General features: G+C 40.6%; 1 protein-coding gene and 1 pseudogene across 1 annotated transcript; both read left to right on the top strand.

Annotated features, from left to right (window-relative positions):
- The first annotated feature begins 21,279 nt into the window (after positions 1–21,279).
- LOC120226605 lies at positions 21,280–22,234 on the top strand (annotated as a pseudogene).
- A 17,725-nt stretch (positions 22,235–39,959) lies between these two features.
- Positions 39,960–40,913, top strand: LOC120226603 (olfactory receptor 5V1-like). Its single transcript, XM_039224774.1, has one exon. It carries the CDS (start codon positions 39,960–39,962, stop codon positions 40,911–40,913), a length of 954 nt encoding a protein of 317 aa, XP_039080705.1.
- Positions 40,914–72,089: the final 31,176 nt, after the last annotated feature.

The following is a 72,089-nucleotide window of genomic DNA, read 5'->3' on the forward strand; positions in this document are numbered from 1 at the left end:
TTCCTCTGGGGAAGGGTCTCACTGCCCTTTTACTGTTTGCACATCTGTGCCAAGAAAGTGGTCACATGACTGCACAGTGGTTCAGAGTTTATGGCAAAACAGAGGGAAAGCCGGCATGCCAGTTTGATGCCCGCAGGTGGCATGCCTGGTCCTGTGCCTGGGAACAGTGATCCCATTGGTGTCACCCATTCTTCCAGCGACCCAGGGGATTTTCAGAGCACACTGTCACTCTATGGCCCCCACCCTACTTCTCCACATGAGCACCTTGAAGCCAGGTATATCCCCCACTTCAGGGGACTTCTGAACGTTTGGATTTTCCCTCGCTGCTTACAACACTTTGCGGTAGCCTCCCTGAGCAGGCTCCCTCCCAGCCAGCATAGCCACAGTTATATCTCCCGCAAGTCAACTCTCTGTACCTCTGACCTTCCAGAAGGTGGTCACTTTTATTTTTGTAGGCTTGCAGTTTTTGTTCTCCTAAACCTTTCTTTGATTTATTCGGTGTTCAGAGTGATTCGATAACTGTCTAGCTGTGTTCCAGGGATATGACAACCTCAGGGTCCCCCTACTCCTCTTCCATCTTACCTCCTCCTATACTCATCAAGGATACTTTATCAGACATACTTCACACTTTTTTTATCAAAGATATTGAATATTGATAATTGGCACTTTTCTTTTGATGTCTTTATCTGATTTTGGTATCAGGGGATGCTGGCTTCCTAAAAAAGTCTGTGTTCCTTCCTCTCCAAGTTTTTTGGAAGGGTTTGAGAAGGATTGGCATTCATTCTTCACAAAATGGTAGTGTGTACCATGAAACGACCTTGTCCTGCGCTTTTCTGTGTAGGGAAGAATTTTTGATTATTTATTCAATTTTCTTACTCATTGATGTGTTTAGATTTTCCATTTCTTCATGATTCAGTCTTGATAGATTACATGTTGCTAGGAATTTATCCATTTCTTCTATGTTGTCCAAGCTGTTGGCCAATAATTGTTCATAGCAGTTACTCATCCACTGTATTTCTGTTGTATCAGTTGTAATGTCTCATCTTACATTTCTGATTCTATTTATTTGAGTAATCAGTCTTTTGAGTTAATCTAGCTAAAGATTTGTCAATTTTGTTTTCAAAACAACCAGCTCATAGTTTAATTGGTCTTATCTGCCTTTTAAAAAATATATATGTCAAATTAGTTTCCATTCAACACCCAGTGATCATCCCAACAACTATCCTTCTCAATGCATATCACCCACTTTCCCCTCTCATGCACCCACCATCAACACTCAGTTTGTTCTTGGTATTCAAGACTTTCTCATGGTTTGCCTCCCTCCTACTCCCCAACTATTTTCTCCCCTTCTCCTACTCCATGGTCCTCTGTTAAGTTTCTCCTGATCCACTTATGCATGAAAAGATATGGTATCTGTCTTTCTCTGCCTGACTTATTTCGCTCAGCATAACTCCCTCAAGTTGTATCCACGTTGCAACACATGTCCAGATTTCATTTTTTCTTATTGCCATGTAGTATTCCATCATATAGATAAACCACATCTTCTGGATCCATTCATCCATTGATGGACACTTAGGTTCTTTCCATGATTTGGCTGTTGTTGAAAGTGCTGCTATGAACATTGGGGTCCATGTGCCCCTATGCATCAGCACTCATGTATCCGTTGGGACAATTCCTAGCAGTGCTATTGCTGGGTCATAGGGGACATCTATTGTTAATATTTGGAGGAACCTCCACACTGTTTTCCAGAGGGGCTGCACCAGTTGACATTCCCACCAACAGTGTAGGAGGGTGCCCATTTCTTCACATCCTCGTCAGCATCTAGAGTCTCCTGATTTGTTCATTTTCGCCACTCTGACCAGTGTGAGGTGGTATCTCAGTGTGGTTTTGATTTGTATTTCCCTGATGATGAGAGACGCTAAGCATCGTTTCATGTGTCTGTTGGCCATCTGGATGTCCTCTTTGGAGAAGTGTCTGTTCATATCTTCTGTCCACTTCTTCACTGGATTGTTTGTTTTTCAGGTGTGGAGTTTGATGAGTTCCTTATAGCTTTTGGATACTAGCCCTTTATCTGATATGTCATTTGCAACTATCTTTTCCCCTTCCGTGAGTTGCATATTAGTTTTATGGATTGTTTTCTTTGCCGTGCAGAAGCTTTTAATCTTAATGAAGTCCCAATAGTTCATTTTTGCTCTTGATTCCCTTGTCTTTGGGGATGTGTCAAGTAAGAAATTGCTGCGGTGGAGGTCAAAGAGGTTGTGTCCTGCTTTCTCCTCCAGGCTTTTGATGGTTTCCTATCTCACATTCAGGTCTTTCATCCATTTTGAGTTTATTTTTATGTATGGTGTGAGAAAGTGATCTAGTTTCATTCTTCTGCATGTTGCTATGCAATTCTCCCAGCACCATCTGTTAAAGAGGCTGTCTTTTTTCCATTGGATACTCTTGCCTGCTTTGTCAAAGATTAGTTGGCTGTACACTTTTGGGTCCAATTCTGGATTCTCTATTCTATTCCATTAGTCTATGTGTCTGTTTTTGTGCCAACACCATACTGTCTTGATGACTACAGCTTTGTAGTAGAGGCTAAAGTCTGGGATGGTCATGCTTCCCGTTTTGGTTTTCTTCTTCAATATTCCTTTGGCTATCCGGGGTCTTTTGTGGTTCCATACAAATATTAGGATAGTTTGTTCTAGTTTTGAGAAGAATGCTGGTGCAATTTTTATAGGGATTGCACTGAATGTGTAGATTGCTTTGGGTAGTAATGACGTTTTTAACAATATTTATTCTTAAGATCAATAGCATGGAGTGTTTTTCCTTTCTTTGTTTCCTCTTCAATTTCCTTGTAAGTTTTCTATAGTTTTGTCATACAGATCTCTCATATCTTTGGTTAGGTTTATTTCTAGGTATTTTATGTTTTTTTGTGCAATTGTGAATGTGATCAGTTTTTTGATTTCTCTTTCTGTTGCTTCATTATTGGTGTATACAAATGCAACTGATTTCTGTACATTGATTTTGTACCTTGCAAGTTTGCTGGATCCATGGATCAGTTCTAGAAGGTTTCTGGTGGAGTCTGTTGGGTTTTCCATGTAGAGTATTATGTCATCTGTGAAACATGAAAGTGTGTCTTGTTCTTTGCCAATTCTGATGCCTTTTATTTCCTTTTGTTGTCTGATGGCTGATGCCAGGACTTCCAGCACCGTGTGAAACAACAGTGGTGAGAGCGGACATCCCTGTCGTGTTTCTGATCTCAGGGGGAAAGAGATCTCTCAGTTTTTCCCCATCTAGGATGATGTTAGCTGAGGACTTTTCATAAATGGTTTTTATGATGTTTAAATGAGTTCCTTCTGTCTTGACTTTCTCGAGGGTCTTTATTAAGAAGGGATGCTGTATTTTGTCAAATGCTTTTTCTGCATCTATCGACAGGATCATATGGTTTTTATCTTTTCTTTTGTTAATGTGATGTATCACATTGATTGATTTGCGAATATTGAACCAGCCCTGTAACCCAGGAATGAATCCCACTTGATCTTGGTGGATAATTCTTTTTATGTGCTGTTGGATTCGATTTGCAAGAATCTTGTTGAGGATTTTTGCATCAGTATTCATCAAGGATATTGGCCTGTAGTTCTCTTTTTTTGCAGGATCTCTGTCTAGCTTGGGAATCAAAGTGATGCTGGCTTCATAAAATGAGTCCAGAAGTTTTCCTTCGATTTCTATGTTTTGGAATACCTTGAGAAGAATGGGTATTAATTCTGTTTTAAATGTCTGGTAGAATTCCCCAGGGAAGCCATCTGGTCCAGGGCTCTTATTTGTTGGGTGATTTTTGATAACTGATTCGATTTCCTCAGTCGTTATGGGTCTGTCAGATTTTCTGTCTCTTCCAGTGTGAATTTTGGTAGTGAGTGTGTGTTTAGAAATTTGTCCATTTCTTCTAAGTTGTCTAGTTTGTTGGCATTTAGCTTTTCATAGTATTCCCTGATAATTGCTTGTATTTCTGAGGGGTTGGTTGAAATGAGTCCTTTTTTCATTCATATTTTGTCTATTTGAGTGCTCTCTCTTTTCTTTTGAGAAGCATGGCTAGAGGTTTGTCAATTTTGTTTATTTTTTCAAAAAACCAACTCTTGGTTTCATTGACCTGTTCAACTGTTTCTTTGGTTTCTATATTGTTTATTTCTGTCCTGATTTGTATTATTTCTCTTCTCTTTCTGGGTTTGTGGTGCTCCTGATGCTCTCCCTCAGTTCCTTTGGGTGCGCTGTTAGATTTTGCACTTGCGCTTTTTCTAATTTCTTGGACTAGGCCTAGTGTGCAATGTACTTTCCTCTTAGGACTGCCTTTGCCACATCCCATAGAGTTTGGATTGTTGTATTTTCATTTTCATTTGTTTCCATATATTTTTTAATGTCTTCTCTAATTGCCTGATTGACCCATTCGTTCTTTAGTAGGGTGTTCTTTAACCTCCATGTTTTGGTAGGTTTTCCAGACTTCTTCCTGTGGTTAATTTCAGGTTTCATAGTATTATGATCTGAAAGTCTGCATGGTATCATCTCAGTTCTTTTATGTTTATTGAGGGCTGCTTTATGTCCCAGTATGTGATCTATCTTGGAGAATGTGTCATGTGCACTTGAGAAGAAAGTGAATCCCATGGCCTCAGGATGTAGAGTTCTAAATATATCTGTCAAATCCATCTGTTCAATGTGTCATTCAATTCTATTGTGTCTTTCTTGATTTTCTGTCTAGTTGATCTATCCATTGATGTAAGTGGAGATTAAAGTTCCCTGCTATTAGCATGTTCTTATCAATAATAGTGTTTCTATTTGTAATTAATTGTTTCATGTATTTAGGTGCTCTCATATTTGGTGCGTGGACATTTATAATTGTTAGCTCTTCCTGATGGATAGATCCTGTAATTATTATATAATGCCCTTCTTCATCCCTTGTTACTGTCTTTACTTAAAAGTCCAGTTTGTCTGATATAAGTATATCTACTCCAGCTTTCTTTTGACTTCCCGTAGCATGATAGATATTTCTCCATACCCTTACTTTCAATCTGAAGGTGTCCTCCAGTCTAAAATGAGTTTCTTGTAGACAGCAAATAGATGGATTTTGTTTTTTTATCCATTCTGCGACCCTATGTCTTTTGATTGGAGCATTTAGTCCCTTTACATTCAGTGTTATTATTGAAAAATATGGGGTTAGAGTCATTGTGTCCTTTGTGGGATTTGTGCTGTGGTGGTGTCTCTGGTATCTTGCATTCCTTGCCACCTTTCCCTCAGAGAGTCCCCTTCAGGATTTCTTGTAGGGCTGGTTTAGTGGTGGCCTATTCTTTCAATTTTTGTTTATTTGCAACGACTTTTATCTTTCCTTCTATTCTGAATGACAGCCTTTCTGGATAGAGGATTCTTGGCTGCATATTTTTCTGTTCATCACATTGAAGATCTCCTGCCATTCCTTTCTGGCCTGCCAAGTTTCAGTAGATAGTTCTCTCACCACTCTGATAGGTTTCCCTTTGTATGCTAGGGCCCTTTTCTCCCTAGCTGCTTTCAGAATTCTCCTTGTCCTTATATGTTGACAGTTTCAATATGATAGTCATGCAGAAGATCGATTCAAGTGACGTCTGAGGGGGGTTCTCTGTGCCTCTTGGATTTCAACGTCTGTTTCCTTCCTAGATTGGGCAAGTTCTCTGCTATAATTTGTTCCAGGACTCCTTCAGGCCTTTCCCTTTCTTTTCCTCTTCTGGAATTCCTATGATACGGATATTATTCCATTTGATTTATCACTGAGCTCTCGAACTCTCCTTATGTGTTCCTGGATCATTTTATCTCTCTTTTTCTCAGCTTCTTCTTTTTCTATAATTGTGTCTTCTAAATCACTTATTCTCCTTTCTGCCTCTTAAATCCGTGCATTTGATGTCTCTATTTAATTTTGCATTTCATTCATAGCATTTTTAAATTCATCACAACTATTTTTGAGCTCCATAGAGTTTGTAGGAATAGTTTCTCTGATGTCTTCTATGCCCTTTTCAAGCCTAGGGATTAATTTATGACTATTGTTCTAAATTGTTGTTCAGTTCTTTTGCTTATATCTGTTTTGAGCAGTTTTTTAGCTGTCATTTCTTCCGGAAAGTCTTTGGAGGAGAGCTCTTCCGTTTCATCATTTTGGTTAGCTTTCTGTCTCTTGTTAGTCTTAAAATCTTGTTATGCACTCTGCACCTGTGAGTGCTGCTGTACCAAAGAAGGCTCCTTGACTGTCCAGGGCCTGTCCATTCAGAAAATGTTCTTTGAATGGTATCTCTTGTTGAGAACTTGGTTATTTTATTTTCTTAGTTGTAGTGGTATTTGGAACTCTCCAGCATGTGTACTTTGGCTTGTTTCTTGAGGTAGCCCTGGGAAAGAAAACAGAGAGAAAAACACACAAGGACCAATGGCACACAAATGTACAGACAATTCCAACAAACAGGTAAATCGAAAGGGAAAATGAAAAAAAAAGAAAAGTGGACGGAGGGAAGGTGAATAATAAGAAATAAAAATACATAAAAAAGAAAAAAGAAGAAAAGGAAAAAGAAGAAACTCAATAGACAAAGGACTGTCTAAAGCATATAACCAGATTTCCCAGCTACAAATAAATAGCCGGGTGTATGCAGTGCTGGTGAAGAGCATAGAGAAAGAGAGAAATGACAAGGTGGGAATGAAGCAAAATTGTAAGTGAAATGAGCAGGCAGAAGGAATAAGAGGCTTTTTTTAAGGAGAGAAAGAGTTGCATATGTTTGTAGAGGAGATGAAAGAAATCACGATGATGCTACTCAGAGAAACTATATAGTCTGATTACTCTAGAAAGAGGTGACTAGGTAGTGGTGGAGGTGTAAAATTTACATCTAGAGAATGATTAAATGTGACTATTTAAACAAGCCAGTGACCACAATTAATCATGGCAGTGCATCCATGTTGGTCTTGCCAAGGCTCCGGTAAAAAAAAAAAAAAAAGAGGGCAGCTCTCTAGCAGGGATGGGGGTGGTTTGTCCAGTGAGTGGTGGGGGACACCTGGCTTGGCGGTTGTGGGGAGAAGAGTGGCAGGTGCCCCAGTCCCTGCTTGAACCAAGTGTTGCTCTTTTGGGTGTGTAATCTCCCTGTGCTGGGGGTGTAGCCAAGGTGGGCCGTGCTGTATATCCCATACCAGTCCTCATTTCCAGATCTCAGTCCGCACGCCCCATTGAAATTGCCCGAAATATAAACTTGCGGGCAAACCCCTGAAAGCAGTTTCAAGCCTCTCGCCTTCCCCCTGGGGATCGAGCCAAGCCAGAAGCACAAGAGCACAGCTTCAGGCACCACTGCGTCCCCGCCAGGTCGGGCTGGCAAGTGAGGAGCAGTTTCCTCGAGGTCGCCTGGAACGAGTGCGTCCGCCTCGGGTCAGCTGCACAGCCGGAAACCGGATCCCTCTGTGTCCTGAGTGGAGGTTTTTCTCTTCTCCAGCGACAGGCTCAGTGTCTTGAGCAGTTTAGGCCACTCTTTCTTTTTTCCCCTAGACTCACTGCGGCTCCCCGCAGAGCGGGATCCCCCGCCCCCCATGTCTCTGGTCCGGCCGGATTTTATCTTCCCCAATTCGCACTCACGCTATAAGGTTTTCTCAGCGGGCTCTGTCTCCTTTTCCTCCCAAACTCCTGGAATGTAAGGGTTCCTATGGCTTCGGTCTCCTCCGTGTGGGATATGGGGGCGAGTGCAATGTATGGAGCTCCCTACTTCTCTGACATCTTGCCTCCTTTCCAAAAAAATGTCTTTCATAGTTCCTCCATATATGTTATTTCTCTTGCTCTTCATTTCTTCCTGGAAGTTTAAATTTCCACCAGGACACATGCCCATTAACTTGAAGTACATTCTTCATTGATTTATCACAGTTCTCTCAGTGATGGGTTCTTTTAATGTTCTTTTAGGTGAAACTGTTTTAATTCACCTGCACTTTTAAAGAATATTTTTACCAGATGTAGAATTCTGAGTTGACAATTTTTTTCTGCTAACATTTTAAAATTGTGTTCCACTGTCTTCTAGTCTCCAAGGTTTACAATGCTGGGGCAGCAGTTACTTGAATCATTCTTACTCTGTATGCATTTTGTCATTAAAGAAATTCAATGTACTGGCTTCATAAGGACACCAAAAAACCCCCACCCAAATCCATAAATTGATACTTATGGAAATAGAAATATGGAGATAATAAGTCTTTGGAGAGAAAAATCCCAAGACATTAATTCCCAGGATGTTACTGGAGGGTTTTTCCAGGATTTAGTCTATTTGTTCTCTGGTTAGAATGAGAGATGAAATTTGCCGAGATCCATCTTTTAGATATAAGCTTTTTGTAATAAAAGTGGATGAAAGCAGTCTTGAATAGCCAGAACTATCTCTGATAATTTTACTCAGGGAGACATCTGATCTCTGATTTCTGGATATCTTTTCTGAGCAGATACTATGTCATTGTAAGGTATGTGCAGAGAGAAGTACAGGGCAAGCTGTCTGAGAGAAAGATTTTCTGATGTTAGTTCAAGGTCCCTGGAAGGTGTGAGTGGGGATAACTGGGAACTTCTTTGAATCTAGGCTGTGAAAGTCACAGTGGAACACCAGGTGGCTCCTTGCACAAGTCATCAGCAGTGAAGCTTCAAACTCCCTTGTCAATTTGTGTGTGTATTTTTTGCTTTTTTCTTGTTATAGTGTTTTTCAGAGTAGATTGTCTGTGTGATCAAGTATTGGTGTATGTTTTGATAGAATGTCTTAGTATATGTTTTACAAAGAGAGAGAAAAGATAAGGAGAAGAAGGAAGTGAAGGAGAAAGAAAAGAATTAGCTGAGTAGTGTCTTAATATATGTGGCAGGTTCCAGTTCTATCATTAGTCAGCAGGTTACATTGCACATCATGTCAGATAGTTACATAATTTTGCAATGGTATTATTTTTAGTGGAAAAGGGATGGTGTGACCATTCAGGAAAAAAGAAAATAATTTTTAGAACTGTAGTATAATCATGTGTTTTTACATGGGTACATCTTAAATCCCTGATGTATATACTGGTTACAATGTCCTTCAATTACTTCCCTCTTCTCCCAATAATTCCAGTTAGAATATTTCTCCTATTATCCACATTCCTCAAATACAGCTCCTGGACTTTTGTGTCTTTTCACCAATCATATAATTATTTATTTTTAAAAACTCTTTACTGATACTAATTAATCACTAACAATCACTACTGTCTTTGAAGTCAGTTTATGGTGAAGATGATTTGCTAAAAAACAACTGGCCCTACGTAGTGAAAAACCATTTACTTGATCACAAATATCCATTCCTCACTTTCTGTGTTGCTGGGGGCTCTGATAAAGTGGACTCATTTGTGACATAGCATCACATTCAGGGGAATACTGCAGATAGGTTGTAGATTACTAGGATTAGTAAAGCACAGATCTGACCTCTTTGGGATAGTTTTCATAGTTGACAAACACTGAACTGGTAATAATAATCCAGTAGTTAGTTCAATCAATATGGAGACAGCACCAAAAAAAAAAAAAAAAAAAAAAAAGATTCCAAACAGTTTTAGATACAGTAGTGAATAAGTGGACAATAGTGTTTGTTTCTGGTGCTTACATTTAAGTTGAAGATGAAAGATGGTATTTATGATAAATTCCAATGCACCAGGTTGGGACAAGTGCCATTGGTGACACCATAGCAAGAAAGAGAGACATAGTACTCTTTTCTCATTTTTGGTAAACTAACACAGGGAATGAGAATAACCACATTGATGGAGTGCCTACAGGGCCAACATCTATGCGATGCGGGGATTAGTCATGCAGATTTCATGGTGTAAGATTGCCCAGAGGGGAGACAGCTGTGCCTAGACACTGAGCTTAGGGTGATTGGTGTGGTCCAGGAACAGCAGTGAGTTGGGGCAACTGAGCACTCAAGAGTGTGTGGACGTGGACTCAGGTTACTGTACTGACTGAATTTTTACTGAGTAAGATGGGGATCACTAGAAGGTGAAGCACATTAGGCTCATATTGAGTAGAGTGCTCCTGGGTGCTGCTGAGAATGGTGGGTTGGGCAAGAGTGGAAAGGCTGTTGCAACAACCCAGATGCCTGATGATGGTGGCTTCATGCTCAGAAACACCAAGCAGACAGGAAGAAAGAGATTCTGCATCTGTGTTCATGAAACGGAGGAGGTTGCAATTTTTCATTCAGTCCCTTTCAAAGTATTGATATTCAAAGTTATGCTGTCTTCTAAAGGAAGTTGAGGTGTTTCATCTTTTTCTTTATTTGGAAGAATTTGTGTAAGTTGCTATTATTTCTTCCTTAACTATTTGGTAGAATTCTACTGTGCAATCTGGACGTGGTGTTTCCTTTTGGAGAAGATTTTATTTATTTTTTATTTTTTTAAACATTTATTTTATTATTTTTTTCGACAGTTTATTTTTTTTATTTTTTTTTTTACAAATAGTTTATTGTCAAATTAGTTTCCACATAACACTCAGTGCTCATCCCCACAAGTGTCCTCCTCCATGCCCATCCCCCCTCCCCCCCACATCCATCAGTCCTCAGTTTTTGTCAGCATTCAAGAGTCTCTCATGGTTGCCTCTCTCCCTTTCCCCCACCATTTCCCCCCTTCTTCTCCCCCTTGTTCCTCCGTCAAGTTCCTCCTAATCCTCCTATATGTGCAAACATATGAATGGATCAAGAAGATGTGGTTTATCTATACCATGGAATACTACATGGCAATGAGAAACAATGAAATCTGGCCATGTGTAGCAACATGGATGGACCTTGAGGGTGTTATGCTGAGCGAAATAAGTCAGGCAGAGAAGGACAAACATTTATTTTTTTTGAGAGACAGAGAGAGACAAAGCACAAGCTGGGGAAGGGCAGAGAGAGAGGGAGACACAGAATCTGAAGCAGGCTCCAGGCTCTGAGCTGTCAGCACAGACCCTGATGCAGGGCTGAAACCCACAAACTGTGAGATCATGACCTGAGCCGAAGTTGATGCTTAACCAACTGAGCCACCCAGGTGCCCTTGGGGAAGATTTTAAATAGCAGTTCTGGTTTCCTATAGAGTTACCAATCACATTTCCTCTTTGTTGCTGGAAGTTTTTGTAATCCACTTAAAAAAAATATTTTATTTTTGAGAGAGAGAGAGAGACAGCATGAGCAGGGGAGGGTCAGAGAGAGAGGGAGACACAGAATCTGAAACAGGCTTCAGGCTGTGAGCTAGTTGTCAGCACAGAGGCCGATGCGGGGCTCGAACCCACGAACCATGAGACCTGAGCTGAAGCCGGACGCTTAACCGACTGAGCCACCCAGGCGCCCCTGTAATCCACTTTTGATTTGAATTAATTTGTAAATTACATCTGCATTGTTAAGTTCATTGGCATGAAGGTGTTCATGGTGACTCTTACATTGGACATTGACTTTCAGTAATCTTTTCAAATTACTAGGTTTTTACTTCATTGACTTTGCTCTGTTGTGTTCTTTTCTACCGTAATGATTCGTGTTGTAATTTCTATTATTCCTTTCCTTCTGCTTTCTTCAGGCTTGGGTTGCTGGTTTCCTTCCTTTACCCATCTGGGTTCTTAAAATGAAAGTTTAAGGTCCCGGCTTTCAATACTTTTTCTCTTTTCTAGCGTTTGAATCCAGGACCCAAAATTCCCTTCTGTTCTTCCTTTAGCGGCAGAGCAAGAGCTTTGATATGTCTTATCTTCATTATAGTTCACTGAAAAACATTTTCTAATGTCTATTTCTCCTTTTATCCATGAATTACTTGGGTGTGTATTGCCTAACTTCAAGCATTTAATGAGTTTCTAGATATCTTTTCAGTGTTTTCTAATTCCACCATAGTCAAAGAACAGTCTTTGGATGGTTCCATCTTTTGACACTTTTGAAACCTTCTTTTTAAAAAAGATTTTTTAAAAGTAATCTCTACCTTCAATGTGGGGCTCAAGCTCATGAACCCAAGATCAAGAGTCACACTCTCCACCAACAATTTTTTGTAATGACTCAACCTAGGCTTGATTTTTTGAATGTTATGTGCACTTGAAAATAATATGAATTATTTTCTTGTTTTTCACTCCAGTTTGAATATCCACAGGGCATAATTCTTGCTTTGTCTCTCTGTCTATCTGTGTGTGTGTGTGTGTGTGTGTGTGTGTGTGTAATTTTTTTCTTGTTGGGTTAAGTGTTCTATATATGTTAATCAAACTTATAAATTATGTTGTTCAGATGTTTATATTCTTCCTAACTTCTTGGCTGATTCTCTTATCTGTATACAGAGAGATATGTTGAAGCTTTTTATTCTGATGGTGGATTTGACTATGCCTTCACTATTGCTGTCAGCTTTTGAAGTTGAGAGCTTATTCTGGACTATGATATTTTGGATCAGTTATTAGCAGGGAACTCTCAGTGTAGGTGGGTATCAGTTTACATTTCCTTAGGTAAAGGGTTCACTTTTTTTTAAAAACAGTTTATTGTCAAGTTGGTTTCCATATAACACCCAGTGCTCATCCCCACAAGTGCCCTCCTCCATGCCCATCTCCCCCCTCCCCTCCCCACCACCCCATCTGCCCTCAGTTTGTTCTTGGCATTCAAGAGTCTCTCATAGTTTGCTAACTTCCCTCTCCCCCACTGTTTTTCTCCTTCTCCCCCATAGTCCTTCATTAAGTTCCTCCTAATCTTCCTATATGTGCAAACATATGGTATTTGTCCTTCTCTGCCTGACTTATTTCGCTCAGCAAAACACCCTCAAGTTCGATTAATGTTGCTACACATGGCCAGATTTCATTCTTTCTTATTGCCATGTAGTATTCCATGGTATAGATAAACCACATCTTCTTGATCCATTCGTCCGTTGATGGACACTTAGGCTCTTTCCATGTTTTGGCTATTGTTGAGAGTGCTGCTATGAACATTGGGGTCCATGTGCCCCTATGCCTCAGCATTTCTGTATCCCTTGGGTAAATTCCTAGCAGTGCTATTGCTGGGTCATAGGGGAGTTCTATTGTTAGTTTCCTGAGGAACCTCCACACTGTTTTCCAGAGGGGCTGTACCAGTTTACATTCCCACCAACAGTGCAGGAGGGTGCCCATTTCTCCACATCCTCGCCAGCATCTAGAGTCCGCTGATGTGTTCATTTTGGCCGCCTGACTGTTGTGAGGTGGTATCTCAGTGTGGTTTTGATTTGTATTTCCCTGATGAGGAGGGATGCTGAGCATCGTTTCATGTGTCTGTTGGCCATCTGGATGTCCTCTTTGGAGAAGTGTCTGTTCATATCTTCTGCCCATTTCTTTGCTGGGTTGTTTGTTTTTCGGGTGTGGAGTTTGGTGAGTTCCTTATAGATTTTGGATATTAACCCTGTATCTGATATGTCATTTGCAACTATCTTTTCCCATTCCGTTGGTTGCCCGTTAGTTTTATGGATTGTTTCCTTTGCAGTGCAGAAGCTTTTAATCTTGATGAGGTACCAACAGTTAATTTTTGCTCTTGATTCTTTTGCTTTTGGGGATATGTCAAGTAAGAAATTGCTGCGGTGGAGGTCAAGAAGGTTGTTTCCTACTTTCTTCTCTAGGCTTTTAATGGTTTCCTGTCTCACATTCAGGTCCTTTATCCATTTTGAGTTTATTTTTGTGTATGGTGTGAGAAAATGACCTAGTTTTATTCTTCTGCATGTTGCTGTCCAGTTCTCCCAGCACCATCTGTTAAAGAGGCTGTCTTTTTTTCCATTGGATACTCTTTCCTGCTTTGTCAAAGATTAGTTGGCTGTATACTTTTGGGTCCACTTCTGAGTTCTCAATTCTGTTCCATTGGTCAATGTGTCTGTTTTTGCGCCAATACCATACTGTCTTGATGATTACAGCTTTGTAGTAGAGGCTAAAGACTGGGATGGTGATACCTCCCGTTTTGGTTTTATTCTTTAGTATTACTTTGGCTATTTGGGGTCTTTTGTGGTTTCATACACATTTTAGGGTAGTTTGTTTTAGTTTTGAGAAGTATGCTCGTGCAATTTTGATTGGGATTGCACTGAATGTGTAGATTGCTTTGGGTAGTAATGACATTTTAACTATATTTACTCTTCCAATCAATGAGTTTGGAATGTTTTTCCATTTCTTTATGTCTTCTTCAATTTCCTTCATAAGTTTTCTATTGTTTTCATCATACAGGTCTCTTATATCTTGGTTAGGTTTATTCCTAGGTACTTTATGTTTTTTTTTTTGTGAAATTGTGAATGGGACCAGTTTCTTGATTTCTCTTTCAGTTGCTTCATTGTTGGTGTATAAAAATGCAACTGATTTTGTACCCGGCAGCTTTGCTGAATTCATGGATCAGTTCTAGTAGGCTTCTGGTGGAGTCTGTCGGGTTTTCTATGTAGGGTATCATGTCATCTGCGAAAAGTGAGAGTTTTACTTCTTCTTTGCCGATTCCGATGCCTTTGATTTCCTTGTGTTGTCTGATGGCTGATGCTAGGACTGCCAGCACTATGTGAAACAACAGTGGTGAGAGTGGACATCCCTGTCGTGTTCCTGATCTCAGGGGGAAAGCTCTCATTTTCTCCCCGTTGAGGATGATGTTAGCTGAGGACTTCTCATAGATGGCTTTTATGATGTTTAAGTAAGTTCATTCTATCCCGACTTTCTCGAGGGTCTTTATTAAGAAGGATGTTGTATTTTATCAAATGCTTTTTTTGCATCTATTGACAGGATCATATGGTTTTTATCTTTTGTTGATGTGATGTATCACATTGATTGATTTGCGAATGTTGAACTAGCCCTGTAACCCAGGAATGAATCCCACTTGATCTTGGTGGATGATTCTTTTTATGTGCTGCTGGATTCGATTTGCCAGTATCTTTTTGAGGATTTTTGTATCCGTATTCATCAAGGATATTGGCCTGTAGTTCTCTTTTTTTGCTGGATCTCTGGCTTGGGAATCAGAGTGATGCTGGCTTCATAAAATGAGTCTGGAAGTTTTCCTTCAATTTCTGTTTTTTGGAATAGCTTGAGAAGAATTGCTATTAATTCCGTTTTAATGTCTGGTAGAAATCCCCAGGGAAGCCATCAGGTCCAGGGCTCTTATTTGTTGGGAGATTTTTGATAACGGATTCAATTTCTTCCCTAGTTATGGGTCTATTCAGATTTTCTATCTCTTCCTGTGTGAATTTTGGTAGTGAGTGTGTGTTTAGGAATTTGTCCATTTCTTCTAAGTTGTCCTGTTTGTTGGCATATAATTTTTCATAGTATTCCCTGATAATTGCTTATATTGCTGAGGGGTTGGTTATAATAAGTCGATTTTCATTTATGATTTTGTCTATTTGGGTGCTCTCTCTTTTCTTTTTGAGAAGCCTTGCTAGAGGTTTGTCCATTTTGTTTATTTTTTCAAAGAACCAACTCTTGGTTTCATAGATCTGTTCAATTGTTTCTTTGGTCTCTATGTTGTTTATTTCTGCTCTGAGTTTTACTATTTCTCTTCTTCTGCTGGGTTTGGGGTGCTCTTGTTGCTCTGCCTCTAGTTCCTTTAGGTGAGTTGTTAGATTTTGCACTTGTGCTTTTTCTAGTTTCTTTTTTTTTAATTTTATTTTTTAATTTTAATTTTTTTTACAAATAGTTTATTGTCAAATTGGTTTCCATATAACACCCAGTGCTCATCCCCACAAGTGCCCTCCTCCATGCTCATCTCCCCCTTCCTCCCCCACATCCATCAGTCCTCAGTTTTTGTCAGCATTCAAGGGTCTCTCATGGTTTGCCTCTCCCTCTTTCCCTCACCATTTCCCCCCTTATTCTCCCCCATGGTCCTCAGTTAAGTTCCTCCTAATCCTCCTATATGTGCAAACATATAGTATCTGTCCTTCTCTGCCTGACTTATTTCGCTAAGCATAACACCCTCAAGGTCCATCCATGTTGCTACACATGGCCAGATTTCATTTTTTCTCATTGCCATGTAGTATTCCATTGTATAGATAAACCACATCTTCTTGATCCATTCGTCCGTGAATGGACACTTAGGCTCTTTCCATGTTTTAGCTATTGTGGAGAGTGCTGCTATGAACATTGGGGTACCTGTGCTCCTATGTCTTATTTCTGTATCCCTTGGGTAAATTCCTAGCAGTGCTATTGCTGGGTCATAGGGGAGTTCTATTGTTAGTTTCCTGAGGAACCTCCACACTGTTTTCCTGAGGGGCTGCACCAGTTTACATTCCACCAACAGTGTAGGAAATACAAATCAAAACCACACTGAGATACCACCTCACGCCAATCAGGGTGGCTAAAATGAGCAAATCAGAGAACCCCAGTTTCTTGAAATAGGCCGGGAGTGCAATGTACTTTCCTCTTAGGACTGCCTTTGCCACATCTCGTAGAGTTTGGTTTGTTGTGTTTTCATTTTCATTTCTTTCCATATATTTTTAAATTTCTTCTCTAATTGCCTGATAGGCCCATTCATTCTTTAGTAGAGTGTTCTTTAACCTCCATGTTTTGGATGTTTTCCAGGCTTCTTCCTGTGATTGATTTCAAGTTTCAAAGCATTATGATCTGACAGTGTGCATGGTATGATCTCAATTCTTTTGTATTTATCGAGGGCTGCTTTATGTCCCAGTATGTGATCTATCTTGGAAAATGTGCCATGCACACCTGAGAAGAAAGTGATTCCATAGCCTCAGGATGTAGAGTTCTAAATATATCTGTCAGATCCATCTGGTCTATTGTGGCATTCAAGTCCATTGTTTCTTTAGTGATTTTCTGTCTGGCAGATCTATCCATTGCTAAGCGGAGTATTAAAGTCCCCTGCAATTAGCACATTCTTATCTATAAGCTTGTTTCTGTTTGTGATTAATTGTTTTAAATATTTAGGTGCTCCCATATTTGGTGCGTAGACATTTATGATTGGTAGTTCTTCCTGATGAATGGACCTTGTAATTATTATGTAATGCCCTTCTTCATCCCTTGTTATTGTCTTTAATTTAAAGTGCAGTTTGTCCGGTATAAGTATAGGTACTCCAGCTTTCTTTTGACTTCCCGTAGCATGATAGATATTTCTCCATCCCCTTACTTTTAATCTGAAGGTATCTTCCAATCTAAAATGCGTTTCTTTTAGACAGCAAATAGATCGATTTGGTTTTATATCCATTCTGCTACCCTATGTCTTTTGATTGGAGCATTCAGCCCATTCACATTCAGTGTTATTATTGAAATATGTGGGTTTAGAGTCATCGTATCCTTTGTGGGGTTCATGCTTGTGGTGGTGTCTCTGGTGTCTTTGTTCCTTGCAATACCTCCCTCAGAGCGTCCCCCACAGGATTTCTTGTAGGCCTGGCTTAGTGGTGACAAATTCTTTCAATTTTTGTTTATTTGGAAAGATTTTTATCTCTCCTTCTATTATGAATGACAGGCTTGCTGGATAGAGGATTCTTGGCTGCATATTTTTACTGTTCATCACATTGAAGATCTCCTGCCATTCCTTTCTGGCCTGCCACGTTTCAGTAGATACGTCTGACACCACTCTGATAAGTTTCCCTTTGTATATTAGGGCCCTTTTCTCCCTAGCTGCTTTCAAAATTCTCTTTGTCCTTGTATTTTGCCATTTTTACTGTGATATGTCGTGCAGATGATCGATTCAAATTGCGTCTGAGGGGAGTTCTCTGTGCCTCTTGTATTTCAACGTTTACTTCCTTCCCCAGGTTGGGGAAGTTCTCTGCTATAATTTGTTCCAGGACTCCTTCAGCACCTTTCCCTCTCTCTTCCTCTTCTGGGATTCCTATGATACGGATATTGTTGCGTTTGACTGTATCACTGAGCTCTCGAACACTTCTTTCATGTTACTGTTTGTCTCTTTTTTTGTCAGCTTCTTGTTTTTCTTTTTTCTTTTTTTAATTTTTATTTATTTCTAGGAGAGAGAGAGAGAGAGAGCCAGCGTGAGCAGGGGAGGGCCAGAGAGAGAGGGAGATACAGACTCTGAAATAGGCTCCAGGCTCTGAGCTGGCAGTCAGCACAGAGCCCGATGCGGGGCTCGAACCCACGAACCGCGAGATGATGACCTAAGCGAAAGTTGGACGCTTAACCAACTAAGCCACCCAGGCGCCCCAGCTTCTTGTTTTTCTATAATGGTGTCTTCTAAATGACTTATTCTCCTTTCTGCCTCTTCAATCCGTGCATTGGACACCTCCTTTTTATTATGTATCTTATTTATAGCATTTTAAAATTCATCATAACTATTTTTAAGCTCCATAGTGTTTGTAGCAATAATTTCTCTGATGTCTTCCATGTTTTTTTGAAATCTAACGATTAATTTTATGATTATTGTTCTAAATTCTTGTTCAGTTATGTTACTTATATCCGTTTTGAGCAGTTCTTTAGCTGTCATTTTCCTGCAATTTCTTTGGGGAGAGTTCTTTCGTTTAGTCATTTTGGTTAGCTTTCTTCTATCTCTTGTTAATTTTAAAAGCTTTTTGTACACTCTGCTCCTGCGAGTTCTGCTGTATTAGAGAGGGCTCTTTGACTGTTTAGGGCATGTCTGTTCAGGAAGCATTCTTTGAATGGTATCTCTTGGTTTCTCTTGTTGGTCATTTGGTTATTTTTTTTCCTACTTGTAGCGGTATTTGGGACTCTCCACCATGTATACTTTGGCTTGTTTCTTGAGGTAGCCTTATGAGGTTTCCTTCCCAGAGTATTCTGTCTCTTTCTCTTCCCAAACTCCTATGGGTCAATGTCCTAGGACTTCAACCCTTCTCTGTTTGAGAGATGGATGCAAGCGAAATGCACGGAGCTCCCTACTTCTCCAACATCTTGCCGTTCTCTTAGAATCTATTGCTTTTAAATGCATTAATGGCAAACAATCAGCCAAAGAAATTAAGAAAGCAACACCATTTACAACTGCATCAAAAGATAAAATATTTTGTTATGAATTTATCCAAGGAGGTGAAAGATCTATAGAGTGAATACTGTAAGATTTTGATCAAAGAAATGGAAGAGGACACAAACAAATGGAAAGGTAGCTCATGTTCATGGAATGGAAGAATTAATATTGTTTAAATGTCTCTACTATGCAATCTACAGATTCATCACAATATCTACCAAAACCCCAATGTCATTATTCATAGAAATAGGAAAAACAGTCCTGAAACTTCTACCAATGGGTCAGAATCAGCATACAGGAAAAGATCTGCTTTGTTTCCTAGATTGTTAAAAAATCTCAGACTATGGATTAAGATCTGAGCAGCTTGAATCTCCACATGAGTGCTTACTATCTATGTGACTTTGAGCAAGTTATTTATTGAACTGAACTGGTTAGGCCACAGTATAGCAAAGGAAGTACCTTCAGGAGCTGTAGCCATTGGTGAGGTTGTAAATGTTTAACAGCTGGTTTTCCAGGAAAGACACACACACACACACACACACACACACACACACACCATTTATCTTAAATTTCACCCACATAAAGAATATGGAGTATACAATTTATAAATAATAATGAAATAAACAGGGACTCCTGGGTGGCTCAGTTGGTTAAGCGTCTGACTTTGGCTCAGGTCATGATCTCACAGTTTGTGGGTTCGAGCCCCGAGTTGGGCTGTATGCTGACAGCTCAGGGCCTAGAACCTGCTTCAGATTCTGTATTTCCCTCTCTCTCTGACTCTCCCCTGCTCACGCTGTCTCTCTGTCTCTCTCTCGGAAATAAATAAAACATTTAAAAAATTTTAAAAAAGAAATAAACAAAACTTGTTATTGTCAATTCCATATAATAACTGATCCTCACAGAATGCTGTTATTGACTCCATAGCCAAACTATACCTGAAATGCAGGGAGTATTCGATCAAGTAAAACTATAAATAATAGTCTACCTGCTTCAACAGAGAAGTCTCTCTCATCACTAATGAATGTCATTCATGGTTGCTATTTTGTCTCTGTCAATAAGTAAGACAAAAGTCGATCAGTAAAGATGTGCGTCTGAATTTCTGTCACTTGTCGGTAATGTGAGTGACAATTTTCACAGAATTTAAACCCCAGAAGAACATTTCCTCTTCTTTCCATGGTCTTCACAGCATAAGAGCTGCAAACATGACACACTTACAAGTTTAATTAACCTTATTAATGTTTTCCTATCAATTTCTTCAGCCTAAACAATCAACAAAACCATGAACAGAGTGCTAATTGATAGCATCTGCTGTTTTCTGTGGCATAGTTTACATGACCTACTGCAAGTTATGGCCGTGGTTCTGAGTACAGCTTTGGGAGGAGGGGTGAAGTTCTAAGTCCACACTCCATGGCGTCTCTATTGTGCAGATCCAGGAAGAACAATAAATCCTAAAGCACAGATAGTAGGAAAAAGTAAAATGATTAGGGAGGAATGTTTTATTTATTTGTTACCTTTGTTTTTACTACAGTTTAGTTATATGTTTACATAAGTCCATTTTTAATAATGGCTGTGTTTAATAACTGGCTTGCAAATTCCTAAAAACTAACAGTGGGCTCTTATGAACCACAAGGCTAGGTCAGGTGTGCCCTGGCTGTGGTGATTTGTAGGGCATGCATTTTAGGAACAGCTTCACACAGTAAATGACACATGGAATATTAATTTTGTTCTCCGTGTACAAAAAAGGTTCTTTTCTCTTCCAGAGTCTTTCAATGGCTAGGGCATATTTATGTCACCTGAATATTGAAGTCCAAGTCTGAATATACACATCCTTGAATTGTAGGATCTGTGTGTTATAATTAACTGTAAATTTCGTTTATATTTTACAGAACTGCCCCCAGAACACACTCTCAATCTCTGGTACCACTGTGTCTTTTTCTGCTGTCTTTATGTCTCTGTGATATATAAAATGTGACAAATTCTATATGCAGTCTACTAATGTCAGCCTTCAAAAGTTTGCAGAAAGTATAGTTGATTGACCCACTAATGACTGTATACAATAAACTCATGATTTATAATAAATAAATCACTGCAACCCCAGAAAGACAAAGCAGATGGGTCTTTCCTTCCTATCATTAGGCCTTATGGTGCATGTGGCTTTCGCAGGTTTCTTTTAAAATTCAGAACTTCCTGTAGTGTCTATTTTAAGGAATTTCATCTACAGAAGGAAGACAGACTGTGTTTATAATTATGCTGGATGCTGAAGCACAGTGTTTGTTGTGGCAATTTGTATTTTTTTCAGATATATTTGATGTTTTTGTTGATAAATAATTTCGCTTTGTCAAATGTGAAGCTTTTACTTTCTTCTAGTACATGATTGCAGAAATCTGAGCTTCCTTGTTCCCAATTTCAGAAGGAAAACCAGAGCCATATTATGGAAGGAGAAAACCAAACAGCTCTGTTTGAGTTTATCATCTTGGAATTCTCCAACTTAAATGAGTTGCAATATTTAGTTTTTATCATCTTCTTTGTAACTTATATCTGCACCTTGGGAGGAAATAGCTTCATAATTTTGGTGACCATGATTGTCCTGTGCCTACACACTCCCATGTATTTTTTTTCTGGAAAACTTTGCTTTTCTTGACATCTGCTACACCACCACCAACGTCCCCCAGATGATAGTGCATCTCCTATCAGAGAAGGAGAGCATTTCCTATGGGGGATGTTGGGCATAACTGTTTGCATTTATGTTTTTAGTAGGATCAGAGTGTCTCCTCATGGCAGCCATGATGTATGACCGTTACATTGCTATCTGCAAACCTCTAAGGTACTTAGTGATTATGAACAGGGACCTGTACAGCTGCTTAGCCGCCTTGTGCTGGACTGGGGGTTTCCTCAACTCAGTGGTGCACACGGCGCTGACCTTCCGCCTGCCCTTCTGCGGCAACAACCAGCTTCAGTATTTCTTCTGTGACATCCCCCCTTTGCTGCTGTTGTCTTTTGGGGACACTTTGTCAATGAATTGACATTACCGTCCATTGGGGTCTTCATTGGGTGGGCTGCTGTCCTGGATATCATTGTCTCCTACCTCTATATTATCTCTACCATCTTGAAGATCTGCTCCTCAGTGAGGAGGCAAAGGCATTTCTACCTGTGCCTCACACCTAGTCATTGTCTGTCTGTACAATGGCAGCTCCATCTTCACATAGGTGTGGTCCATCTCAACATACTCGCTAGAGAAAGATGGGCTAGTCTCTGTCCTGTACAGTGTTGCCACTCCCATGCTAAACCGCATAATCTACTCTTTGAGGAATAAATATGACAGAGGAGCTGTGAAAATTATAGGAAGAATGTGGCAAGCTTCCAATTCCCTCTCTTTAAAAGTGTAAGCTTTTCTCGTCTGAGAAGATGATATATTGTAAAACTGTCCATTTAACTTATAGAAACTGATTTTTGACAACTACTCAAACAAAATTAAAAGTCAAATGAAAATTTTCACATCCATGAAAGGTGAAGTAGTTGTGTTCTGCAAACACTCATGCTAAAAAAGAATCTATATGGAATACTTTTAAGTCTTTCATAAAGAGCAATGAACTAAGAAGACAATGAGGAATCACAAGGTCAAGATTGAGCAGAGGTTAAGAACAGAAAGATGTCCTTCTCTGCCTGACTTATTTCGCTCAGCATAACACCCTCAAGGTCCATCCACGTTGCTGCACATGGCCAGATTTCATTGTTTCTCATTGCCATGTAGTATTCCATGGTATAGATAAACCACATCTTCTTGATCTATTCATCTGTTGATGGACACTTAGGCTCTTTCCATGTTTTAGCTATTGCGGAGAGTGCTGCTATGAACATTGGGGTACATGTGCTCCTATGCATCAGCATTTCTGTATCCCTTGGGTAAATTCCTAGCAGTGCTATTGCTGGGTCCTAGGGGAGTTCTATTGTTAGTTTCCTGAGGAACCTCCACACTGTTTTCCAGAGGGGCTGTACCAGTTTACATTCCCACCCACAGTGTAGGAGGGTGCCCGTTTCTCCACATCCTCGCCAGCATCTAGAGTTCTCTGATTTGCTCATTTTAGCCACTCTGACTGGCGTGAGGTGGTATCTCAGTGTGGTTTTGATTTGTATTTCCCTGATGAGGAGGGATGCTGAGCATCGTTTCATGTATAGGAGGATTAGGAGGAACCTGACGGAGGACCAAGGGGGAGAAGAAGGGGGGAAATGGTGGGGGAAAGGGAGAGAGGCAAACCATGAGAGACTCTTGAATGCTGACAAAAACTGAGGACTGATGGATGTGGGGGGGAGGGAGGGAGGGGCATGGAGGAGGGCACTTTGGGGATGAGCACTGAGTGTTATGTGGAAACTAATTTGACAATAAACTATTTGTAAAAAAAAATAATAATAAAAAAATAAAAGTAAAAAAAAAAACAGAAAGATGTGAAGTAGGCATGTGGGACCATTTCTTGTGAGGATTTCTGCTCATCTTGAAGGAGTATTTGAAGTTCTAACAGCATTTTGACATCCTCACAAGACGTGAAGGCTAACTGTGGAGTCTTGAGCAGCCGCAGAGAGGGTATTCTAACGATTTATGCCATTCTTAGCATGCAGATCTGAATGGCTGGACACCCACTGTAAGAAGAACCAGAAATAAATCCATCTTCATGTAAATTACAGTCATTGAATTAGGTAGGTGTGATCCAGAAAATCTGACACCTAACATTGGATTAAAGTGAGAACAGATTGTTAGTGTCGTGAGAACCTAGAAGAAGCAAATGAAAGTCCTCTCTGGAGGAAAGTAATATCATCATACTGGCCACTAAAAAAATGAAATAAAATAAAAATAAAATAAAAATCAAGGATAAGTAGACATATGAATAGATAAGAAAAATAATGAAAACTACCAGCACAACAATGGACAACAGAAATCTAACCTCAGTTATTTGTATTTATTGAAAGACTGGCCACAGACACAAGACTGAAACCATCAGAGTCCAGATGGTTTGGAACAATGAGAGGCGGGAGGGACTGCACCAAGAAAATCTCCCTAAATCAAGACAGGGCTGGGTAGCTCTCTTATATTTATGGGGGAGTGAACAATAGTAGGTGGAAATGGAAGTAGAAACATAAGTTAAGAAATCATGTGAGATACACCATGACTCTAACGACATGAGCATCTATGCGTATACATTGGCAAACTCAGGAAGAATGCATGGGGTGAAGTAAGGGGTGAAGGTGGGCTCAACCTTCCTCAGTAACCTGAGCATTTCATCTTGGAAGGAAAAACCCTTCTGGTGCTTCCAGTGTGTCTTGTGTTCCCTTGGTTGGGCAGCTACTGTGTTCAGCACATGCTGTATTCAACATGCACTGCTCTTGACCTACTTTATCTCTCCTCTGTACTCCCACAGACTATGTGAAAAACATACAAAGTCCATGGAGAACATTTCCAGAATTTAACAATTCAACAGGGAATCAGAAACCATCAAAAATGAAATTTCAGATTTGGAAAACAAACAGGAGAAACACTAGAAATTCCAGAATGGAAAATTATAAGAACTCAAATTAAGAGCTGAGCAGGTGGATTTAATAGTACATCAGACATGCCTGTGGCAAAACTCAAGGAACTGGATATCACCAAGGACAAAGCACAAGGAATGTACCACATGTGGGACAAAGAACATACTTGAAAAAAAATTGAATATGATGGTTAAAACTATCCCGAACTTGGGACACCTGGGTGGCTCAGTTGGTTAAGCATCCAACTTTGGCTCAGGTCATGTTTTCATAGTTTGTGTGAGTTTGAGCCCCTTATCAGGCTTGGGCTGATAGCTCAGAGCCTGGAGCCTGCTTCAGATTTTGTGTCTCCCTTTCTCTCTGCCCCTCCCCTAACTCACGCTCTGTCTCTGTCAGAGCATGATTTTTAAAATTTTTAATAAATTAAAAAATATGCCAAACTTGAAAAGATTAATCCAGGGGCACCTGGGTGGCTTAGTCGGTTAAGCGTCCGACTTTCGCTTAGGTCATGATCTCGCGGTTCATGGGTTCGAGCCCCGCGTCGGGCTCTGTGCTGACTGCCAGCTCAGAGCCTGGAGCCTGTTTCAGAGTCTGTGTCTCCCTCTCTCTCTGACCCTCCCCTGCTCACACTGTCTCTCTCTCTCTCCTAGAAATAAATAAAACATAAAAAAAATAAAAAAAAAAAGATTAATCCATTTTTCAAAAGCCCAAGTAATCCCAGCCTTGACAAATAACAAATTCTATTTGATCAAAGAAAAGTATGGCAAAAGAAAACTTAAAAACAAGAAAAATAACCTCCAAAAGAGCCATAAGAAGATCAAAAGATATTTTTTTCAACAGTAACACCAGAATAGATTTTTTAATTATTTGTTTAAATTTATTTTTTAAACTTATATCCAAGTTAGCCTATAGTGCAACAATGATTTCAGGAGTAGATCCCTTAATGCCCCTCACCCATTTATCCCATCCCCCCTCCCACAACCCCTCCAGTAACCCTCTATTTGTCCTCCATATTTAAGAGTCTGTTATGTTTTGTCTCTCTCCCCCCCCCCAGTTTTTATATTATTTTTGCTTCCCTTCTCTTAATGTTCATCTGTTTTTTATCTTAAAGTTCTCATATGAGTGAAATCATATGATATTTGTCTTTCTCTGACTGACTTATTTCACTTAGCTTAATAACCTCTCATTCCACATAGTTGCAAATTGCAAATGGAAAGATTTCGTTCTTTTTGGTTGCTGAGTAATACTCCATTGTATATATATACATGGTGTGTGTGTGTGTGTGTGTGTACCAAATCTTCTTTATCCATTCATCCATCCATGGACATTTGGACTCTTTCCATGCTTTGGCTATTGTTGATAGTGCTGCTATAAACATTGGGGTGCATGTGCCCCTACAAAACAGCACACCTATATCCCTTGGATAAATTCCTAGTAGTGGAATTCCTGGGTCATAGGGTAGTTCTGTGTTTAATTTTTTGAGGAAACTCCATACTGTTTTCCAGAGTGGCTGCACCAGTTTGCATTCCCACCAGTGGTGTGAGAGAGATCCTCTTTCCCCTGCATCCTCACCAACATCTATTGTTGCCTAGGTTGTTGATGTTAGCCATTCAGACAGGTGTGAGGTGGTATCTAGTTGTGGTTTTGATTTGTATTTCCTGATGATGAGTGATGTTGAGCATTTTTTCATGTGTTGGTTGGCCATCTGGATGTGTTCTTTGGATCAGTGTCTGTTCATGTCCTTTGCCCATTTCGGATTGTTTTTTGGGTGTTGAGTTTGATAAGTTCTTTATCAATTTTGGATAATAACCCCTTATCTGGAAAGCAGCTATGCTCACCACTATACCACCAACTCAATAACCCCTTATCTGATATGTTGTTTGCAAATATCTTCTCCCATTCTGTCAGTTGCCTTTTAGTTTTGCTGATTGTTTCCTCCGCTCTGCAGAAATTTTTATTTTGATGAGGTACCAATAGTTCATTTCTGCTTTTGTTTCCCTTGCCTGTGGAGATGTGCTGAGTAAGAAATTGCTGTGCCGAAGTCAAAGAAGTCCTTCCCTGCTTCTTCCTTGAGGATTTTGATGGCTTCCTGTCTTACATTTAGGTCCATTTTGAGTTTATTTTTGTGTATTGTGTAAGAAAGTGGTCCAGGTTCCTTTATCTGCATGTTGCTGTCCAGTTTTCCCAGCACCACTTGCTGAAGAGACTTTCTTTATTCCATTGGATATTCTTCCCTGCTTGGTCAAAGACTAGTTGGCCATATGTTTGTGCATCCATTTCTGGGTTCTCTATTCTGTTCCATTGATCTGAGTTGTCTGTTTTTGTGACAGTACCATAGTTTCTTGATGATTACAGGTTTATAATATAGCTTGAAGTCTAGGATTGTGATGCCTTCTGCTTGGTTTTCTTTTTATGGATTGCTTTCGCTATCTGCGGCCTTTTCTGGTTCCATACAAATTTTAGGATTGTTTGTTCTAGCTCTTTGAAGAATGTTGGTGTTATTTTGATAGTTATTGCATTGACTATGTAGATTGCTTTGGGTAGTATTGACATTTTAACAATATTTGTTCTTCCTATCCAGAAGCATGGAGTATTTTTCCATTTTTTTGGTGTCTTCTATTTCTTTCATAAGCTTTGTATAGTTTTCAGTCAGAATAGATTATTTCTAAGCGATGAAAATAATACCTTCAGTTTGTGGGAAAAAGAGAACTAGAAACCCAGGATTCTCTACATAATGCAGTATTTTCAACAATGAAAGTTAAATAAAGACAATTTCTGATAAATACTTGTTCACATCTCACTAGTAGCAAGCAGGGCGGAAAATGATCACAGGTGGATCGTTTCTATGTAGGATGAAAGAGAATCAACAATTTAAATATATTGGTAAATCTAAATGAATATGTACTGCATTAAATAATAACAAAAATAATATGCTGTGAAGGTTGAATTACTTCTAGAAACAATATGCATTACAGCAATAGACTGTAAGTTGGGAAAAGTTAAGTGGAATTAGAATAACTATAATAATAACAACCTCCCCAAAGTGTTGTATTGGAGGAGGGTAAGATACCAACTAATAACTGAGTTTTATCAATCAAGGATGCAATATGTTGTTTGGGTCATAACCACCAATGACTGGGTAAAGAATGTATAACTTCAGGGCAACTGGGTGGTTCAGTCGGTTAAGCGTCTGACTTAAGTTCAGGTTATGATCTTGTAGTTTGTGGGTTCGAGCTCCATAACGGGCTCTGTGCTGACAGCTCAGAGGATGGAGCCTGCTGTAGATTCTGTGTCTCCCCTTCTCTCTGCCCCTCCCCTTGTCATGCTCTGTCTTTCTCTGTTTCTCAAAAATAAATAAATGTTAAAAAAAATTTTTAAAAGAATGTATACCTTCTAAATTGATGAAGGTAATAAATAATCCAAAGTCAGTAAAAAGAAAGAAACAGGAAATACAAGGGCATGGGACAAGGGACAGAAAGAAAATACAAAATAAGATGGTAGATTTAAATTTCCAGTTCTTACTTTAAATTTAAATGGATGACATACTTCAGTTAAAAGGCCATAGTGTCAGGCTGGTAGGAAGAAAATCCCTGACAACTAGATGCTGTTTATAAGAGCTACAACATCCCAAACAGAAAAGTGCAGAAAGGCTAAATGTAAAAGAAAATGAAAGTTATATCATGCAAATATTAACAAAAGGAAAGGTTGTGTATCTATATTTATAGCAGAACACATTTAAAAAAAAATAGTTTATTGTCAAGTTAGTTTCCAGATAACACCCAGTCCTCATCCTCACAAGTGCCCTCTTCTATGCCCATCACGACCTTTCCCTTCCCCCACACACACCCATCAGTCCTCAGTTTGTTCTCAGCATTCAAGAGTCTCTCATGGTTTGCCTCCCTCCCTCTCCCCCCTCCATTTCCCCCCTTCTTCTCCCCCATGGTCCTCCATTAAGTTCCGCCTAATCCTCCTATACGTGCAAACATATGGTATTTGTCCTTCTCTGCTTGCCTTATTTCGCTCAGCATAACAACCTCAAGGTCCATCCATGTTGCTACACGTGGCCAGATTTCATTCTTTCTCATTGCCATGAAGTATTCCATGGTATAGATAAACCACATCTTCTTGATCCATTCATCTGTAGATGGACACATAGGCTCTTTCCATGTTTTAGCTATTGTGGAGAGTGCTGCTATGAACATTGGGGTACATGTGCTCCTATGCCTCAGCATTTCTGTATCCCTTGGGTAAATTCCTAGCAGTGCTATTGCTGGGTCATAGGGGAGTTCTATTGTTAGTTTCCTGAGGAACCTCCACACTGTTTTCCTGAGGGGCTGCACCAGTTTACATTCCCACCAGCAGTGTAGGAGGGTGCCCATTTCTCCACATCCTCGCCAGCATCTAGAGCCCTCTGATTTGCTCATTTTAGCCACTCTGACTGGTGTGAGGTGGTATCTCAGTATGGTTTTGATTTCTATAGCAGAACACAATTTTTAAGATGAATTTTATTATCAGAATGTGATGATTATTTTTATGTGTCAGCTTGACTGGGCCATGACATTCCTAGATAGCTGGCAAAATATCCAAATATGCTGGATGCTTCTACGAAGGTGTTTTTGTATGAGATTAACATTTAAATTGGTAGACTGGTAAAGTAGATTCACCTCCATAATGTGGGTAGGCATTATCTAACCAAATGAAGGTCTGAATAGAACAAAAGGCTGACTCTCTCTAAGCAAGAGACTTGTGCCTGAGAGCCACTGAATGGCAACATCAGTGCAGCCTGCAGGCCATCATCCCTGAACTGGGACTTCAATACTGCAGGTTGTGGACTTGCTGGCCTCCATAATGACATTGGCCAATTCCTTATGAAAAATCTATTAATGGATATATAGATAAGTGATAGATAGATAAATGATGGATGTATAGATAATAGATAAATAATAGGTGATAGATAAATGATTGATAGATGATAGATGCAGAGAGAGAGAGAGAGAGAGAGAGAGAGATCGAAAGATAGGTGATAGATGATTGATAGATAGATAAAATAATAAGACACACACACACACACACACACACACACACACACACCCTCTCTGTTAGATTCTCTGCATAGCCTTAATTCATGCCCAGGGAAAAAGAGGAACACTAAAAATCAATGTTTTAATTAATCCATAAGATGAAACAATTCTAAAGTTGTGTGCTCCTGTTTTTAAGTGGCCTCAAAATATATAAACAATCTACAAAGCCAAAATAAGATATACATAGATTTACAATTATGTGGTGAAAATGTTACACTTCACTCAATAACTCTTAAGACAAGCAGACAAACAAAGATTTGAATTGTAATTACAGATGAGCTCATATGATCATCATAGGACACTAAAATCAATGATTCAGAGTATGTGTTTTATAAATATTCACATGGAATATTTATAAAAATTGGCCATACATTGGACAATGTTTTAACAAACTCAGAGAACTGAAACCATTCAGTATGTTGAGTTAGTCATCAACAACAAAAATGAAAATTTTTTATTTTGGAATTAAGGACTGCACTTATAAATAATGCATGGATTAACATAATATTGTGTTGGAAATTAGGAAACATTTTGGAATAAGAGATAAGTGACATTTCAAAGTTATTGGATATTGTTGCAGATGTGCTCATGAGGAATTTATAGTCTTACACACATATATTAGAATTGAGGAAAAACCAGAATCTATGATGTAAATATCCATCCCAATGTGTTCAACAAGAAGAGAAAAACAAACCTAAAGAAAGTAGAATATTTGAAAGAATAAATATAAGAATGAAAATACTAACAATTAAGAAAGTGAAGTGTTGGTTTTTTCAGGTGTCCAGTTATGAATGAATAAGTCAGAGGGTAAAAGGCACGGGGTAGGGAATGTGAGGTGATGCTGTAAACAGTGATGTCTGGACACAGGTGGTAGGCACAGCATCATGTATGAGCCTGTCAATTACCGTGTTGTACATCTGACAGTAATGGAACATTGTTTATCATCTGTACTCCAATTTTTTAAAAAAGGCTAATAAAATTTACAATCTGTGGCAAGATTGATCAATGGTAGTGAAGGAAGGCACAGATGAACAATATCAGGAATGAAGAATGCTTCTGTTCACATAAGGAGCATACAGGTTTCTTCCAGGGTGCAGTGCTGTGCCCGGCAGTAGCAGGAGGACACCCACAGGCGCTCAGCCCCCTGAGTTTGTCAGACCCTTTCTCTTTCCTCTGTGCACATGGCAGCCGATAGGCGACCACACAGCAGATGGCAGATCCATCTCTCAAAATTGGCAACAGCGTTGTTACAACAAAGGAAATGGGGATTTTCCTGTGTTCTCTTGGTTGGCATACAGCAGAAATACAAGTTGTAATGAAAGAAATCAATGTACCACTGATTCGCCAGAAATTTTACCATGATGATTATAAAAATAAAAGATACAGAGAGTGAAGACAGATCCACAGGGAACTCTGAGCTTTTCAGCAAGGTTGAATGGTTAGATGGCACCAAGGCAGAATCACATCTCACACTGACAAACTTAGGGGAAGCATTACTGCTGGAAGAGATGGTGGAATCATCACACAGGCAGAGACTGATGGAAATGGAGAAGTCTGTAATGAAGAATTAATAGAGATGATGGTTTGTAAATAAAATATTTTCAACTCAATCTCCTTCTCATTAGGATAAAATTAGATCTTTTACTTATTTCTTACAAAACAATTTCAACGCAAACACACAGGCTACCTTTATGAATTATTTGACTGGTGCTCTGTCCCAAACTGATCAAGTTAAAATGAGTCTTACACAGCCTTAAATATAAGAAAACACTTAGTGGACTCTTTAAAATTATGTTTGCTGAAAAACTATAGAAAAATCATGAAGGAATTTGAAGAAGACACAAAGAAATGTAAAAACATTCCATGCTCATAGATGGGAAAAATATAGTTAAAATGTCATTACTACCCAAAGCAATCTACACATTCAATGCAATCCCAATCAAAATTGCACTAGCATTTTTCTCATAACTAGAAAACTATCCAAAATTTGTATGGAACCACAAAAGACTCCGAATAGCCAAAGTAATATTGAAGAAGAAAACCAAAACGGGAAGCATCACCATGCCAGACTTTAGCCTCTACTACAAAGCTGTCATCATCAAACCAGTATGGTATTGGCACAAAAGCAGACACATAGACCAATGGAATAGAATAGAGAACTCAGAAGTGGACCCAAAAGAGTACAGCCAGCTAATCTTTGACAAAGCAGGAAAGAATATCCACTGGAAAAAAAGACAGCCTCTTTAACATATGGTGCTGGGAGAACTGGACAGCAACATGCAGAAGAATGAAACTAGATCATTTTCTCACACCATACACAAAAATAAACTCAAAATGGATAAAGGACCTGAATGTGAGACAGGAAACCATTAAAAGCCTAGAGAAGAAAGTAGGAAACAACCTTCTTGACCACCGCAGCAATTTCTTACTTGACATATCCCCAAAAGCAAAAGAATCAAGAGCAAAAATTAACTGTTGGTACCTCATCAAGATTAAAAGCTTCTGCACTGCAAAGGAAATAATCCATAAAACTAACAGGCAACCAACGGAATGGGAAAAGATAGTTGCAAATGACATATCAGATACAGGGTTAATATCCAAAATCTATAAGGAACTCACCAAACTCCACACCCGAAAAACAAACAACCCAGCAAAGAAATGGGCAGAAGATATGAACAGACACTTCTCCAAAGAGGACATCCAGATGGCCAACAGACACATGAAACGATGCTCAGCATCCCTCCTCATCAGAGAAATACAAATCAAAACCACACTGAGATACCACCTCACACTGGTCAGAATGGCTAAAATGAGCAAATCAGCGGACTCTAGATGCTGCCGAGGATGTGGAGAAATGGGCACCCTCCTACACTGTTGGTGGGAATGTAAACTGGTGCAGCCCCTCTGGAAAACAGTGTGGAGGTTCCTCAGGAAACTAACAATAGAACTCCCCTATGACCCAGCAATAGCACTGCTAGGAATTTACCCAAGGGATACAGAAATGCTGAGGCATAGGAGCACATGTACCCCAATGTTCATAGCAGCACTCTCCACAATAGCTAAAACATGGAAAGAGCCTAAGTGTCCATCAACAGATGAATGGATCAAGAAGATGTGGTTTATCTATACCATGGAATACTACATGGCAATGAGAAACAATGAAATCTGGCCATGTGCAGCAACATGGATGGACCTTGATGGTGTTATGCTGAGCAAAATAAGTCTGGCAGAGAAGGACAGATACCCTATGTTTGCAAGTATAGGAGGATTAGGAGGAACTTAATGGAAGACCATGGGGGAGAAGAAGGAGGGAAATTGTGGGGGAGAGGGAGGGAGGCAAACCATGAGAGACTCTTGAATGCTGAGAACAAACTGAGGAATGACAGGTATGGGGGGGAGGGGAAGGAGGGTGATGGGCATGGAGAAGGGCACTTGTGGGGATGAGCACTGGGTGTTGTTGGAAACCAACTTGACAATAAACTATTTATAAAAAATAATTAGGGGTGCCTGGGTGGCTTAGTTGGTTAAGCTTCCGACTTTTGCTTAGGTCATGATCTCGCGGTTCATGGGTTTGAGCCCCGCGTTGGGCTCTGTGCTGACTGCCAGCTCAGAGCCTGGAGCCTGTTTTGGAGTCTGTATCTCCCTGTCTCTCTGACCCTCCCCTGCTCACGCTGTCTCTCTCTCTCTCTCTCTCTCTCCTAGAAATAAAAAATAAAAAAAAAATAAAAAATAAATAAATAATGAAATAAAAGACGAACCATATAAGAAGAATGGATTAAAAACAAAAATTTAAATTTGAAAACTATAAAGTTAATGTAAAAGTATAAGAGAATATATTTGTGACATAGCAATGAGGAAAAATTTCTTAAACAAGCCTCAAAATGCACAACCTATAACCTGAGAAATTACTGATTTTATCGTGACACAATTAAAAATTTATTTTCTGTTAAAGACAATATATAGTTAATGCACAAATGGCAGATGACTAGAAGTTATTTGCAAACACTAATATGTATAAGTGACTAATTATGTCTTACACAAATAAGGAAGTACTACAAGGGAATAAGAAAAGGCAGGAAACGTAATCAAGAACATGTAAAAGGGTAAACATAGGCAGGTTGAGAGGAAACCCGAATGGCTGATGAAGCACTGTCCTTGCGGAGATGTTCAAGACTGCTCGTGACCTGAGTAATGCAGGTCACAACGAGGACACATGCTTCACACACACCAGGTGGATGAAGACCAGAGGGCTAGATAATGCCGAGAAGCACCCAGAGCCTGGCATGCTACTGTGGGTGGTGCACGTACCCCTGGGGGAGATGGTAGAGTTCTGAGGACCAACTTTGTGCAATTTACACTTTCCTGAAAGTGCGTTTTGCTGTGTCCTAACTTCACTGTGCTGTGGGGGCAGTTCCCTCTGTGTGAGGTCTGTCTGGGCCAGGTGATCGTGTCTAGCTTCCCTGAGTGATAAAGGGTGTGATAAATAATGATGGGACAGATTTTGGAATGATGGGATTATATTCTAAGTCATCAGTCAGGAACTAAATTGTTTTGAATATGGCTTAAGATCATAACGTGGATGGGAAGGGAGAAGTTGTCTCCATAAATTTTTTTGTTCCTCAATCAGTTTTATTCAAAAGCTTTTTAGCACAATATGCTGTGTGTCATATAGGATGTTAGGGTATGACGTCTCTGTTTCAGCTGACATTTCAACGCAACAAGCAAATCTACCTACATCACCAATTTTTGCACAACTTACAATGAAAGTCCTACATCAACAACTTTTGCACAACTTGCAAAGAGGTGGATATTTAATTAGCTGATTCAGTGGCTTTAGAGTTAATCTGTGCCTTAACTTTCCTTGATGAGACTGGGTGTGCTATATAAGCCTCCCCAGCTCCAGAAGGAAATGAGGCTGCTTCTCCTTAAGTCAGCAGAGAAGAAGATTGGATTATTTGCCTGGGATTTTCGCGCCTGAGGGCTGATGTTCTGTGCTGTGGCACAGCGACAAGGAACCAGTGAGCTGCATATCCGTGAGTGGCGGGGAAGGGATGCAGGAAGCTTCTCGTTGGTCATGTGGGGCCGGGAGGGGCAGTTCTGACTCCTCACGATAGGTCCCGAAGCAGAGTCGCTGGATGGAGCCGAGGCAGGAGTCCGCGGGAGCGAGTTCAGGGCCTCTGCCCAGAGGTCCTGGAGAGGTGTGTCTCCAAGGCCCTGGAAGGGGCCCCCCAAGACATGGGGTCCTCTGCATCGAGGGGCACGGGGCTTGCCCATCTGCTCCCGTGCACTGGCCCTCGGGGACCGAGGAGGCATCATGTAGAAGACCGCTCATTCGGTCTCCAGGGGCCGTCAGTATCTGCCACCTCCTTGTGCTCATAAAAGCAGCCCCATGTCACATTCTGAGTCTGCGTGGTAATCTCCGCTCCTTTGGGATGTTTTCGATCACAGGTGAGTAAGTGTCGTCCAGTTCCCCAGCTGGAGCCCCTCTTCTCGCGGAGACACACTCCCCTATGCCTTGCTCTCTGGGAAGGGGAGTGTGATGAGCCCAGGGAGGGCATAGGCGGACTGCGTGTGAGCCAGGGGCTTCCTTCATTTTGGGTAATTTGATATCACTCAGAAGGTCCCCCTGCTGGTTTGCTGATTCCCTATGAAATAAAAGGCAGTGTCTTTACTCTGCAAAAATAGGAGACTAAAATGCCATGCACTGTGGAGAACAGCGTCAGAAACTCGCTGCCTGGCTGCATCGCCAGCAGAATCTCTCCCGTGCACCTGCGGTCCTTGCACGCGGGGCATTATTTCTGGAGCTCTCACGGTGCTCAGCAGTTTCTGTGTTTGCTGTGTGATTTCTGTTATAAGTAAGGGATTGGATAATATACTTCGAGGATCCTGGCAGGTTAAACTCTCTATTTCTAAGGTTTCTGTTTTGAGAATTCTGTCTAATGAAGAGGCACTGAGTCCCTTAGAAGGAAGCAAGGTAGCCAGGACTTTCTCATGGGTTTTCTGAGCGCAGTTCTTTATGGGGCGGTCTCAGTGGCCATCCTTGAGACCTTCACGGGCCGTGAACCCCTGGAAACATTTTTTTTTCTTGTATTATATCAGATTTCTTGGTCTTACATAAGAGGGGGAGGAGCTGTTTTCCTGATAGTCTGTGTGAAATATCTGTGCTCCACCTGGCGAATTACACTGGGCAGTGTCACCTGTAGACTGATTTGCGTGCCATCTGGGGACATTGTTCCGGATTTGGAGGTAGAGTAATTCTTTTTTTCTATTTTGCTAACTGTGAGATTAGAATCATCAGGCATCTTCTGTAACTTAGTTTCCTCCGCAGTAACTCATGGGAATAAAATAGGAATAAAATTATATGGCAGATGTGAACCTTGTTTTCTAAGTTCTACAGGATTATGAATATTCAAGGAAGGGAAGGAACTCTTTCATCTTGGAAATTCTGCCGGAGTGCCTGGCATTCCCACAGTGGCGATCTTTCACCAAGTAACTTGTGAGGAAACAGATGAGCGAAACAAGACAAGTGTCCTCCAGGATTATGGCCATATGGGTGACATGAATCACACAAATATGTTCAGGGCGTAGCTGAGATCTAAACAGAGGCCCATCCTTCCGGGGAAGGGGAAACATAATTTTCAGTGGAAGGAAACAGTCGCCTTTGAGCTGAGCTGTGAGGAAGTGAAGATTGGCAGATAGAAACGGGGCAGGAGGAAGGACAGCCGGCTCAGTGGATCCTGGGAAGCGAAAGAAAAGGGACCGCGGTTGGCAGGTGGCGCAGGACAGCTGAGCCAGCGCTGGCGCTGGGCCAGGGCACGGGAGCGGAGCACATGGTCACGGGCAGACGGGCCTGGGGACCCAGGGGACAGGGCCGGGAGGGGCTGGGGCTGTGAGAGCCCGTCTGCTGACACCTGTCCCCGTCCCTCTGTCCTTCCCGAGGCCTGTGTTGTGCGGGACGTGGGTTTCCTGCAGGGAACCCTTCCTCTAAGGCTGGTCTGGCAGGAGAACTGGTCCCGGGACCGCAGTGCCATCGCCACGCGCCAACTAAAGTAAAGGAGCTGCCTGGGTTTCCTCCGGTCTCCTCCTCCCTCCCCACCTGGTCCGGCCCGTGAGCTCTGGAAGCCGGTGCTCGCTCCCTGCTCCCTGCTGTCCTGTCCACGCAAACCCTGTCACACTACCTGCTAGAGCTCGGCTCCCTAGGACCGCCTCCCCTCTTGTCCAATTACTATTTCTCTGACTTATTTCCGTGCATTATGTGAAAACTTCCTCAAACACCACACGGCTGACACTGAAGCCACCATCTTCCCCTGGAGCGGGACCCCTTGCAGCTTTCTCTGTGCTGGTGACTGACCCTGCCACCCTCGTGGTCGCTCAGACCAGGAACCTAGGCCAGCACAGCACGGTCATCAAGGTCACTAACTGAAATGTGTATCTATGGAACTTTAGGCAAATCATTTAATCTCTCCGAAGCTTATATTTTTAAATGTGGGCTTGTGTGTGTGATGTCAGAATGGGAGGCTTTAAGGCTTGTAGAGCCACCGGTCAGCCCATGTAAGTCCATTATGATTATTGTCCCTAATTCACCATCTTCCTCACTTTGTACCCAAACTGCACAGATTGTGTGTCCTAATATCCCTCCACTGCCATTATTTCCTCTGACTCAGTCCTCAGCACTCTAGTCTGAAATACTGTCACCTCCAGTGTGGAGGAACAAAACGGTGACCTCGGCGTCTTGTTCTGTCCAGTGCTCCCCCTTCCAGTCCATTCAGTGGTCAGAAGAGCTTTCTGGAACATAGACCTCTCCAGTCCCTGAAATATTCTCCTGCTGTTGTTAGATCCCAAAAGTCTCCACCCCCACCGGAGTGCCTCCTGTCCCTCCCCCTCATTCTAGCCTCCTGGGCCTCCCAGCCTCGTGCTGCCTCCAGCCTCCAGACTGCACCTGCTCTTCCTTCTGTGGGAGATTTTCATACCCAACTCACCTTTACCTGCCTAACCCCTGTTCATGCCTGAGATTTCAATCCACGTTTTCTCAGGGAAGTTTTTTGATGACACCTCTGGATCAGGGTGGACCCTATGTTGTTTTCCTTTAAAGCAATTATTACAGTTTTTACTATATTAAAAAAATACTATTTGGTAAATTTATAACCCCAATATGCATTCTCCTGACAATATGGTCAAATTCTGTGTTGCTCATCTTTTTATTTTTAGCACAAACTACCAGACCCAGCAGAGAGTAGTTTCTCAAAACACAGTTGTTGAATAAAATGAGCAGGGTGGGTTAGCCTAGTGGGTGTGTCTAATTTATCCTAAGAAGTAGGAGGAAGGGCTAAAAAAGTAAAAGTATAGGCAGAGTTTAGGAATGAGAAAAAAGACAGATTAGAGACCAGGGTTTGGGGATTTTTTTTGCTGATGGAACAAAATTGTCCTGGAGACTTCAAGGGAATTTAAGCCTTTATCCGGTATGTTTTCATTCTTCTGGAAATGCCCAGAGTAGTTCACAGGGAGGGGAGCCTGCAATGAAAATGGCAGCACCAGCAGCCTGGGCATCTGGGCACAGGGCAATCGAAGCAGTACTGTTTGAATAAAGACCCAGTACCCCCTCATTCCTAAACAGTTTGCTTCTCTCTTTAGCTCCTATAATTTGCTTCTGATATCAGACTGCAAAACTGATTCTTCTTCTTGAATTAGAACTTGAGCCTTTTGAACTAAGGGATTCCTTGTGTAACCATTTGAATTTTATCAAAAGGTTTTAGTAACTAACAGAGTCTAGAGCAGTATTCTTTAATAACATGATTATGAACATTAACGTAATATACAGCTGGCCAGGAAATAACAACTATACTGAGAGTCAATTGTTCAAATAAACATATTCAAGTAAAAGACCAGATGTTTAGTAACAATTAAATTCAACCATCAAGACACTACAGATACTATATTACCATTAATAGTCAGATATAAGCCATAAAAAGTTTGAAACTAATGAAAATAATCAAGTGTATGAATATAAATCATATTATAAGTATTTTTAGAGAGCATTCTTTTCTCATTAGTTAAGGGAAGTTAAATTTTTAGACACTCAATTAAAAGTATATTAGCTCTGGAGAGGTGCCTGAGTGGCTCAGTCAGTTAAGCATCCGACTTCAGTTCAGGTCATGATCTCGCAGTTCATGAGTTCAAGCCCCACGTTGGGCTCTGTGCTGACAGCTCAGAGCCTGGAGCTGCTTCAGATTCTGTGTCTCCCTCTCTCTGCCCCTCCCCTGCTCATGCTCCATCTGTCTCTGCCTCTCAACAATAAATGTTTAGAAAAAGATAAAAACAAAAAAGAAAGTATATTAGCTCTGGAAAAATAAAACTATGTTTCTACCCCGTCCAATGGCCAAATTCTGCCAGACATTTATTTCATTGAGATTCAGTGTTTTCATCTAGAAACTGGAACGTGACCGTGTGGACACAAGTGTCCCTTCCACATGGGTTCTGCCATGACTGTCCACGTGGGCACTGAATCCTGCATTAGCCAAATGCCTTTTCAAGTTTTCAGACCACTTGGTCTATAACTTATTGGAAAGAATTTCTTGGAAGGTTTATTAAAATACAGGTAATCTAACCCAAAATTCAGGAATTCTAATTTAGTGTGCTTATTACTAAAGATTATCATAACAAATTAAAGAAAACAGTATAGGGGCGCTTGGATGGCTCAGTTGGTTAAGCGTCCGACTTCAGCTCAGGTCATGATCTCAGGGTTTGTGGGTTTGAGCCCCGCATCGGGCTCTGTGCTGACAGCTCAGAGCCTGGAGCCTGTTTCAGATTCTGTGTCTCCCTCTCTCTCTGCCCCTCCCCTATTCATGCTCAGTTTCTCTCTGTCTCAGTAATAAATAAACATAAATTAAAAACAGAAAACAATATAAATATCCATTAATAAGGGTGGATTCATATGAAGACTTGAAATGCAAATATCATGATTCAGTAGAATGTTTATGCTCATGAGAAATCATCACAATATGGTGCTTGGGGAAAAACCAGGTTAGAAAATGTACTTTCTGAGACTTGTTTTAAATATTTACTCGCGAAAAATTATTTAGAAGGACACACCCCAAATCATTAGTAGAGGATTTTGGTGGAGAAATGAAAGGTTTCGTCTAAAGACTCTTGCACACCCTGTGTTCGCAGCTCTCCAGGACGGCACACCTGGATTTGACTCGTCATTATTAACACAGGGCTCTTAGGACGTATGGTGCCCCTTTGTGCATTTTTTTCCTAATTAAATGCTGTCTGTGTTGTGTATGTTTGAAGTTTTACTTACAAAGGAAACATTGGATACACTTATGTCTGTGTTTGGTGGTAGGTTTGAGCTCTGAAGGATTCTGCTGTTTTGGGCTGGAATATGAAGTTGCTGGGGACGACTTTCATCTGTAACACTTTTCTCTTGTTTTGCAGACCATTACTGCTGCAGTAAATTCTTACTGTAATCAGGGTTTCTCTTTGTCCAGTCCCCAAAAGGAAACCAGGCAACATCATGGAAGGAAAGAATCAAACAGCTCTGTCTGAATTCATCATCTTGGGATTCTCTGATCTAAATGATTTGCAATTTTTACTCTTCACCATCTTCTTTCTGACTTATATCTGTACTTTGGGAGGAAATATCTTCATTATCCTGGTGACCGTGGCTGATCCACATCTACACACTCCCATGTATCATTTTCTGAGGAATTTGGCCTTTCTTGACATCTGCTACACCACCACCAATGTCCCCCAGATGATGGTGCATCTCCTGTCAGAGAAGAAGAGCATTTCCTATTTGGGTTGCATGGCACAACTTTTTGCATTTATTTTTTTTGTAGGATCAGAGTGTCTTCTCCTGGCAGCCATGGCGTATGACCGCTACATTGCAATTTGTAAACCTCTAAGGTACTCAGTGATTATGAACAGGGCCCTGTACAGCCGCTTAGCCGCCTCGTGCTGGACTGGGGGTTTCCTCAACTCAGTGGTGCACACGGCACTGACCTTCCGCCTGCCCTTCTGCGGCAACAACCAGCTTCAGTATTTCTTCTGTGACATCCCCCCTTTGCTGCTGTTGTCTTGTGGGGACACTTCTGTCAATGAGTTGGCATTGCTGTCCATTGGGGTCTTTATTGGGTGGGCTCCTGTCCTGGGTATCATCCTCTCCTACCTCTATATTATCTCTACCATCTTGAGGATCCGCTCCTCAGCAGGGAGGCAAAAGGCATTTTCTACCTGTGCCTCGCACCTGGTTATTGTCCTTCTGTATTATGGCAGCGCCATCTTCACATATGTGCGGCCCATCTCGACATACTCTCTGGGGAGAGACAGACTAATCTCTGTGTTATACAGTGTCGTTACCCCTATGCTAAACCCTGTAATCTACACACTGAGGAATAAGGACATCAAAGGGGCCGTGAAGGTGTTGGGGAGAAGGTGGCAGCCACCGATTCCTTCTTTTGAGATGTAACTTTCACCAATATTCTTGTGTCAGATAATTAGCTTTTCTCCCACAGCTGTTTGTAGTGACACTTAGCCTACAAGTTCACTGCAGGCTGGGGACAGAGGGTGACCAATTGACACACTGAAGTCTAAGTGACCATATTCTAGAGCTTTAGCTAGTCCTGTGCAAGGGACACAGATGTTGGTCTTTTTAGATATTTTCTTCTTCGTGAGACTGTCCATTCCTGAATCCTTCCTCCTAAAGCTGGTGCCACTCTTTCATGCAATACGTGCTTAACGGACGTCATGTCCTGGTACTTCCTTCCTTTTTGTATGACCTCTTACATGTTGAGGGATGTGAAACACTTTATCCTAATGCTCCTCATATATGTTCATTATTTTCTTTCTGTGTTGGTTCTTCTGAATAAAGCATCATAACCAGTGCTTGCTCTGAGTTCATGGTTTACCAGTTTGACCACACTGTGTGAGCCACCAGCTGCAAGGGTCAGTGACCATTCACCTTCATGTTGGAAAGAAGACAGTCTTGGTTTCTCAATTCCAGTTTATATCTCTTACTCTGTCCAAGAATTGGGAAATCCTAAAGGCATTGTTCTAGAAATAAGCCCCCACAACAGATCACTATATTGTAAGGTACTTTTAATTCAGGAAAATTTTGTCTAAAATTTAGAGCACAGAATCAGAGAAAAGTATACAGAAAGGTAACTGCAGATTTTGGTGGTGGTGGGGGGAATAAAAACTCTTTGCTGCATAGTAACTATAGTTATAGTTAGACAAGAGAGTAGGAATTATATGTATTAAAAGTGAAGGTACTAACTTTCTGCCTTTTCCGTGTTATCACCATGTAGGGGACAGACATGAAGGCAAGACAAGTGGGCAGGCAAAATGATCAAAGAAAGAAAGAAATACAGGAAAGGGAGAGAAAATGAAAGATAAGGACAGAGGCTTGGAGGTGAGGAGAAGAAGCCACTTGCAAAGTAGGGAGTAGGGGGCTGGGAGGCGGGGAGAAGAGGCTCAGGGTGGAGAGGCCCCCTGCCGACCCCTTCTTTCTGCTCCTGTGAGCCGCCCACACCTCACTAGCCAGTGTCCTGACTTCCCGTCTGTGCCCTGTGGCTGGGCTGCGCACCTGTCCCTGTGCACCTGTCCCTGCACACCTGTCCCCTGTGCACACCTGTCGCCTGTGCACTTGTCCTTGCACACCTGTCCCTGCACACCTGTCGCCTGTGCACCTGTCCCTGCACACCTGTCCCTGCACACTTGTCACCTGTGGACACCTGTCGCCTGTGCACCTGTCCCTGCACACCTGTCCCCTGCGCACCTGTCCCTGAACACCTGCCGCCTGTGCACCTGTCCCTGCGCACCTGTCACTTCTGCATCCCCCTCCTACTACGCTGCTCTGCACACCCTCTTCCTGCACCTGACAACTGTTTGCAACCCATGCGTTTGGTGTTCTAGCAACTGCCTTTTTACAACCTGCTCTCCTTCAGAAACTCTAAGTAACTCTTTCCCATCCGCAGCTTGGGATTCATATTCCCAGTTATTTCATCCAAATTCCTAATTTGTGGCTTGCTTTCCATTTTCCTTTATAGTGTCTTTTAAAAAGCAAAGATGTTTACTTTTGATGAATTCTAATTGGTCATCATATTTCTTTCCTTGACTGTTCTTTGGGTTTTGTGTCCTAAAACATCTTCACGCACCATAGAACCACAAAGCACTTTCCTGTAGCTTTTATATTTAGGTCTGTGATCCAAATCAAATTAATTTTATATGTAAGGCTGAGGGTTATTATTTTTTCTGAAAAGATACCTGTGTTTTGTTGTGTTATTGCCACACACCTTGCAGAGAAGACTACCTTTTCCACCTCACTTTATCCAGACACCTTGGTAAAAGTTAATCAGCCACATATATCTTGTTTTATATGGATGCTTTATGTTGTTATGTTTAAGCTTAGCCAGCCAAAGACCACCAGGTGTAACCTGTAGTCTGACAAAAATCAGATTTACCGATTTGTGGTGAGGGAGGGCACTCCAGAGCAACCAGTACACCTCACACTTGACCACAGAAAGGAAGCAAGCATCATTGGTTTAAAGTGTGGTTTCCATCTGAAGAAATCTGAGCAAGGTCTATGGGAAGCAGGGGTCAGTTCTAGATGGGGTGCACTGTGGAGGAGGGCTCGGGAGAAGCAGGGACTTACAGGAGGCTCAGTGCTCTCCTGCAGCCAGCCTGATTTAGCAGGTAGGTGCCCCTAGTCAGAGAGGGCGTTGTAAGTCTGGGTGCTCTTGATAAGAAAGCAGCCATCCTCTGAAGTGCTCCCATGCACACTTCTGACTTTGCAGGTGGTTTATCCATGTCTACCCTTCGGCATGGATAATGGCAAGGCTGCTTTCTCCTTTATCGTTTCAAGCTGATTTTCGCTCTTTCTCTCCCACACAAGTTCTTCTATTTTTGGTCCCATGATCTACTCATCTACTGACCCCACATGGTCAGGTCAGGCTTACTTAGCTCTGTTGTTAGTCTTGAGGTAGGTGTTTATTCTTTCAAGAACGTTTTAGTTATTCCAAGTATCTTTGTATTTACAAATCAATTTTAAAACCAATTTATCAATTTCTACTGGAGCCTGCTGGAATTTCGATAAGCATTGAAAGTATAGATTAAATCGGAGAGGGTTTATATAGAGCAGTGTTTCTTGATCTTTTAAAATTATCCCCCTAAGGAGGCTTTATCATATTTTCCCCTAATAATTCCATCCCTATGAAATTTTAATATCTCAGATACACGTTGTAGTTGTTCATGGACTGTGGCCTTTGGAGGGACATGAGTCATTGTGACATCTAAGAATTTTTTTGTATCTTAAGAACCAATTTCTGCCCCCTTGGGAGCCACATTATCCCATTTTAGATTATGTGATAGAGATTCGCATGTTTTATTTCTTCCTTTGCTTGTGCTTTTTAAATTGTTCGGCTTTGATTTGTAGTCTTCAGTGTGGAGATCCTTCGTGTTGTTTTGGTGAAATTCATCCCAAAATATTTAATGGTTTGTGTTTATGCTCATGCATCTGATTCTCTTTTTTAAATTAGATTTTGCAGCTGTTTGTTGCTAATGTATGGAAATACAGAAACACAAATGATTTTATGTAATAATATTATCTACCAAAACCCTGATAATTTTTCTTTTTCCCCCATTAACACATTTTAATGAACTAATTTTGTATTAGCCACGACCACATACATTTAAAAGATAACAATAGAGGGGCACCTGGGTAGCTCAATCAGTTAAGCACCTGACTTTGGCTCAGGTCATGATCTTTCTGTTCTTGGGTTTGAGCCCCAAGGTTCTGTGCTGACAATGAGAAGCCTTCCTGGGATTCTCTCTCCTCTTTTCCCTCTCTCCCACTTGCACTATGTGTCTCTCTCTCAAAAACTGAATAAACAAAACAAGTTAAAAAATAAAAGAAAACAGTACAAATATACAGAATATGTTATTTAGTTGGTCAGGGATTGAGGCTCTTTGCCTAACCAAGTTCACAAATTCCTTGAAGTGAATCCATGGTCTACTCCTTACAGCATAAGGTGTGGGGTCTGGAAGAAGAGAATCATTGAACTTATATATTTTCTCATCACACCTCCAGATTAAGATGGAAATATCTTATTTTCTGGTTAGATTAAAAAAAAAAACCCACATCACCAACTCTTAGAAATGGAAAATTGTGTCTTTGTGCATACAATTACGAAATGCCACAGTTCCTGCATCCATCAGTTAGCATATCTGACATGAGGTTGTATGTAACTCTCTACACTTGTCCTTCTTGTGAAATTTACTGACATCAACAGTTTTAGAATTTCAATGGACTTCTTATCTGTCAGAGACATCAGTTCCAATACAGTTTTTCTGTATGACCTGAGCAACTTTCTTTGGTGTTCTCTTGTTAATTTTTCTTACTAGTGTCTGCCTGCCTGCCTGCCTGCCTGCCTGCCTGCTTGCTTGCTTGCTTGCTTGCTTGCTTTCTTTCTTTCTTTCTTTCTTTCTTTCCTTCATTTCTGATTTCTAGTTAATATACAGTGCAATACGGGCTTCAGAAATAGAATCCAGTGATCTATCACATGCAACATCTGGTTCTCATCCCAACAAGTGCCCTCCTTAATGCCCATCACCCATCTAGCCCATCCCCCACACACCTCCTTCCATCACCTTCAGTTTGTTCTCTGTCATTAAGAGTCTCTTGTGGTTTATTTCCCCTCTCTTTTCTTCTCCTCTTTCCCCATGTTCATCTGTTTTGTTTCTTAAATTCCACATATGCGTGAAATCATATGGCATTTGTCTTTTTCTGATTGACTTGCCTCATTTAGCATATTTCAAATAGGTTTTGTTTCATTTTGGTAGATTCCAAAGGCATTTTTATGGCAACATTATGTTTCTTTTTTTTTTTTTTACAAATAATTTATTGTCAAATTGGTTTCCATATAACACCCAGTGCTCATCCCCACAAGTGCCCTCCTCCATGCCCATCTTCCCCCTCCCCTCCACATCTATCAGTCCTCAGTTTGTTTCTCAGCATTCAAGAGTCTCTCATGGTTTGCCTCTTCCCCTTTCCCCCACCATTTCCCCCCTTCTCCCCCATGGTCCTCCGTTAAGTTCCTCCCAATCCTCCTATATGTGCAAACATGTGATATTTGTCCTTCTCTGCCTGACTTATTATGTTTCGAATATAAAGAAAGTTTTACTTCTTCCTTTCCAATCTTTTTTTTTCTTTTTACACTAAAACCTTCAGTAAAATATTGATAGAAGTGGTAAGAGCTTTTTTTTTTTCTGGTATTGGTTTTTTTTTTTGTTTTTTTTTTTTTTACAAATAGTTTATTGTCAAATTAGTTTCCACATAACACTCAGTGCTCATCCCCACAAGTGTCCTCCTCCATGCCCATCCCCCCTCCCTCCCACATCCATCAAATATTTCTGGTATTGTTATTGATATTTCTAATTTCTATCTTCTCTCTAGTTTTGTGTCAGTATTGCTAGAGGCTTATTATTTTATTAATTATTTTCAAAGAACTAGCATTTGGGTTCATTGATTTTTCTATATTGCTTTTCTTGTTTCAATTACATTGATTACTGTTCTTTATTATTTTCATTAATCTATGTGATTTGGGTTCTTTTCCTACTCTTTTTCAATTTTCTTAAGGTTGAAGTTTAAATTATTAGTTTGAGAGCTTTCTTATTTTCTAATGGAAGCATTTAAGCACTACCTGAGCTGCATTTCACACATCTTACTGTTATATTTTGATTTTGATCTGATTCAAGTATTTATTAATTTCCCTTGAGACTTCTCTTTGATCAAAGGAATTCTTTAAACTTTGTAGAAGAAGGATAACCTTAACCTACTATTGTTACACAGATGTTTAGTATTTCTGTTTCCTTTCTTCACTCCTGATTTTACAAGTTTCCTCTGGTATTATTTCCCTTCTGTCTGAATAACTTCCTTTAGTGAAGTTCTTATGGATTCACTTCTCTTGGCTTTCATTCCTCTGAGAATATTTTTATCTGACATCATTCCTTAAGGATAGTTTCACTAAACATAAAATTATGTCCTTTTTAATTTTTAAATAAAAGCACTGTGTAGGGGTGCCTGGGTGGCAGACTCAGTTAAGTGTCCAACTTTGGCTCAGGTCATGATCTCATGGTTCGTGAGTTCGAGTCCTGCATAGGGCTTTGTGCTGACAGCTTGGAGCATGAAGCCAGCTTCAGATTCTGTGTCTCCCTCTCTCTCTGCCCTTCGTCTGCTTGTGCTCTGTCTATCTGCCTCAAAAATAAACATTAAATATTAACGATAAACATTAAAATAATTAAACATTAACAAAATAAAAAATAATAAGAGCACTATACAATCATACCACTTTCTTCTGGCCTTCAGTTTCTAATTTTTAATTTTTTTAAATGTTTTTATTTATTTCTATGAGAGAGAGAGAGACAGCGTGAGCAGGGGAGGGTCAAAGAGAGAGGGAGTCACAGACTGAAACAGGCTCCAGGCTCTGAGCTGGCAGTCAGCACAGAGCCTGACGCGGGGCTCGAACCCACGAACCACGAGATCATGACCTAAGCGAAAGTCGGACGCTTAACCAACTAAGCCACCCAGGCACCCCCATAGTTTCTAATTTTTAAAAAGATGGCCAACACACACATGAAACAATGCTCAGAGTCCCTCATCATCAGGGAAGTACAAATCAAAACCACACTGAGATACCACCTCAAGGCAGGCAGAGTGGCTAAAATGAGCAAATCAGGAGACTTTAGATGCTGGTAAGAATGTGGAGAAATGAGCACCCTCCTACAGTGTTGGTGGGAATGGAAACTGGTGCAGCCCCTCTGGAAAACAGTGTGGAGGTTCCTCAGAAAATTAACAATAAAACTCCCCTATGACCCAGCAAGAGCACTGCTAGGAATATACCCAAGGGAAACAGGAGTGCTGATGCATAGGGGCACATAAACCCCAATGTTCAAAGCAGCACTCTCAACAATAGCCAAAACATGGAAAGAGCCTAAGTGTCCATCAACGGACAAATGGATCAAGAAGATGTGGTTTATCTATACCATGGAATACTACATGGCAATGAGAAACAATGAAATCTGGCCACGTGTAGCAACATGGATGGACCTTGAGGGTGTTATGCTGAGCGAGATAAGTCAGGCAGAGAAGGACAGATACCATATGTTTGCACATATATTTGGATTAGGAGAAACTTAACGGACCGTGGGGGAGAAGCAGGGGAAAAATAGTTGGGGAGAGGGAGAGAGGCAAACCATGAGAGACTCTTGAATGCTGAGAACAAACTGAGGGCTGATGGGGGTAGGGGAGAGGGGAAAGGGGGTGGTGGGCATGGAGGAGCACTGGGTGTTATATGGAAACCAACTTGACAATAAACTATTTAAAAATGTTTATTTATTTTTTGAGAGAGGGAGAGAGTGAGTGGAGGAGGGACAGAGAAAGAGAGGGAGAACCAGAATAGGAAGAAGCCTCCAGGCTCTGGTCAACCCAGAGCCTGACACCAGGTTTGAACTCATGAACTATCAGATTATGACCTGAGCTGAAGTCAAACCCTTAACTGACAGAGCCACCACGGTACTCCTGGCCTTCATAGTTTCTAGTGAGTAATCTGCAGTTATTCAAATCACTGGTCTATTGTTGATTTTTTGTTTTTGTCTGGCTGTTTATAGTATTTCCTCTTTAATTTTCATTATTATTTCTGGTTGTAGATTGTCTTAGGAACATTAATCTTGTTTGTTTGTTTGTTTGTTTAATAGTTTATTATCAAGTTGGTTTCCATATAACACCCAGTGCTCATCCCCACAAGTGTCCTCCTCCATGCCCATCACCCCCTTCACCTCTCCCCACACACCCATCAGTCTTCAGTTTGTTCTCAGCATTAATCTTACTTAGAGTTGTCTCAGCTTCTTGAATCTGTACACTTATATCTTTTACCCAACTTAAGAAGTTTATTATTATTTATTACAATATATATTTTTTCAATATCACACTTTTTTTTTCTTTCCTACCAGGACTCTGGTCGCAGAAATGCCACCTTTTGTTATTGTCTCATAGATTCCCAATACTCTTAATTTTTTCCCAATGTTTTCTGTCTTTTCCTCATGTTGGATCATTTTGCTGACCCAAATTTACATTTATTCCCCCTTTTTGCCATCTCCATTCTGCCACTGAGTGCATCCAACAGTATTTATTTCCATGATTGTAGTTCAGTTCTAAAGTTGCCATTTGCCTTTTCTTTGTATTTTCTATTCTTTGCTAAGGCTTTCTATTACTCCATATTTTTTATGAGTGTTTTTAATCTCTTAAGCATTTTTATATCTGCTTTAAATTCTTTGTCAGATAATCCAACATCTTTGTCTTCTCTGTATTGACATTTGTTGATTGTCTCTCCCTGGAAGTTGAGATTCTTTTATTGTTTTTTGTATGCTGAATAATTTTGGATTATATTCTAATTGCTTTGAATATTATAAGACTTTGGGTCTGCTTTAAATCCTATGGAGAATGTAGATGCCTTAGCAAGCAATTAATCCAGGTAAGTTCAATAATCTTCAAAACTTCTGTAGTGTTCTTCAGATCAGTCCCACTGATGGTCCCATCAAAGTTTACTTCTCCAAGTTTCTGCAATGCTATTTAGTATCAGGTGCACACATGCAAAACTTGTTCTCTCTCTTTTATCTCCCTGTAATATCTGGTTCTATGGGGTCCCATTTTGGTCCTCTGGATGGAGACCTAGAGCTCTAATTACTCTGCTTTGCAATGAACTTCCTCAACTGCACTCCGCTTGAGGAGCAGCAGGAAGAGGAGACATCAGTGGGGCCGGCTCCACTCTCACAGAACTGCAGCTCCATGGGATGGGGCGGTAGATTCCCCTCTAGCAGAAATTTTACCCTTGTGGGTGCCGTTCCCACTGCTGCCACAGACTGGGCTGGGAATGACCTCAGGATGGGCTGGTTTGTGATTTCAGCTCTCATGTGGGTCTTCAGTCAGCCAGCCGTAGGGCTTGAGCAGCCTCGGCTCTCCCTGGGAATCTGGACTGCCAGAGATTTAAATAAACTTTCTGTGTATGCTTCTTACTGGTTCTGTTCTCAAGAACCTGGATTAGGGCAGATTGTGGTACTCCTCATTCTCAACATTAGGAATTCCTCTTCATCTCCTTGAGCTAGAGACAAAGGGCTTCTAGATTTCTCTCTGCTGTGTTGTGGTGCTAACTGTGTTCCTTCTGTTTCTGATTGTGTTAAGTCAGATTGGGAATTCTGGAAGGAAATAATGGTAAACACTGCAAATTTGGTAGTTGTTTGAATTCTAGTGTTCTTCCCTAACCCACCTGCTAATATTTAGTTGTTAGCTATTTGAATAACTTCTTGAATTTTTTTAAATGTTTTATTTATTTCTAGGAGAGAGAGAGACAGCGTGAGCAGGAGAGGGTCAGAGAGAGAGGGAGTCACAGACTGAAACAGGCTCCAGGCTCTGAGCTGGCAGTCAGCACAGAGCCCGACGCGGGGCTCGAACCCACGAACCGTGAGATCATGACCTAAGCGAAAGTCGGATGCTTAACCGACTAAGCCACCCAGGCGCCCCTAACTTCTTGAATTTTAATAAGGCAACATTTAGTGGAAGAGATGGGGTGAATATGTTTGTGCCACCAGACCGTGAACTTGCTCCTGTATTTTGAAATTTGATTAATATTAAGTGAAGCTAAATAGTCAATGCTTATTTCTTCAAGATGCAGTTTTCCATTCTGTTTCAACCCTGGCAGCACTGGAAGAATTGGCTATAACAGAAATTGTGGGTGGGCACAGAAATAGCTGTGAGGTGCTGGAAGTGTCATCAGACTTCTTGTCAGAAGACTGGAATCTGAGGTCAGACATTACTGCTAAATACCAGTACAGTCTTAACCAAGATCTTTATGGTTTTCTTAATTTCATTTTAAAAAGTTTTTTTCATTGATCTATTTTGAGAGAGAGAAAGAGACAGACAGAGAGAGAGAGAGAGAGAGAGAATCCCAAGAAGGCTCCACACTATCAGCACAGAGCCCAATGCAGGGCTTGAACCCCTCAACTATGAGATCATGACCTGAACTGAAATCAAGAATCAGATGATTACTGACTTAGCCACCCAATTGTCCCTCTTAATTTCTTTTTTATTTTCTGTGTAATTATAATTTTTAAAAACATAATTGCAGAAAATATTTGAAATAAGTAATTGTAGAAAATAACATTTTTTTGGGGGGTGGTAGAATGATTAGAGCTCATTATGTGTGACTATTTAATAGGATTAACATATATTACCCTACTTGATCTTCACACCAGCCACATAGAGATACTAATACTACCATTTTACGGATAAGCAATTGGGCCACAGAATTGCTAACAAGCTTTCTGAGGTTACCTATCTGACAGTTGAAATTCAAAGAATCCCGTTTTAAAAGCTGTATTCTTAACTGATGTATATGCTACATTGAGACTTAGCTGCATGGTTTATTGTTTTCATGAAATAGATAAAAAGAAAAAAAAATGAAGGATTGAATCATTCTGTTTGGAGTATTTCATTAAATTATTCCAGTTCACTTAACTACAAAACAAGGATTTGAAAGTTTGGAGTCTAAATTCTTTCTTCTGCTACAGAGAGTAGGTAACTAGAATAACTCTGTAGACCCAGATAGTGTTTATTTTCTCTCTGAGACTCCAGATAATGGCAACTGCTAATCTGTACTAAATATGTGTGCTCATCAGGACCTGTACCAGAAAGGAGCCCACCCATTTCACACAGAGCAAACAGCAACTGCTAAAGCCATCCATTTGGAGTTTCCAAGCAATTAAAAATGCTCTCTTTGGAAATTGCTGTTGTCAAGCAAGATCTTGTTTCACCAAGGTCACTTGGGAGCTCGTTAGAAAGCTTACAGATAATTAGGTTATTAAAATGTTGTAAATGTTTTCACAATGTCAGTAAGGATGTAATTGTTTATCCCCAAAGAGCAAGATGCCTCATCATGGCATTCATTCCAACCCTGTCCAAGGTTCTCTCCCAGAAGCTGGCTTTGCTCGGCTGTTGGCGCTTCTAATTCAGTTTTCCTCATGGTTTTAACAACTTCCCAATTAGACTCCTAGAAGAGGCCTCTGGGGAAGGCCACTTAGCCAACCACATTGGCATGAACTATCTTCCAAGTTTACGGCCTCCTCAGGGAAAGAGAGATCAGTAACTGCACTGAAAACACCCTTCCACTGTGACATAGAATCATCCTTATGATTGGAAAGGAAGACACAACAAGAAAGCTTGAGTGTTTGTTTTTCTCTAAGAGCTTCAATACCCAGAATGAAGGAGATCTGGTCCTTGTTCATATCAACTCTGGGTATCCATGCAACCCTTCATTCACTTATACACTTATTTCATTCCATTAATTATTCCGATAAACTCAATTATTGTGACAATGACCCACTATATTCAAAGTTCTAATTAAACCACCAATTTACTGACCTTTATTAATATATTTGAGTGTTTATATATCTACACAAAGATGATATCACCAATGGTTAAATCCTGCTTTAAGGCTGATTTGGAAACTAATTTTTTACTTAAAGAAACACATACTTTTTTCCTTAGACTCACATCTCAGAACTATTCCCATGATTGTCCCCTTCTAGCGTCACTCAGATCCAACTGCAGATTCATGTCAGATGAGAATACATGTCAGGTAGAAGCATGGATCAGGAGTGCAGGGATCTGACCCCAAATCCATGGTCTCTGTGCATTTTCAAGCCATGTTATACATAACAGTACTGCAATTTTTAGTTTGAAAATACAATCAAGTGAAATTTGAGAAAAAATCTTCAAAGCACCAGTTCATGCAACCATAATGTTTTTCTCTTGTCTATTCAAAGATTGTCTTTTTCAGAAAACTTAAGCTTAATCCTCATTTTAGAAACCTTATATCAATATACGGCATAAGTTCCAGTGGCCTGTGCCTTAGTTTTATTACCTGCCAGAATTACCCTACGGAACTTAACATGTGATAGTTAATTTTATGATCACATTAAACATATCTTGGGGAAACTGATTCCATTTTCTCTTTATTATCTGAAGAAAGCATCTGATACAAAATGATCTCCTTTCTTATTTTATGAAATGGTTTAGAAAAGAGTTTATTTCTTTATGTCTTACTTTTTAAGTATGAATTTTAGTTAGCTAACATACAGTGCAATATTGGTTTCAGGAGTAGAATTCAGTGATTCATCACTTACATACAACACACAGTGTTCATCACAAGTGCCTTTCTTAATGCCCATCCCTCATCTAGCCCATCCCCCACCCACATCCCTTTATCAACCCTCAGTTTGTTCTCTATCATTAAGAGTTTCTTAAATACTGAGAACAAACTGAGGGTTGAGGGGGTTGGAGGAGAGGGCAGAAGAGGTGATAGGTTTGAAGGAGGGCCATTGTTGGAATGAGCACTGGGTGTTATATGGAAATCAACTTGACAGTAAACAAACAAAAAAAGGGTTTCTTGTGGTTTTTTACCCTCTCTCCTCTTCCCTCACCCTTCCCATATGTTCATTTGTTTTCTTAAGTTCCACAGATGAGTAAACTCATATGGTATTTGTCTTTCTCTGACTGACCTATTTTGCTTAGCAAAATACGCCCTAGTTCCATCCAAATCGTTGCAAATGATAGGATTTCATTCTTTTTGATCACTGACTAATATCCCATTGTAGTATATACCACATCTTCTTTATCCATTCATCAATTGATGGGCATTTAGGCTCTTTCCATAATTTGGCCATTGTCAATAGTGCTGCTATAAACATTGGGGTGCATGTGCTCCTTTGAATCAGTATTTTTGATCTTTTGGATAAATACCTAATAGTTAAATTACTGGATTGTAGGTTAGTTCTATATTTAGGTTTTTTTTTTTTTTTTCCGGAACCTCATACTGTTTTCCAGAGTTGCTGCAACAGTTTGTATTCCCACCAGCAGTGCAAGAGGATTCCTTTTTGTTTGCATCTTCACAATATCTTGTCTGAGCTGTTAATGTTAGCCGTTCTGACAGACATGAAGTGCTATCTCATCATGGTTTTGATTTGTATTTTCGTGATGATAAGTGATGTCGAGCATCTTTTCATGTGTCTGTTAGCCATCTGGAAGTCTACTTTAGAAAAGTATTCTATTCGTGTCTTATGCCCTTTTCTTAACTGGGTTATTTGTCTTTTGGGTGTTGAGTTTGATAAGTTGTTTATAGATTTTGGATACTAAATTATCAGATTTGTCATTTGCTAATATGTTCTCCCATTCCATAGACTCCCTTTTAGTTTTATTGTTTCCTTCACTGTTCAGAAGTTTTGAAGTTTTTTTTTTTTTTTTTATCTTGATGAAATCCTAATAGTTCATGTTTGCTTTTGTTTCCATGCTTCTGGTGATGTGTCTCATAAGAAATTGCTCTGGCCCAAGTCAAAAAGGTTGCTGCCTGTGTTCTCCTCTAAGATTTTGATAGTTTCCCGTCTCACATTTAGGTCTTTCATACATTTTTATTTATGTTGTATATTTTGTGTAAGAAAGTGGTCCAGTTTCATTCTTCTGCATGTCACTGTCCAGTTTTCTCAGCATCATTTGTTGAAGAGACTTTTTTTTTTTTTTTTGGCGTTGTATGTTCTTTTTTGCTTTGTTGAAGATTAATTGGCCAACCGTGTAGTTGTGGGTCCATTTCTGGGTTCTCTACCCTGTTCCATGATCTATGTGTCTGTTTTTGTGCCAATACCATACTGTCTTGGTGATTACAGCTTTGCAGTACAGCTTGAAATCTACAATCGTGATGCCTCTAGTTTTGTTTTTCTTTTTCAGGATTGCTTTGGCTATTTGAGGTCTTTCATGGTTCCATACAAATTTTAGGATTGTTTATTCTAGCTTTTGAAGAATGCTGATGATATTTTGATAGGTATTGAATTAAATGTGTAGATTGCCTTGAGAATTATTGACATTTTAACAATGTGTGTTCTTTCAATGCGTACACATGAAATGTTTTTACTTTTCTTTGCATCCTCTTCAATTTCTTTCATAAGTGTTCTATAGTTTTCAGAGGACAGCACTTTTAGCTCTTCAGTTAGGTTTATTCCTATGTATCTTACTGTTTTTGTTTCATTTGTAAATGGGATAAATTCTTTTATTTCTTTTTCTGCTGCTTCATTATTGGTGTTAGAAATACAACTGATTTCGGCATGTTGATTATATATCCTGCAACTTTTCTGAATTCATGTATTAGTTCTAATGACTTTTTGTGCAGTCTTTCGGGTTCTCTACATAAAGTATGTCATCTACAAATAGTGAAAGTTTGGCATCTTCCTTGCTGATTTGTATGTCCTTTATTTCTTTTTGTTGTCTGATTGGTATGGCTTGGTCTTCTAGTGCTATGATAAATAACAGTAACGAGAGTGGACATCCTTGCCCTGTTCCTGACCATAGGAGAAAGACTCTCAGTTTTCCACCATCAAGGATGATATTAGCTGTTTCTCATATATGGCCTTTATGATGTTAAGGTATGTTCCATCTATCCTTACTTCTGGGGGTTTATATCCAGAATGGATGCTGTATTTTGTGAAGTCTTTTTCTACATCTATTGACAGGTTAATATGGTTCTTATCCTTTCTTTTATTAATGTGATATATTATGTTGATTGATTTGTGGATATCGAATCACCCCTGTAGCCCAGGAATAAATCCCACTTGATCATGGTGATTAGTTCTTCTGATGTATTGTTAAATTAAATTTTCTCATATTTTGTTGAGAATTTTTTCATTCAGTTTCATAAGAGATATTGGTCTGCAATTCTTTTTAGTGTGATCTTTGTCTGGTTTAGGAATAAACGTAATGTTAGCTTCATGGAATGAATTTGGAAGCTTTCCTGCCATTTCTATTTTTTTGAAACTTTTTGAGGAGAATAGGTATTAACTCTTCTTTGCATGTCTTGTAGATTTCCCCTGGGAAGCCATCTGGCCTAGGACTCTTGTTTGCTGGGAGATTTTTGATAACTGATTCAATTTTTTTGCTGGTTATGGGTCTGTTCAATTTTCTACTTCTTGTTGTTTCAGTTTTGGTAGATTGTGAATTTCTAGGAATTTGTCCATTTCTTCCAGATTCCCCAGTTTGTTGGCATATACATTTTTCTTAGCATTCTCTGATAATTGTATTTCTGTGTTGTTGGTTGTGATCTCTCCTCTTTCATTCATAATTTTATCTATTTGGGTCCTCTCTCTTTTCTTTTTGATTAGTCTGCCTAGGAGTTTATTAGTTTTGTTTATTCTTGCATGAACTAGCTCTTACTTTCATTGATCTGTTCTACTTTTTAAAAAAATTTTATACCATTTATTTCTGCTCTAGTCAGTATCATTTCCCTTCTTCTGCTGGCTTGGCTTTTATTTGCTGCTCCTTTGCTAGCTTCTTTAGGTGTAAGATTAGGTTCTTGCTTCTTGAACTAGGTCTGAACTGGAATATATTTTCCTCTTCGAACTCCCTTTGTTGCCTCCCAAAAGGTTTGGACTGTTGTGTTTTCATTTTCATTTGCTTCCACGTATTTTTGATTTATCCTTTAATTTCCTGGTTAATCCACTCATTCTTTAGTAGGATGTTTGCTGTGTGTGATGTCCTTAGTCCCAGGAAGAGGCCTGTGCCTGCAGTGGTGTTTGGAATCTATGACATAGCACTGGAAGAAGCGCAACCAGGAATTTGTCCTCTGTACGTGCCTCTGTCCCACGCTGATGAAAGACCTCTTGATGACACCTGCAGGGTCTTTTGTCCTTTGGAAGGCAATGTATCCTCTTCCAAAAGTACTACAGGAAGGGGCTGTTCTCTCCCAGTGCGCCCCAGGGATTCCTACACTACACTACACGCTCCAGGGCCAGCTCCCTCCTCCTGCCCAGGAGTGCAAACCATAGCTCAGCAACAGAGAAAGTCGCACACTTCCGAACCCTCAGATAGTTTCAGCTCCAAATGCTGTTTTCAAAAAGCCGTCTGACACTCAGTACTTCTTGCTCCCCAGTCCTTGGTCCAGAGAAGTTTTACTCTTCTGTGAATGCAGTGTCGCACTTTCACAGGCTCTCTCTCTCTCTCTCTCTCTTTTGTCTTTCCATGGAAAGGGTTCCCTCCCTTCTGCAGCACGACTGTTTTTTTCTTTTCCTCCCCCCCCCATTCACATCCATACACTTCACACCTGTCATGCTATCTCCCTCCAACCTTGGAGATCTTTCTGCCCCTCTACAGATAGATTTCTTGGGTGTTCCAAGTGATTGGACCTCAGTATAGTTGTAATTTAGGGACCAGGAAAGCACAGCTTCCTCCTACTTCTCCACCATCTTAACTGTCCCCACAAACAAGTCATTTTAAAGAAATACTATTACCGTAGTACATGGCAACCATGATTTGGCATATAAATAATTTATGAAATGCTTTCCCAATGACTGTTATGCAAACCAAGGTGAAATTGTATCTTCCTCTTACCAAAATAGCTGAAAGTTGTCATATCCTTAATCAGTCCCCTTTATAAGTATGAGTTGTTATTTTCCTATATTCAACCCAAAAGATTACTGCATCCTTAAAAAGCATCTGTCTCACTAAAACAAAAATGTATAATTTGGAAAGAAAGCAAGTGTTTTAATTTGTGGAAGTTCTACATGGAGAAAAGTAAAAACAGGCAACATGACATTTTTTTTTTTATGTTTTATTCATTTCTAGGAGAGAGAGAGAGACAGCGTGAACAGGGGAGGGTCAGAGAGAGAGAGAGTCACAGACTGAAACAGGCTCCAGGCTCTGAGCTGGCAGTCAGCACAGAGCCCGACGCAGGGCTCGAACCCACGAACTGCAAGATCATGACCTAAGCGAAAGTCAGACGCTTAACCGACTAAGCCACCCAGGCGCCCCGGCAACATGACATTTTTTTCTTCTCCTTCAATCACCTCACCTTACCTACCCCACAAGATCATTATTTTTCCACTTTGAGGTGCTTCCCGTTGAATCATTTTCTCATTAATACGCTTTCATAGAACTCTAGCAATATTATGGAAAAACTCCCTACTACTGCTCACTACTTTTCATGATGACTGTTCTATGTGTTAGCAGGCAGGTTTTCTCTCACATACTGTTTCTCTTATCATCCTCAGTTCAAAACTACCCCTTCTCTTACATTGTTTATTCTCTACATTCCTTATTTTTTTCCTGATTCTTCTCCATCATATAAAAAGTTCTGCCCCTTGTTTTCATCACCTACATACTTTCCAAGCATGTCCCTACTCTCACTGAGCCTTGTACACCTGCACCCATGGTTTCCTCCCAGCACCAGCTTTGACCATTGCCAGGGCATCTGTGCAGATAATCAAGTGTCCACACTGTCCATCACACTGTCATGGTCAGTATCCAGGTAGATGGGCCAGCTTCCACAATAACCTCAGACCTCCCTGACCTCATTCACTTACTATTCCTCTTGGAATTGCTGTTGGCCACCAACTTAGTATGAGGCATCGTGGTACCTGCTGGACCTCAGGGCCCCAAATTGGTAGAAGTCAGGTCTTAATTCCTACCTTCCAATAATCCATCATATAAGGAGGGGAACAGACATATCTACCAAGTAATCAGAATACAACATAGTAAGTGTAACAGTTGGTATCAAAAGTGTCACAAAAACAAAAGAAAGGTTCTGGAAAGACTTTCCAATGGAGGTGACCCAAGGGCTTTATGAGCTCACCATGTCCAGCTGCCTACACTTTTACCCACAGCCATGTCCTCTCTTCATGGCACCATACTTGATCTCCACTAAGCTCGTACAATTAATTACCTGTTTCCTTTCTTCCACTACACCTTTTTCAAATTTTTTATGTATAATTTGCACACAATAATTTTTACCCTCTTAACTATGTTTTTACCCTCTGACTATATTTTTTGTATCCATAGCCACAGTCAAGTCATAGAACAATTCCAACACCCTCCAAACCCCTCCCTTGCACCTTCCTAGTAAACCTTCTCCCCCAGCCAGCCTCCATTTCCACAGATCTGCTCCTGTCCCTATAGTTCCACCTTTGTGAGAAAGTAATTCCATAAACAGTTGTAAAAGTGGAACCATATAATAAGAACAATTTCTTGTGATTTCTTTCTCATTTCTTGGCTTCATAGATACCTTCAGATTGTTTTTTAATAGTTTATTGTCAAGTTGGCTTACATATAACACCAAGTGCTCATCCCCGCAAATGCCCTCCTCTTTGACCATCAACCCCCTCCCCTCCCCCCCACACCCATCAGTCCTCAATTGTTCTCAGCATTCAAAATTCTCTCATGGTTTGCCTACCTCACTCTCCCCTCCTATTTCCCCCTTCTTCTCCCCCATGGTCCTCCATTAAAGGTCCTCCTAATCCTCCTATAAGTGCAAACATATAGTAGCTGTCCTTCTCTGCCTGACTTATTAGGCTCAGCATAACACCCTCAAGGTCCATCCAGGTTGCTACACATGGCCAGATTTCATTCTTTCTCATTACCATATAGTATTCCATTGTCTAGATAAACGACATCTACTTGATCCATTTGTCCGTTGATGGACACTTAGGATCTTCCCATGTTTTGGCTACTGTTGAGAGTGCTGCTATGAACATTGGGGTACATGTGCCCCAGGGTATCAGCACTCCTGTATCCATTGGGCCAGTTCCTAGCAGTGCTATTACTGCGTCATAGGGGAGTTCTACAGTTAATTTTTTGAGGCATCTCCACACTGTTTTCCAGAGGGGCTATACCGGTTTACATTCCCACCAACAGTGTAGGAGGGTGCCCGTTTCTCCACATCCTCGCCAGCATCAAGAGTTCTCTGATTTGCTCATTTGAGCCACTCTGACTGGCGTGAGGTGGTATCTCAGTGTGGTTTTGATTTGTATTTCCCTGATGAGGAGGGATGCTGAGCATCGTTTCATGTGTCTGTTGGCCATCTGGATGTCCTCTTTAGAGAAGTGTCTGTTCATGTCTTCTGCCCATTTCTTCACTGGATTGTTTTTTTTTTCTTGGATGTGGAGTTCGGTGAGTTCCTCATAGATTTTGGATACTGGCCCTTTATCTGATATGTCATTTGCAACTACCTTTTCCCATTCTGTCGGTTGCCTATTAGTTTTATGGATTGTTTCCTTTGCCATGCAGAAGCTTTTAAACTTGATGAGGTCCCAATAGTTCATTTTTGCTCTTGATTCCCTTGCCATTGGGGATGTGTCAAGTACGAAATTGCTGTGGTTGAGGTCAAGTAGGTTATTTCCTGCTTTCTACTCTAGGGTTTTGATGGTGTCCTGTCTCACATTTCAGGTCCTTTATCCATTTTGAGTTTATTTTTGTGTATGGTGTGAGAAAATGATCTAGTTTCATTCTTCTGCATGTTGCTGTCCAGTTCTCCCAACACCATCTGTTAAAGAGCCTGTCTTCTTTCCATTGGATACTCTTTCCTGCTTTGTCAAAGATTAGTTGGCTGTATACCTTTGGGTCCACTTCTGAGTTCTCAGTTCTATTCCATTGGTCTATGTGTCTGTTTTTGTGCCAATACCATACTGTCTTGATGATGACAGCTTTGTAGTAGAGGCTAAAGTCTGGGATGGTGATGCCTCCCGATTTGGTTTTCTTCTTCAATATTCCTGTGACTATTTGGGGTCTTTTGTGGTTCCATACAAATATTAGGATAGTTTGTTCTAGTTTGAGAAGAATGCTGGTGCAGTTTTGATTGGAATTGCATTGAATGTGTAGATTGCTTTGGGTAGAAATGACATTTTAACTATATATACTCTTCCAATTCATGAACATGGAATGTTTTTCCATTTCTTTGTGTCTTCTTTAATTTCCTTCATAAGTTTTCTATAGTTTTCATCATACAGATCTCTTATATCTTTGGTTAGGTTTATTCCTCGGTATTTTGTGGTGTTTTGTGCCATTGTGAATTGGATCAGTTTTTTTATTTCTCTTTCTGTTGCTTCATTATTGTGTATAAAAATGCAAGCGATTTCTCTACGTTGATTTTGTATGCTTCAACATGGCTGAATTCTTGGATCAGTTCTAGTAGGCTCCTGGTGGAGTCTCTTGAGTTTTCTATGTAGAGTACCATGTTGTCTGTGAAAAGTGAAAGTTTGAATACTTCTTTGCCAATTCTGATGTCTTTTATTTCCTTTTGTTGTCTGATGGCTGATGCTAGGACTTCCAGCATTATGTTAAACAACAGTGGTGAGAGTGGACATCCCTGCCATGCTCCTGATCTCAGGGGGAAAGCTCTCGGTTTCCCCGTTGAGGATGATGTTAGTTGTGGGCTTCTCATAGGTGGCTTTTATGATGTTTAAGTAAGTTCCTTCTATCCCAACTTTCTCTAGAGTCTTTATTAAGAAGGGATGCTGTATTTTGTCAAATGCTTTTTCTGCATCTATCGACAGGATCATATGGTTTTTATCTTTTCTTTTGTTGATGTGATATATCATATTGATTGATTTGCAAATATTGAACCAACCCTGTAACCCAGGAATGAATCCCACTTGATCTTGGTGGATAATTCTTTTTATGTGCTGTTGGATTTGATTTGCAAGTATCTTGTTGAGGATTTTTGCATCCGTATTCATCAAGGATATTGGCCTGGAGTTCTCTTTTTTAGCGGCATCTCTGTCTGGCTTGGGAATCAGAGTGATGCCGGCTTCATAAAATGAGTCTGGGAGTTTTCCTTCGGTTTCTATTTTTTGGAATAGCTTGAGAGGAATTGGTATTAATCGTGTTTTTAACGTCTGGTAGAATTCCCTGGGGAAGCCGTCTGGTCCTGGACTCTTGTTTGTTGGGAGATTTTTGATAACTGATTCGATTTCCTCACTAGTTATGGGTCTGTTCAGATTTTCTATCTCTTCCAGTGTGAATTTTGGTAGTGAGTGTGTGTTTAGGAATTTGTCCATTTCTTCTAAGTTGTCCTATTTGTTGGTATATAATTTTTCATAGTATTCCCTGATAATTGCTTGTATTTCTGAGGGGTTGGTTGTAATAAATCCGTTTTCATTCATAATTTTGTCTATTGGGTGCTCTCTCTTTTCTTTTTGAGAAGCCTGGGTAGAGGTTTGTCAATTTTGTTTATTTTTTCAAAGAACCAACTCGTGGTTTCATTGATCTGCTCAATTTTTACTTTGGTCTCTATGTTGTTTATTTCTGATCTAATTTTTTCCAATTTCTCTTCTTCTACTGGGTTTAGGGCGTTCTTGTTGCTCTGCCTCTAGTTCCTTTAGGTGAGCTGTTAGATGTTGGACTTGCCCTTTTTTTTTTATCTCTTGAAATAGGCCTGGAGTCCAATGTACTTTCCTCTCAGGACTGCCTTTGCCACATCCCATAGAGTTTGGATTGTTATATTTTCATTTTCATTTGTTTCCATATATTTTTAAATATCATCTCTAATTGCCTGATTGGCGCATTCATTCTTTAGTAGGGTGTTCTTTAACTGCCATGTTTTGGAGGTTTTCCAGACTTCTTCCTGTGATTGATTTTGAGTTTCATAGCATTGTGAACTGAAAGTGTGCATGGTATGATCTCAATTCTTTTATATTTGATGTCCCAGTATGTGATCTGTCTTGGAGAATGTGCCATGTGCACCTGAGAAGAAAGTGATTCCATAGCCTCAGGATGTAGAGTTCTAAATATATCTGTCAAATCCATCGGGTCCAATGTGTCATTTAAGTCCATTTTGTCTTTATTTATTATCTGTCTAGATGATCTATCCATTGCTGTAAGTGGAGTATTAAAGTCCCCTGCTATTAGCACATTCTTATTGATAAGAGTGTTTCTGTTTGTGACTAATTGTTTTACGTATTTAGGTGCATTCATATTTGGTGCATAGAAATATATAATTGTTAGCTCTTCCTGATGGATAGACCCTGTAATTATTATATAATGCCCTTCTTCATCCCTTGTTACTGCCTTTACTTTAATGTCCAGTTTGTCTGATATAAGTATGGTTACTCAGCTTTTTTTTTTTTTTTTTTACTTCCAGTAGCATGATATATATTTCTCCATCCCCTTACTTTCAATCTGAAGGTGTCCTCCAGTCTAAATTGAGTTTATTGTAGACAGCAAAAAGATGGATTTTGTTTTTTTATCCATTCTGCGACCCTATATCTTTTGATTGGAGAATTTAGTCCGTTTACATTCAGTATAAAATTATTATTTTTATTATTTTTGAAAAATATGGGTTTAGAGTCATCATGTCCTCTGTGGACTGTGGTGGTTTCTCTGGTATCTTGTGTTCCTTGCAACATTTGCCTTGAGGGTCCCCCTCAAGATTTCTTGTAGGGCTGGTTTAGTGGGGATGAATTCTTTCAATTTTTGTTTATTTGGAAAGACTTTTTCTCTCCTTCTATTCTGTATGACAGGCTTGCTCGATAGAGCGTTCTTGGCTGCATATTTTTTCTGTTCATCACATTGAAGATTTTCTGCCATTCCTTTCTGGCCTGCCAAGTTTCAGTAGATAGGTCTGTCACCACTTTGATAGGTTACCCTTTGTATGTTAGGGCCTTTTTCTCCCTAGCTGCTTTCAGAATTCTCTCTTTGTCGTTATATTTTGACAGCTTCACTATATGTCGTGTAGATGATCGATTTAAGTGACGTCTTAAATGAGTTCTCTGTGCCTCTTGGATTTCAACGTCTGTTTCCTTCCCCAGACTGGGGAAGTTTTCTGCTATAATTTGTCAAGGACTCCTTCAGCAGCTTACCCTCTGTCTTCGGCTTTTGGAATTCCTATGATACGGATAATATTCCGTTTGATTGTATCGCTGAGCTCTCGAACTCTCCTTATGTGTTCCTGGATCATTTTATCTCTCTTTTTCTCAGCTTCCTCTTTTTGTGTCTTCTAAATCACTTATTCTCCTTTCTGCCTCTTCAATCCATGCATTGGACGCCTCCATTTTATTTTGCATTTCATTTATAGCATTTTTTAATTCATCACAACTATTTTTAAGTTCCATAGTCTTTGTAGCAATAGTTTCTCTTATGTCTTCCATGCCTTTTTCAAGCCCAGCAATTAATTTTATGACTGTTGTTTTAAATTCTTTTTGAGTTATGTTGCTTATATCTGTTTTGAGCAGTTCTTTAGCTGTCAATCTTCCTGGAATTTCTTTGGAGGAGAGCTCTTTCATTTCATCATTTTGGTTAGCTTTCTATCTCTTGTTAGTTTTAAAAGCTTGTTATGCACTCTGCACCTGTGAGCGCTGCTGTACCAAAGAAGGCTCTTTGACTGTCGAGGGTCTGTCTGTGCAGAAAGTGATCTTTGAGTGGTATCTCTTGGTCTCTCTTGTTGAGACCTTGGTTACTTTATTTTCCTACTCGTAGTGGTATTTGGGACTCTCCACCAAGGCTTGTTTCTTGATGTAGTCCTGGAAAAGAGAACAGACAGACAAACACACAGGGAACAAAGGCACACAAACGCACAGACAAATCCAACAAACGTGTAAACTGAAAGGGAAAATGATAAAGAAAAGAGAATAGAGGAAGCAGGAAAGGAGAATAATGAGAAATAAAAGTACATAAAAAAGAAAAAAGAAGAAAAGGAAAGAAAAAAAAGAAACCCAGTAGACAAAGAACAGTCTAAAACATGTAACCAGATTTCCCGCTACAACTAAATAGGCGGGTGTTTGCAGTGCTGGTAGAAGAGCATAGAGAAAGAGAAATAACAGGGCAGGGATGAAGTGAAATTGGAAATGAAATGAGCAGGCAGATGGAATAAGAGGCTTTTTTCAAAGAGCGAAAGAGTGGAATATGGTTGCAGAAGAGGAGAAAGAAAGGATGATGCTATCCAGAGAAACTATATAGTCTGATTACTCCAGAGAGAAAGAGATAAAAAGGTAGCGGTGGAGGTATAGAATTTACATCTAGAGAATGGAGTAAATGTGACTGTTTAAGCAAGCCAGTGACCAGAATTAACCAGAGCAGTGCATCCATGTTGATATTGCCCAGGCTCCGGTAAAAAAAAAAAAGGAGGAGGACATCTCTCTGGCAGGAATGGGCGTAGTTTGGTCCAGTGAGTCCCACGGGAGTCCTGCCTTGGCGGTTGTGCAGAGAAGTGTGGCGGCGCCCCAGTCCCTTCTTGAACCAAGTGTTGCAACCGACTCTTTTGGGTGTGTAATTTCCCTGTGCCGGGGGTGTAGCCAAGGTGGGCTGTGCTCTATTCCCAAGCCAGGCCTCGTTTCCAGATCTCAGTCCGTGCACCCCATTGAAATTGCCTGAAATATAAGCTCGCAGGCGAGACCCTCAGTGCAGTTTGAAGTGTCTCACCTTCCCACTGGAGATCGAGCCATTGCCGCTGCTCCTGTCTCTTCCAGGTCAGGCTGGTGAGTGGGGAGCAGTTTCACCCTGGGTCTCTTGGGTCCAGTGCGCCCCACCTAGGGTCAGATCACAGCAGGAAACCAGGTCCCTCTGTGTCGTCACCCGAAATATAAACTCGCAGTCAAATCCCTCAGAGCATTGTCTTCCCCCTTGGGATCCAGCCAAGCCAGATGCACAAAGGTGCAGTTGCCGCTTGAAAGAAGGCTTCCCTCCCAGAGAAGTTCTGGCATCTTCCTCAAACTCCTGGAGAAATGAATATCAACATCACTTTTCACAGACTAGAAATTATCTTACATCTTGTTAGGTTTGATACACAGTGTTTTAAAAATCAGTAACTCATATGGTCCCCTTCCTCTGCTTTCCTCTGTGTCTCAGCTAAGGGACGGATTGTCTGTCCTGGATGCTTATTAAACCAGAGACAACTACTTTGGATGGGTAGACCCTTGACACCCAGGTAGGGGTCGACCATTGTTTATGCCAACTGACCTGAAGGCATAGTTTCTTTCATTCCACCCTGTGTAGTGTGGAAACCAAAACTTCCCGTGGTGTTAGTGCTGGAAGAGAAATCAGCACTTCGATGCTGTGTTCACAGTCTTCTGGGCTCGGTGAATCATTCTTAGTTACAGTCCAGTGTAGGACCAGAGCTCTACATGGGCAGATGAGCAAGGGAGTTGTTGGAGGCAGGAAGCTCTGAGATGTGTAATGAGGATGTAACTAGTTCTTCACTGGATCTGTGTTGAAAAGAAAAGAAAAAGAAAGAATTTCCCCCATGTGAGCAGGTCCTCTGCCAGTCACATAGGACCATGAAGGAGCATGAACATAGGGTAACTAATGCACTTCATGGTGTCATGTGAGTCCAGCTGTTCAAGGACTGTTGGGGTGACTTTTGGCCAAAAACAAGTGGAGGAGAAGGAGGACAAGGGAGGAAAGAACACACTACCTTTCCTGGGTGTCAGTTGTGGATGGAGTCTCTTAGTAGGCGTTGTGCTGAGCATCCTGCACATATTACTTCTGGTTTCAAACAGCACTGCACATGGGTTATGTAAGAGAAGACAGGATGAGAAGTAAAGCAGGAGTAAGAGCCGGTAAGAAAAGAGAATTAGCAGAGGCTGTAATATAAAAAGAGCCATTGAACGTTGTTGTTATATTGGAATAAAGAAAGATAAATGAATTTGAAAAAAGAGATCTATCCAGTGCTTTATGGAATTTGCATTTGAAATGGCATTATTATATATAGGTTATTTTATATGTTCTAAAGATCTGAATTTTTATGTCCACGAACTTATAGATCAGAAAGAAAATTCTCAGCACAAACATGTTGAGCCCACAGAACTGGCCACTAGTGTTATCTTTCCCCTCCTGAGCACAGGGCAAAGTAACATGGTCGCCAGCACCTTCTGAACCCAATTACGGAGACACCAACTAAGGGGGTGCAGATCTCGGAAAAATAAGTCAAAGGACAGATTCTTGGGAGGGCAGAAAATGACTGGTTTCGAGTATATGGGATGGTGGTTTAGGGAGGGAAAGGCAGCAGGAAAATTCCGGAAAATAGAGTGTTATATCTGAGTCCTCCTCATTGGAGGACAGCTTTCACTTATGCCTTTTTGAAAATGTTTTACAGGGCGCCTGGGTGGCTCAGTTGGTTAAGCATCCAACTTCGGCTCAGGTCATGTTCTCACGGTTCATGGGTTCAAGTCCCGCATTGGGTTCTGTGCTGACAGCTCAGAGCCTGGAGCTGCTTCAGATTCTGTGTTTCCTTCTCTATCTGCCCGTCCCTTAGTCACACTCTGTCTCACTCTCTCAGAAGTAAATAAACATTTAAAAATATGTTCTACAAAGTGAATTTGGCTGATCACTGACAACCTTTTTTCCAACTGCAAGGAAGTCCAGGCTGGGTCAGATTGACAGTGAAGTCTGGGCAGCAGTGGGGCCTGGGTGTGGGTGGAAGTTGACAGCAACAGGTGCTGGGCTGGGCTTCCATGTCTTCTCTTCTTTTACAAACCCCAGGGTCTGGCTGATGAAGATGAGGAGGCATCTCTGAGGGAAGAGCAAGAACAGCAAGAGGTACAGTGGATCCCTGAGGGTGAGAAACAGCAGGTCGGCGGGATGGGAGCACCGTTGGTTAGGGATGGGCACTCGGTCCTCTGTGTCACCCACCATGACCCACATTCAGCAGGGACATAAAGTAGCCAGCAGCTATTAGTTCCTCCCCAAGTACATGACCGGACATGGTTACACCGTCCAAAGGGATGAGTTTCCCAAAGCAGATGATGAAGTATCTGAGAAATGAAGTCACTAACAAGAAAGACGAGTGTTTTAGAGTAGATGAGGCAGAATTAAGGAGCCAGAATATAAAATAATTTAAGATAGGATGATAAATATGTTCAAGGTAGTGAGAATATTACTTGTGTGAAGCAAGACCAGGCATGTACCAATAAGAACCATTGTAAATGGTTTGTTTGGAAAGTATAACTGTTTAACAAGGGACTTGATGGATGGGTTCAGCTGAGTGAACAAATTACTAAACTGGATTACATATTCAAGACAACCTCCCAGACATCCCAAAAACCAAGAGGGAGAGACTACACCATGGTGGCCACTCTCCCTGTGCAGATGTCCCCCCCACCACCGCGGACGCCCTCCTCCACCCACAACAGACGGTGCACGCTGGCTGTCGCTAGCGCTCTCACCCTGTATGGGCACTCCAGCATCCCGCAGCAGGTCCGCGGCCATGCTGCGGCACCGCCGTTGCCACCGTTTTCTCTGCCCATAGCTCCTTTCATTCAGCCTAATGCCCGTGACATTCACTTGTGTTGTGTTAGTAGTTCTAACCCTTTTTGGTGCTAAATTGTACCCATTGAATGTCTCTATCTTCCTTCATCCATCTGCGTTGATGGACGTCTGAGCTGCCTTCAGATGGGGCTGCTGGTTTACCAACGGCTCTCTGTTCTTGAGCCAATGACTTCTCTCTTTTATTATTTTTTATTCCATGATTTCTAATAATCTGTATTCAGGTTTATTGATTTTCCTAAGCGGGGTGAGCCTATGTACTGAATCTTTCATTTCTGATAACATACTTCCTAGTACTAGATTTCAATTTTTTTATGATTCTCATTTCTTTGCTGATATTTCAGGTCTCTGCCTCCCAAGCTTGAGAGATCTCTGTGCTTTGCTTCAGGACACTTTTCTGCACCAGGGCCTCCCAGCAGAAAACCAAGTGACTATGAGGCTCACTGTCATGGTTAATTTTAAGTGTCAGCTTGAGACTCCGGTGACTACTTGGTCAATCACTAGTCTAGATGTTGCTATAAGGGCATTTTTTAAAAAATGCAGTGGTTAACATTTACAATCAGCTGACGTTAAGTGAAGCAGATTACTCTGCATAATGTGGGTGGGCCTCATCCAATCAACTGAAGGCCTTAAGAGCAAAGACTAAGGTTTACTGAGGAGAAGTTCTCCCCGTTCCGGACTGAAACAGAAATTGTGCCTCAATTTTCATCTTTCAGCCTCAAGACTTCAACATCAAGTCTTCCCTGAATCTCTGTCTTGCCAGCCTGCCCTACAGGTTCCAGACTTGACAGCCTGCACAGTCACGTGAGCCAATTCCTTAAAATCTCTATGTCTCTGTCTCTCTCGTACACATGTGTCTGGGTATACATACAGATGACATGTGTGCATAGAAGATACAGAGATGAGACATTTCCCAATGGCTCTGTTTCTCTGGGGAGTCCTGACTAATACCCCCACTGTGTGTTTTGTTGTTTGTTTCCAGGATCAATGTCCTGTCCTGACTATTGTCCAAATTCTGAAAACAGTGGCCCTATTTATTTTTCCCATTTCATATCCTTAGAGCAGAAGGGTGAGTTCAGCCACTCTGCTATGTCTGCCTGCTCATTTTTAAAAATTTGCTGCAGAGATACATGGTATCTATGTTTTCTTTCATAGTTTTTGATAGTTATTTTGTGCTTTTCCTAATTTTCAGTTGATCAATTTTTCCATAAGCTTTCTCCAACATTTACTGGTAACTTTTTTGTATCAGTCTCTTTCTTTCTACAGGATTCCCAGTGGAGGATATGCTCTTGCCCTCTCTGTCATGGCCCTTGCCATCGCACGGACACGGCTTGGCTTCCAGCCACGTCTCTTTGCCCAAGAGCTTCACTCTCATGGTTAGAATGCGCTGTGCTTGCCCAGAGCTTGAAATTCAAGCTGCACAGCACGGATCACCTCTGGTTACCTCCAGGGACTCCCACTGTTGGTAAACAAGCACCCAGCTTCCTGGCCCTTTGGGTGATAACTCTGAGGCACAGATGTGCATCGTGTCCTCCAGTCCCTGTGGGGGGACTGAGCCCTCTTTTCTGCAGTGGTCACTTGCTCATTATTATCACCTTCACCGAAGTCTTTCTTTTTCCTGTACCCACCCCTCCACACCCCCATACAGTGTTCCCTGGGTTACTTCCCAGGTCAGCTGATGATGTGCAAATTCTCCTAGTATCTCCTCTGGGAGAAACCAAACTTTGTCACAAAACAATGGGGGTTTTTGGAGAGACAAACAGATGGTTTCTGTTTGTCCCAAATTTGACAGTGTTGTAGCAGGAGTTTTGATGGGGACCTACATCAGGACACTGAAGCAGACAGAGGCTGGTAATGTGTCTTCTTACCTTAGAAATCTATGGAGAAAGAAATGAGAAAGTATGTGAATCTTGCTTTCCTTGAGTATAGTATAAGAAAGATTAGATTCCCATATCAGTGAAATCGTTACGATATTTATCTTTCTCTGCCTGACTTATTTCACTTAGCATGATACACTCTAGTTCGATCAGATGAACATGGGGGAAGGAAGGAAAAATAAGATAAAAACGGAGAGAGGGGCAAACCATAACAGATTCTTAAATACAGAGAACAGTCTGAAAGCTCCTGGAGAGGGAGGTGGGTGAGGGGTGAGCTACATGGGTGATGGATACTAAGAAGGGCACTTGTTAGGATTTATATGTAAGTGATGAATCACTGAGTTCTACTTCTGAAGCCAAGACTACACTATATGTTAACTAACTTGAATTTAAATAAATAAATTTAAAAAGAAAAAAAAAGATCTCCAGAAGTCACATTTAAGAAGGATGTTGACTACCACAATTTTATTTGTCAATAAATGTTCACCCTAAGGCCAGATTAGCTGAAATATAATATACTGAGAAGTTAATTTAAGACATTCCAATTAGGGGCACCTGGGTGGCTCAGTCGGTTAAGTATCTGACCTTGGCTCAAGTCATGATCTCACGATTCGTGAGTTCAAGGCTGGCATCGGGCTCTATCCTGACAGCACAGAGCCTGGAGCCGGCTTCTGATTCTGTGTCTCCCTCTCTAGCTCTCGGCCCTCCTGCACTCACACTATGTATCTCTGTCTCTCTTTCAAAAATAAATAAACATTTAAAAAAGAGACATTTCAATTAGAGATCTAATTTGTTCCCTGCCTCTCTTTGGCCATTAACGGCATCAACAAATCCTAAAATTACTAGGTTGTAAAATTAATTCTATGTTATTCAGACACGAGAAAGAAAGAAACCTTGCACTTTGTAACTACATGGGTGAATCTGGAGGACAATATGTAAAATGAAATAAGCCAGACAGAGGAATACAAATAGTGTATGATCTCATTAATATGTGGAATCTTAAAAAAATAATTCAAACTGAAACTCACAGCAGTAAGTGGAATGGTAGTAATGGGCTGAGGAGATGGGGGAAATTGGGACATATCAACCAAAGGGTGGAAACTTACAGTTATATAAATTACTGCCAATAATTTACTTCATACAATGCATAAGTCTAGAAACCTAATGTACAAGCATATTGACTATACTTAATAATACTGTACTGGACACCAGAAATATGTTAAGAGAGTGGATTTTATTTTGTTTCATTTTTTAATTTTTTTCTAAGAGAGTGGCATTTAGGTCATTTGTGACATCCATAAAAAAGGTTACTATGGGGTGCCTGGGTGGCTTAGTTGGTTAAGCGTCCAACTTTGGCTCAGGTCATGATCTCACGATACGTGGGTTCGAGCCCCGCATCGGGCTCTTTGTTAACAGCTCAGATCCTGGAGCCAGTCTTCAGATTCTGTATCTCCCTCCCTCTGACCCTCCTCTGTTAACGCTGCTTCTCTCTCTCTCTCAAAAATAAACAAAGCATTAAAAACAATTTTTTAAAAAAAGGTTACTATGTGAGGACTTAATATTTTAGCTTGATTGTAGCAATCAAGTACATCAAATCATCCTTTTGTACACCTTAAATATATACAATTTTAATTAGAAATTTTTATAAATTGTATTGATGTATGGTTGACATACAGTCTTATATTAGTTTCAGGTGCACAACACAGTGACTTAATAACTGCATTTCTCAGTGCTCACTGCCATTAAGTGCAGTCACTGCCTGTCACAATTCAATGTTATGACAGTATCATTGGCTGAATTCCTGATGCTGTACTTTCCAACCCTGTGACTTATCTATTTTATAGCTGGAGGTTTGTTCCTCTTAACCCCCTTCCCCACCCCCATGCTCCCCTTTTCTTTGTAACTGCAATTAATTCTGAGGTGCTCCAAATATAATCCCTTATTTTTCCATTCCTTTCTGAATTTTTGAAACTCCTTGCCCCCACTGCATAAATTCATTATAATCTAAGCTATATCAAAAATATCTACTGAAAGAGTTTAAGTAGGTAATTAACAACTAACTGGGGAGTTAGTCGGGTTTGGGGCTGGGAACATTGAGTTAGGGAGCAGAGGTGTTTGTCTTATCCGTTCCTTTTTCCCCTCCAGTGCCTTATTTTGAGAAGCAAGCGTCAGAGAGTGAGGCAAGTGTGAAATCTAGGGTGAACCCATGGTTGCTGAAGCATCAGTAGACAGGAATATGGGGCTTGTGGTGATGGATTTTGATACAGACCTGAGTGCAAACCGGTTTAAATGCCCAAGGTACCTGGAGGGTATTATGTGATGTGAAGGTCCTGGTAGAATAAGATAACAGGGAGCAAAACCAGCCATGAAGTGAATTATTCCCCAGAAGCAAGCAGTGAGAGTGTGCAGAATTTAATGTCACACCTTGGACACGGTAGAAATACACAGTGTCAGTCTTGTCCACAGCCAGTCTTGTCTTTCTGCAGAGCCCTTAGGAGTCATACTAATTAACTGAATGTCAGACACAGTTTAATCTCGGTCTATTTTTCTTAATGTTTTATTTATTTCTAGGAGAGAGAGAGAGAGAGAGAGAGAGAGAGAGAGAGAGAGCGTGAGCAGGAGGGGGTCAGAGAGAGAGGGAGTCACAGACTGA

The sequence above is a fragment of the Hyaena hyaena genome, unplaced genomic scaffold (assembly GCF_003009895.1).
Source record: "Hyaena hyaena isolate Hyena2069 unplaced genomic scaffold, ASM300989v1 scaffold_1796, whole genome shotgun sequence".
NCBI lineage: Eukaryota > Metazoa > Chordata > Mammalia > Carnivora > Hyaenidae > Hyaena > Hyaena hyaena.

Excerpts from the sequence above, each read along its gene's own strand:
- LOC120226603 (XM_039224774.1), top strand. The coding sequence starts at position 39,960 with ATGGAAGGAAAGAATCAAACAGCTCTGTCTGAATTCATCATCTTGGGA.